The following is a 72089-nucleotide window of genomic DNA, read 5'->3' as shown; positions in this document are numbered from 1 at the left end:
GTTGTAATTTTTGGTCAGCGTGTGAAAATTTCAGTGTGTAATGTTCATGTCAAGAACGGTAAAATGCGACGCTTAAAATTTTGTGTTGAATGTTCGATGAGATATCATTCAAAGCGTGGATTTTTGGAACGTTATAAGTGTAAATTTGTCGTGGCGAATATCTCAATCTCAGATGTCAGTTGAATTCAGAAACGTTGGTCGATAATAATAATAATAATATTAATAATATTAATAATAATAATAATAATAATAATAATAATAATAATAATAATAATAATGTCTACCACGGGATAAGGAAATTTTCCTATGTTAAAGTGCATTTAACCAGTATATTTTTACAAGGATCGCAGGCATATTTAGATGATTTCGGTGAAATTTGTTAGTCACAGTAAGTAATGGGGAGGAAATTTTGGGACATCGTGTATATCAATGATACGGAAAGTCGCTGGGTGCTCTTGGACTCTCGAGGTTCGAAAGTCGTAATAATAGTAAAGTAAGAGATGTGTTTAATAATGGTTGTCGTTTCCACCAGGGCATCGAAGTATGAAAAAGGGTCTTGAAGGAAAAGGAAGTTGAGAGCGACGAATTTATATGTACGTGGAGATGAGAGAGAAGTGATACCGCTGGAATAAAGCGAGGAGAAGGAGTTTGAGACAAGCTATATTTTTAAAGAGGAAGTATTTAGGAAACAGGCTGTGTTGAGGCAGGCTGTACTGTTTTCCGCAATCAATCCGAATTTGAGACGACTATGGTGTGAAGCATCGAAAATTTATAGAAAGATTCCAAGTGAAAACGACTGTAGTAAAATGTTAAAGTCTGGGTAGTACACATCCAGTGATTTTTGGTTACGGAAAGCCCGTATGGATAATAAGATAATGAGCGACCTCAAGGATCAAAGAGCACTTTGGACCCATGGTTGGGTTGTATTGAATTTGCTCACTGGAGAGGTCATTGATAATATGGTTGGAATTGATGATAGACGATTTGAGAATTTCGAATGCGGTAGTGATGATTATTATTTTGAAGGCATCCACTAAATGGTAAACGTGTGTTGGGAATTTTCATTTGCTTCCCTAACACTTCAGTGCACAGGCGGAGAGTGTGTTCGAGGTGGAGGATCGTTCGTCACGTATATTTATTTTTGAGTTAATGTATTGTAATGGTAGAGACTTACTGTGTTTTTCGACTTGCATTCATTTGATAGTAAGAGACGTGGTTCCGTCGTGCGTATTTTGTCTGACCAGATTTAGTGTTAAAAGTCAGAGTTGTTTGAAAATTGCTGTTCGCCTGATATGTTAAGGGAGGCGTAGTACGACCCACTTTGACGCCCGACGATAGATTTAGGACGTCACATGTTATTCTTGGAGTTACTGATGATGAGACGTCCTAGGCCACGCCCGACGATAGAATTTGGAAGGCATCATGTACATAATGATTAGTGTTAGGGTGTACAGATTTCAAGTGAGCCCGACGATAGGTCTGGGATGGTAGCTGTACACACTCAAGTCTCAGTTTAGATGTTTCTTTTGTTTTTTTTTGTTGAAGTGGCCTGGAGGAAGGTAGCAGTTACAGTACGATATGATTTTATGAAGAGGGTCAATGCGTAGCTCTCCATTGAGATAACGGGACAGCTGTTGACGCGTGAGGGGTGTCCAAGTGTTGGATATCGGCTCGATATAGATTTATATTTTTACTTGATTCTTCGTGCGTGTTAAGCGTTAATGACTTCGAGATGTTAATTTATTTTTTTCGGACTTTATTGTTTTCTCGTTTTGACGTCCGTTCTCGTTTGATAGTGTGCATATTGACACAGTGTATTAGTGTGAGACCTGAGTTGCGAACGCGGTTTCGATTCGTTAGCCAGTAACATGTTTATTTTCAATCTTGTCGTACTTTCATTTTTATTCATAGTTAAAGTAAGTAAGTAATCACTTTACAAGTAGTGTGTTGGGAAAGACAGTAAATAGAGAGATCTGTACTGGTAGCATTGTTTTTCAAGGGAAAGAATTCCTTAAAGTTGTAGTAAATTTTAGCGTGGACTGGTAATTTTATTAAGCATAACAAACCCATTTCTAACCTGAAAATCGGTTCGATAATAATACTTTTCAAGTGACTTTCCACTTTTTAATTAACTTCAGTGTTTGGCATTTCTTCTAAATGCATAATTAGTAATTGTTTCCTGCATTTCGCAGTTTTGTTCCTTTAGAACGACATAACGTAAGATCCTCACGGATCATGTTGTTGTTGGTTCCTTCCGAACAGCTGTTTGGGGTGATGCACATTTAGCATCGGGATTACCTTATCACTTAAGGGTGTCATGAATGACAAATACATGGTGGGATTTTATTTCAATTGTGAATGATGCTGTTAACTTGTAGTGAACACCATGCTTTCCCATAATATTTCGCAACCTATCCAAAGCAACTGATAGTCAGTTTGGTTCGATTAAGGGTCCATTCGGCGGGTGTTCCGTATCCGTGAAGGGTATTCGACTGGTGGATAACCTTAATTGAGAGAAAATCCGGCGTTCTACTTGTTGAAAGTCAGATTTTCCACGGATCGTGTGGATTAACTCTCAGTTCTTGTTTGGAATAATAGGTGCCCGGTTTTCAGGTCTTCCCTTTTTCAGTTTTTCAGTTTCGCTGTCCACTAACATATTAGCTTCTCCGAAGCAACTCTTCGACATTGTAAGAAACAAAGTGACGGTATGTAATGTGACTGTGTTTGGAACATTCAAAAATCAATAATTCATAATTTTTTTGTTTTGCAAGAATGCATATTAAATTAATGATGTTATCGTGCTCTTTCAATTTAATAAAAGTTTGTAAGCACATTTTTGCTCCTCATTTCAAGTAGTTAGGCTCTCTTCTGAACCCCATCGTTTGGTTAAGATCGTGACCGAATTTATTCCCGCAACGACCCAGGATTTAAGAGTTCCAAATTGTTCTACTGTAGCAGCCGTGGCCGACCAACGATGGAATGGTAAGTTCAAGGGTTCAACGTGTATAGCTAAGAATGCCAGGCCGCCGTCAACGGAGGCATTTCCAGCAGACAGACGACTTTACGAGGGGTATGGTGATCGGGCTGAGAAGGGCAGGTTGGTCGCTTCGTCAAATCGCAGCCGATACCCATAGGGATGTGTCCACGGTGCAGCGCCTGTGGCGAAGATGGTTGGCGCAGGGACATGTGGCACGTGCGAGGGGTCCAGGCGCAGCCCGAGTGACGTCAGCACGCGAGGATCGGCTCATCCGCCGCCAAGCGGTGGCAGCCCCGCACGCCACGTCAACCGCCATTCTTCAGCATGTGCAAGACACCCTGTCTGTTCCAATATCGACCAGAACAATTTCCCGTCGATTGGTTGAAGGAGGCCTGCACTCCCGGCGTTCGCTCAGAAGACTACCATTGACTCCACAGCATAGACGTGCACGCCTGGCATGGTGCCGGGCTAGAGCGACTTGGATGAGGGAATGGCGGAACGTCGTGTTCTCCGATGAGTCACGCTTCTGTTCTGTCAGTGATAGTCACCGCAGACGAGTGTGGCGTCGGCGTGGAGAAAGGTCAAATCCGGCAGTAACTGTAGAGCGCCCTACCGCTAGACAACGCGGCATCATGGTTTGGGGCGCTATTGCGTATGATTCCACGTCACCTCTAGTGCGTATTCAAGGCACGTTAAATGCCCACCGCTACGTGCAGCATGTGCTGCGGCCGGTGGCACTCCCGTACCTTCAGGGGCTGCCCAATGCTCTGTTTCAGCAGGATAATGCCCGCCCACACACTGCTCGCATCTCCCAACAGGCTCCACGAGGTGTACAGATGCTTCCGTGGCCAGCGTACTCTCCGGATCTCTCACCAATCGAACACGTGTGGGATCTCATTGGACGCCGTTTGCAAACTCTGCCCCAGCCTCGTACGGACGACCAACTGTGGCAAATGGTTGACAGAGAATGGAGAACCATCCCTCAGGACACCATCCGCACTCTTATTGACTCTGTACCTCGACGTGTTTCTGCGTGCATCGCCACTCGCGGTGGTCCTACATCCTACTGAGTCGATGCCGTGCGCATTGTGTAACCTGCATATCGGTTTGAAATAAACATCAATTATTCGTCCGTGCCGTCTCTGTTTTTTCCCCAACTTTCATCCCTTTCGAACCACTCCTTCTTGGTGTTGCATTTGCTCTGTCAGTCAGTGTAATTACAATATTATTATTATTACTATTATTCTGTAATCATATGTAAGAGTCGCGATAAGACCTTGGAGTCAAAGCGACTATAAACAACCCTAATTAAAAAAACATTCCATACTACTGCCATTCCAATTACACGCAAGTTCATACAATATGGTGCCAGTAGGGGCAAAAGATCCACATGGGTCGACGACCCGAACAAATAGAATTCTTAAAACAAAAACAAGCTAAGTGTTACATATATAACACCCATATCTGTCATGTGACAACTTTAACGTCTATATGTACTGTAAAACGGTCATTATAGAACAATAACCAGCAAAATCCGAAAGTGTAGCCAACAGTTTAATATTGTAAATATGAAGGTGATATGTTATAATGCAATGTAGAACTATAACCATCAAAGCCAATATTGCAGCCAGGTAATGTAAATGTAAAATATTACCATGTAACATATTACTATGTAACCGCAGCAAAATCCTCAATTGTACAATTATTGTAAAATCTTCGAATGAAAAATAAAGCATTTAGCCAAGAGGTCAAGAACCCCCGCCCTCCTTCTCCTTCGCCGTTTCACACTATACTCCTCTTCGCCTTGCACCTACACATCACCCCAAAAAGCTGAATCTCTGGCCAGAGGGAAGGCATTACCTTCTAGGAGGCCCATCCCTACCCCTCAGGGAGGGGAATGAAAACTTTAGCTCAACTCAGTATTTTGGTGCCACGATATTCCGACCGAGCTCTACTTTTTCAACTACATATCAGTACTCCTGCCATTCTTAAATTTCTGGCAGTCCTTGAAATTGAACCCGGCCTCCGATGACGACAGTTAAACCGTTACGCTACGAAGGCGTATGTTCAGACATTACTAAAACGATAATGAAAGTATTTTGATGCAGTTTCCAGTGTACATCGGTACTACAAATGGTCACAGGAGTAATTTTCACCCCTGTGAAGCCGCGAACAAAGCTAGTAGTAAGTATAACACTCGGTGTGCGAACCGCTAATTTCTTTTCAAATAATTCAAGTCCATAATTTATTTACACGGATCAATTTTCCTGGAAGGTAGTAGGGTAATATACTAAGCAGTTTGGGCTCTGCTGACGACTTGGTCTTAATGGTACGGTCGGATGTGGAGAAAGCTTGCAATCTAATATCTTGAAACTTGAAAATAGGTGTAGTGAGTAAATGAAAATTAGCATTTCCAAGACTCACGTAATATATATTTTTTTTTAATTTCATGTGGCTATTCCTAGCCTGGTGCAGCCCTTTTTGGCAGACCCTCCAACGAAGGTGGACAGCATCTGCCATGTATGGGAACTGCGCGATTTTGCAGTGGACGATAGGTTGTGTGTGGTGTGTGAGTAGCAGGATTGTTGGGGATAGTACAAACACCTAGCCCCCGAGCCAGGGGACATCCGACCGAGGTCTACTTTTTCAACTACATACCAGCATTTATGCCATTGTTATATTTCTGGCAGTGTATGGAACTGAACCTCTGACCCGACTGGGAATCGAACCCGGGACCCTCTGAGCCGAAGGCGATACACTCACCATTCAGCCATGGATTTGGATGTCTAAAGTGAAGTTAGTAAAGAGGAAACCTAAGACAGGAACAGGCAGAACATTCCAAGTACCGGTATTTAGGATGTGTATTACCCAGGATGATAGTATGTTGTTTTGTTGTTGTTGTTTGAGTCATCAGTCCATAGACTGGTTTGATGCAGCCCTCAATGCCACCCTATCCTGTGCTAACCTTTTCCATTTCTACGTAATTACTGCATCCTACATCTGCTCTAATCTGCTTGTCATATCCATACCTTGGCCTACCCCTACCGTTCTTACGGCCTACACTTACACGTCCCTCAATAACATACTCAACAAGTCCTGGATGCCTTAAGATGTGTCCTATCATTCAATCTCTTCTCGTTAAATTTAGCCAACTCGTTCTCCTCTCACCAATTAAAATCAGTACCTCTCCATACGTGATTCAATCTGTCCATCTCACCTTCAGCATTCTTCGGTAACACCACATTTCAAAAGCTTCTATTCTCTTTCTTTCTGAGCTAGTTATCGTCCATGATTCATTTCCATACAAGGCCACGCACGCTCCAAACGAAAGTCTTCAAAAACATCTTTCTAATTCCTATTTCAATGTTTGAAGTGAGCAAATTTCGTTTCTTAAGAAAGCTCTTCCTTGCTTGTGCTAGTCTGCATTTTATGTCTCCCTTACTTCTGCCATCATTAGTTATTTTACAACCCAAGTAACAATATTCATCTACTTCCTTTAAGACTTCATCTCCTAATCTAATATTTCCTGCATCAACTGCCTTCGTTCGACTTCACTCCATTAGTTATGTTTTGGACTTATTTATTTTCATCTTGTACTCCTTACCCAAGACTTCGTCCGTACCATTCAGCAGCTTCTCGAGATCTTCTGCAGTCTCAGATAAAATAACAATATCATCGGCAAATCTCAAGGTTTTGATTTCCTTTCCTTGGATTGTGATTCCCTTTCCAACTTCCTCTTTGATTTCCTTTACCGCCTGTCCTATGTACACATTGAAAAGGAGGGGGACAAACTGCAGCCTTGCCTCACTCCTTTCTGGATGGTTGCTTCTTTTTCAAAGCCCTCGATTCTTATCACTGCAGACTGATCTTTATACAGATTGTAGACAATTCTTCGTTCTCGGTATCTGATCCCAAACACCTTCAGAATATTAAATAGCTTGGTCCAATCAACATTATCGAATGCCTTTTCTAGATCTACGAATGCCATGTATGTGGACTTAACAGATACCCATCCGATATGGTAGCACCAGCGGCTCGGGTATCTGCTTCATTGGGACACGCAAGCCTCTCCACCGGGGCAAGGTCACGTGGCTCACCGGGGAGGAAAAATAACAATATAATCGGCAAATCTCAGAGGTTATATTTCCTCTCATTGGATTGTGATTCTTTTTCCAAATTCCTCCTTGATTTCCTTTACCGCGTATTCTGTATAAACAGTAAAAAAAGGGATAAGCTGCAACCTTTCCACACTTCTGTCTGGATTGCTGCTTCTTTTTCCAAGCCCTCGATTCGTTTCACCGCAGACTGATTTTTATACAGATTGCAGATAACACTTCGTTGTCAGAATCCGATCCCGATCACTAACAGAATCTCAAATAGCTTGGTCAAATCAGCGTTATCGATTGCCTTTTCTAGATATGAGTGCCTTATACGTGGGCTTGTCCTTCTTAATTCGGTCCTCAAAGATCAGACGTAACGTCAGGATTGCTTCACGTGCTCCTCCTACATTCCTCTTGAAGCCAAACTGATCTTCTCCTAGCTCAGTTTCAACGTGTTTCTCCATTCTTCTGTAAATAAAACGTGTTTCAATTTTGCAGGCGTGAGATACTTAATGGTGCGGTAGTTTCCGCACTTTTCAGAACTGGCTTTCTTAGCAATAGGTATAACGATATTCAGCCGAAAATCGGATGGCACTTCCGCTGTATCATACATCTTACACACTAAATGGAATAACCTCGCCATGCTGGTTTCTCCTAAGGCAGTCAGTAATTCTGAGGGTATGTCATCAGTTCCAGGTGTCTTGCTCCTATTTAAGTCTCTCAAATATCTGTCGAAGTTCTTCTTCTTCTACCGCTTTTCCCACATCTGTGGGGCCGCGGGTGCGAGCTGTCACGCACATGTGGAATTGGCTCTATTTTACGGCCGGATGCCCTTCCTGACGTCAACTCTATATGGAGGGGTGTATTTACTATTGCGTGTTTCTGTGGTGGTTGGTAGTGTAGTGTGTTGTCTGAATATGAAGAGAAAAGTGTTGGAACAAACACAAACACCCAGTCCCCGCGACAGAAGAATTAATCAGACCCGATTAAAATCCCCGACCCGGCCGGGAATCGAACCCGGGACCCTCTGGACCAAAGGCCAGCACGCTAACCATTTAGCCATGGAGCCGGACAAAACTCTGTCGAAGTCTGACCTTAAAATTGAGACTCCCATTTCATCAGCACTAACAGTCCCTTCTTATTCCAGAAGCCTAGTCATAATGAAGTCTATTTGATCAATCAATCAATCAATCAATCAATCAATCAATCAATCAATCAATCAATCAATCAATCAATCAATCAATCAATCACTACTGATCTGCATTTAGGGCAGTCGCCCAGGTGGCAGATTCCCTATCTGTTGTTTTCCCAGCCTTTTCTTAAATAATTGCAAAGAAATTGGAAATTTATTGAACATCTCCCTTGGTAAAGTTATTCCAATCCCTAACTCCCGTTCCTATAAACGAATATTTGCCCCAATTTGTCCTCTTGAATTCCAACTTCATCTTCATGTTGTGATCTTTCCTACTTTTAAAGACACCACTCAAACTTATTCGTCTACTAATGTCATTCCACGCCATGTCTCCACTGACAGCTCGGAACATACCACTTAATCGAGCAGCTCGTCTCCTTTCTCCCAAGTCTTCCTAGCCCAAACTTTGCAACATTTTTGTAACGCTACTCTTTTGTCGGAAATCACCCAGAACAAATCGAGCTGCTTTTCTTTTGTTCTTCCAGTTCTTGAATTAACTAATCCTGGTGAGGGTCCCATACACTGGAACCATACTCTAGTTGGGGTCTTACCAGAGACTTATATGCCCTCTCCTTTACATCCTTACAACAACCCCTAAATACCCTCATAACCATGTGCAGATATCTGTACCCTTTATTTACAATTTTTCCTTATATTAAGACCTAGGTACTTACAATGATCCCCAAAGGGAACTTTCACCCCATCAACGCAGTAATTAAAACCGAGAGGACTTTTCCTATGTGTGAAACTCACAACCTGACTTTTAACCCCGTTTATCGTCATACCAGTACCTCCAGGTCTCGTCCACGTAAACACCCGTCGTTTGTAGTGTTTGAACGAAGTATTAGCAAGGACTAAATTATGTTCGATTATGACAATTAGATTCTCGTCACCTTTTGCATATTGCATTAAATCCTCTATCTCTTGATATTATATTCTTTCAACTTCTTCATCGCCCACAGAACTATTAGGCATATAGAACTGTACTATTGTGGTGGGCATTGTTTTGGTGTCTATCTTGAAGACAATAATTATTTCACTGTGCTGGTCGTAGTAGCTTACCCGCTGCCCTATTTTCTTATTCATTATTAAACCAACTCCTGCATTTCCCTTGTTTGATTTTGTGTTGATAATTCTGTAGACGCCTGACCAAAAATCCTGCTCTTCCTGCCAACGTACTTCACTCACACCAACAACATCTAACTTTAGTCTATCCATCTCCCTTTTCCGATTCTCTGACCTACTACAACGATTCAAACTTTTAACATTCAACCCTCCGACACGCAGAATGTCAGTATCCATCTTCCTGATGATCGCCCCCTCTCCGAATGGGGGACTATTTTACCTCTTGAACATTTTACCCCGGAGGAAGCCATCATCAGTGCATCATTCATGCAGAGAGAGCTGGCTGCATGTCCTTGGGAGTTAGTAACGGCTGATATCTCGAATCCCTTACATGAAGCGACAACTTTTTCAATGTTCTAATATTGTATCTGATGTCTGCAGTGACTGCTCGAATCGCAGTAGAATTATGGGAAATAAGTAGATTGAAGATTCTGAGAAATTTGCCTTTTGCAAAATTATGGTAAATCGAGCGAGTTGGCTACGCGATACCGGTCGGGTAGATGTGAACTTGCATTCAGGAGATGGTAGCTTCTCATTCCATCGTCAGTAGACCTGAAGGTAGCCTTCCATGGTTTCGTACTTAATCAAAACCTGGTGAATGTCACCGAGCGAGTTGTCTGTGTGGTTTGAATCATGTGGCTGTTAGCTTGGGTTCGGGAGATATTGGTCTCGAAGCAATTTGTAGAAATTAAGAAAGTTAATTGTCCCAAAAAGTGAATCTTGAAATTATCAGATGGAATTGAAAGAAAGCTTGATACAGTACTATGCATTAGTGGTGATGTACAGTAGTGCAATGAGAAGCCGAACCTGTCATTTTCTTTCGGGTTTCTGTCGACTATATGTACGTCTTCTCCCTTGATAGCCGTAATTTTTGGTCAGTGATTCATCAACACACATTGTTCCCATTTCCTTTCTTTTTACATTTTTTTTAGTGTCTTCTCAGATTTCATTGTTGAAACAAGTCCTACGATGGACACATTCATGTTTCAATTGTTAACTATTTTCAAAAATAACTGTTAGAATTATCTAGTATTCTTCTTTCAGCGCTTTGATCACAGTCCTGTCCGAATCATTTGGTGAAATGGTCAGCGTACTAGCCTTCGGTTCAGAGGGTCCCGGGTTCGATTACCGGCCGGGTCAGGGATTTTAACCTTCGTTGGTTAGTTCCAATGGCCTGGGAGCTGGGTGTTTGTGCTGTCCCCAACATCCCTGCGACTCACACACCACACATAACACTATCCTCCAACACAATAACACGCAGTTACCGACACATGGCAGATGCCGCCCACCCTCATCGGAGGGTCTGCCTTACAAGGGCTGCACTCGGCTAGAAATAGCCACACGAAATTTAAATCACAGCCCTGGTGCGGTCACGTGTGCGAACTGTGTTGTACATGTGGACATGGCCCTATTTTATGGCTAAATGTCCTTCTTGATTATCTGAAAAGATACACAGTGCGAGTCCCGCAATGGTTGCCGTCCTTTCTGCCTAACACCATACGGTTAAGAGTTAAGAAAACTCCGTGTTTGCTATCAGAACGTTAGATTTTCACTCCTGAGCACGTCATTGATACTTGAAGTAATTACAGCCAGCGAAGAGGAATGTCATTTCGATTTCTTTATGGTCCCTTCGAATATTTTATCTTCTCCATCGCCTTCTTAATTACTATAAATATAGTGTACTTTGTACCATCAATCATTACATTGCTTATTGAAAACAAGGACGTATTTACGACGTATGTCTTCTTTATTCATGCAGCCAGCGTCAAAAGTGTTATACTTACAGTAGTTATGAGGACGGTGAATGTAGTAAGGATTTATCGGATGTATGTATGTTGGGTATTCAGCCCGAAGGCTGGTTTGATCCTCTGCAGCTCCGCCAACAGCTGTCATAAATAGGCGTCACTGAAGAGGCGTACTAGGGAAATGAGGAGTGCGGATGAGCTTGCGCAAATTTTAGAATAAAATTAACGATTTTACATACCCTGAGCAATATATTCCAACTAATACATTTTCAGAAAAATGTGAAAGTTAACGTGAAAAGATTGTGCTGTGCAGGCTAAAAAAAAAAGGTTTGGAAGTTTAATTTTTAAGTGATGTCATCGTGACAGTCCGGGACAGTGCTTTTCTAGGGGTCTACTTCATTTATTCCAGGTAAATGTCAGGATGTGTAAAATCAACTATCATCTTATCCATTCCCTAGACCGACAAGTTGGCAAAACCGTCTCTTGTTCCCTAATATAGATGATACCTCACAAGAGTGAAATGTTCTTGAGGACTACCGTTGACATTAGGCCATATGCGAACTTGGGCGTCTATGAGGTTCATACCTACATAGTTCTACTTGCATACGTAGAAACTGCGATTGTATTACTTCTGTCGTCGTTTGACTCCAGTGATGGGTTAGGTGCCCTGGGGCATGTAAAACGCAATTACCCCATCATTTACTGCAATTTGTGTGAAAATATTCGGGGAAGACAGAGCTGTAACTTGAAGTTCGATCTCCGAATTATGTTGCTTCCGTATACTATTGGACAGAGTAAGATGACGTGATCGGCTCTGTAGGTGCGTTTCTGCTTTAGGATCTGCAACTGGCTGTCAAACATGCCCTAGGAAACTCTCTACGTGGTAGCTTTAGGATAAAATTATTAAAGAGGGACCATTACACACCACCAACGCGTTACTTTTCAACGGGCTCAAGTAGTTCAGAGAATAACATGGGCAAAGAAAGCAAAGGAATATGGTACTAAAAAACCGAAACAGGTGTGGATTTACGCCAAGGAAAATCAGATGTACGGTACGTGAAGAAATATTATTTTCTTCCCTGTATCCACTTTTCTGAAAATTAGAGACAAGAAGAAGTGATTGTATTCATGATATTTCCGAGCCAACGCGTGAATCTTTTATCAGCAAGGTTCAGAAAGACTATGTTAGCTCTCCAGGGGCCTGGTGGCTGGTGGGGGAAGCAGCGTATCTCTTTTGTTTTTGTAGCCGTCATGCTCGCGCTGTGGCCGCACGCCTGGCTACCACACTGTATATAAACAGCGTACCACATGGCCCTGCGCCATCAGTTGAAGTTAAATACTGTGAGGTGCACAAAGCTATGCGTAAAGTTTTTAACGCTTTTCTTCAAGCTGTTCATCTCTTCCCTTCTTCTGACTCGCATCCTTGGACTAATTATTGTTTGATGACGCTGAATCTCAGCTATTACTACACGAGATATACGGTCAACTAGCGGATGGATTCCACTAGTGTCACTTCAATTACAAACCAAATAGTCATTTCTTCGTAGTTCCTCTTACGCTTACAAAAATGACATCATTCATCATGAAAAGGTATTTATCAACTCATTTTGTGTGTTTGTTTAGATGAAGTGTATGTTCAGAGCTGTGTCTTATTGTATGTTGGTCAACAATAGGCTAATTGTTTCGCAGAGATGGTAGTAAATTAAGTATTCTTGGCGCAATGAGGATAGTGTCATGAATTTTTAAGTAGCTTTCCTTCGTCGATCGTACCCTGCGTACCCTCCGTCATTAGTTGCTGATGGTGTATCTATCTCATATCCAGAATTTACTAGGAAACGCAGTTCTTTGAGGGCATGATCGTTATATATAATTCTTATTGAACGTATATTATTTTTTTACTGGTGATATGAAAGACTTGGTAATAATCGCCGAAGAAAAATCGTAGTCTCTTTGAGCACAATAATTTTAAATACTAAAAGAGCTATGCATATTGACAGGGAGTTGACAGTACTCATCTCTGAGGACACGTGATTTGGTCACCATCTTAATAAGTCGGTAATTTTGTGTTAAGAATTCGTCTTATTAACTGTTTTTACGATGTCTGCAGTGATGTACACACTGTAATTGTGACTAAAAAATACGTTGCAATGTTAGTTTGCTGTTGCGAGGAAATTGAATTATAAAGTGTATTACATTACTAACAATAAATTATTATTATTATTATTATTATTATTATTATTATTATTATTATTATTATTATTATTATTATTATTTAAAAAGCATTAAGTTATTAAATTAAAATTTATGAAATTATAGATCAAATTTATCAAGAGAAATGTTCGATAAATTTCCAAATTCTTTGAAAACATTTAAGGAAAGTCTATGTAAACAATTGATAGGGAATCTGCCACCTGGGCGACAGCCCTAAATGTAGATGGTTGATTGATTGATTGATTGATTGATTGATTGATTGATTGATTGATTGATTGATTGATTGATTGATTGATTGATTGATTGATTGAAAATGTAGGCAAAGATCGCATTCACTAAAACTTAATCATGCACCAAGATCGAGTCAATTGGAATGACTTGTATCTTGCGAACTCATGTAGCCTGCAGTATGTTTATTAGGAGACATTTACGTAGGTACCGGTAGTATCTTGAACCGCTTACCCCAGATTCGAACTGGCGGCATTCTGTTAGTATATTTTCTTATGATCCTAAGGTAAGATATAGTGTTATTTGAAGACTGATTTGAAAATAAACATTGCCCGAATTCCTGCATTGAAGTCGCCCACCAGAACACAGTGACAGCTGTTCGTTCCTCATGATACTTAGTGTTGACTATGCCACCATACGTTGAATCAGAAAGTAATGTTATAATTAATCTTAGAGTGACGATGCTGTTAGCGAGAGGTGAGGTTATGACTCACTCACCATTTATGATGCCAGTAGGTTTGAGAGTTTTAACATCTACTAGGTCTTCGGTCCCGCTCACGATATATTTAAGCTGTGTATTGCAAGTATTTCTGATCCCAACTAGATGAAATGAACGTCTTCTCCAAAATGAAAATTTCCATATTAGAACTTATTATTGTTAGAGGCAGGGTCATGAGGCAGTGGGCATTCCTAGCGAAGGGAAACTACAATACATGAAACCCTGTTCTTTGTAGTCCACTGTTTGTATTGTTTCGCCCGAGCAGGTGCTGGGCTTGAAGAAGCCCGTCTGCGGGGAGCACACCTATAGATGACGTCATATACTGTCCACGTGCTCCTCGAGTGGGTCTCTCACCAGCAGTCGTGACTTGTGTAAGAACCAGTCAGGAAACACACCCTCACATCTTTTTTTAAATGTCTCCCAGTCTTCACCTTAGAAGAAGAAGAATAAGCAAAGTGTTGCGAAATCCAATGCATTCCAGCATCTCGAATTTCGAACCAACGTTCGAATCTCAGCTTATACAACAGGCACGTAAAACAACAACCTAGCCAGCCTGCTTGTTTTCCTTTTGATGGTAAAGAAACCATAGATTAATATTTAGAAGAATACCATAGAAGATAGCCTATTAATCGTGACGCCGGCCGTGAAGGCCTAAGCTGTAAAAAAAAAAAAAAAAAAACGTAGGTACGGTAGCATATTTGAGATACGATACAGTGCAGCCGAGTTTGTGCCTACTAACGAAAGTAGTAACAATACGAGAATGCTCAAACAAAACAACGGGCCTTACTATGGTGAGTTCCTTTCCTTCATTATTTCATACAAACTAAGATCGTGAGGCTGATGACTAAGATGAACCAAAATGAAGCAGCAACGAATTTCTTTCTTTATAACGGAGTTGCTCCATTTCCAATTAGAGCCTACATGATGAAGCTCCACGTTTTAATGTTAAATCCGAACCAATCAGCGGGTAGGATGTTTTGTCGTTATTGTAAAAAAATGAATACACGTACTAGAGCTCGAATTGCAACCACTATAATATTAATCATAACCAAATAACTACTGTTTTACGTTTTGTCTGCAATTTCTATAAAGAAAGCATTATAAGAAGGCTCCCCGTTAACAAATTTTCCTGTTAACTAGATGGCTCGTAGCTGGACCCTGATTAGGCCTACTATTATGAATATGAGCTGCTTGTGGTCATAAACGCCCGCTTGTGAAAGTCTATTCGAGAACAAGTTTAAAGAAAACGTATACCATATTTTATCTTGATGGTGAACTGCTGGGAACGTAAGCAACAACAGAGACAGTTCAATGCTACCATATATTGTGTAGGAAGAATTTTATTACGGTATCTTGCGCGCTGCCGATTACAGTACAGGAGTTAAAATCTGACATCCGTTTAGCTTTCACGTCTTGGAATACTATCATTGGCATTGAAGGTTTTTGTCAGAAAGTCTGCCAACATTCTCTTGCAAAACTGGGTCCTCTAGAGGTCCTTTGGTCGATAACACGTTTCAACATTATTGAGCCCCAAGGGAAAAGTAATTACGTAATAAAAATACTATCTCTTTTAAACAAATTCAGAGACACATAAAATACCTTGAACACACAGAGTTATGTAAACTGAAACTTCTTTATAAGGGTGTCGTGGCATTCTTACTTTACACGCGTCTAAACTCAGGAATGCAAATTTGTAATAACATGGATAATCGCTTTTCACCATCAGCGGATTTTGGGTGGCGGCAAGTGCTCCCTTAATATAATGGCATATTTAATTATGATCAACAGCGGATTTTAAGAGGCAGCAAGCACTCGCTCAAAACCGTAAAGACATATTTTTAAATCAGCGGTGCAGTTTTAGAGGAGACAAGCTCTATCACCAAACATAAACTGTTTTATTCATGTACCACACCTGCAGTCGGATCCGGCCGTGACATAGGACATAGGTAGAAGTAATTCGCCTCTGTTATAATAGAGGTCTAAAGTAAATGTTCGTAGTCGCTTAGTAGCAGGTAGTACCGCCTTGTCTGTGAGGGATGGTGGGGAGTAGTAAGAGAGACTGGTTGTCATGGCAACTCCCTAGTTAGCAGAGCCATGTCTATGAGGGGTGGTGAGGAGTAAGAGCGACTGGCAGCTATTGCAACTCCTAGTTAGCACAGCCACGTCTATGAAGGGTGGTGAGGAGCAAGAGAGACTGGTTGCCGTAGCATCTCCTAGTTAGCACAGCCATGTCTATGAAGGGTGGTGAGGAGCAAGAGAGACTGGTTGCCGTAGCATCTCCTAGTTAGCACAGCCATGTCTATGAAGGGTGGTGAGCAGCAAGAGAGACTGCTTGTCATGCCAACTCCTAGTTAGCACTGCCATGTCTATAAAGGGTGGTGAGCAGCAAGAGAGACTGGTTGTCATGACAACTCCTAGTTAGCACTGCCATATCTATGAAGGGTGGTGAGGAGCAAGAGAGACTGGTTATCATGGCAACTCCTAGTTAGCACTGTCATGTCTATAGCAGCTAAGCAACTACTTTCTTCTTCTCTCTTTACCTTTTGTCTGCTATTTCTATAAACAAAGCATTATAAGAAAGCCCTGGTGAGGAGCAAGAAAGATTTGTTCCGTAAACTCGTCCCCTGTTGCTATAGCAACTGATGTTCACTGAGTGAAACACATGAGTGTGTCGAGTGTATAGAAGCGATGGGAGGAGGCCAGTTTGGGAGACTGCTTATAGAAAGGTATATTTTTTTATTGGACGCCAGCATCATCGTTGTATTTTATCCCACTCATATTTTTGTTACCATGAGCATGTGTAGTGGTACTTTATTAGTTTTATTTAATTTGAGAACTCGAACTTAAAGCCCAAGTGTTGTGCTTTTCAGTCGGTCGGATAAATTAAAATCCGTCATCATGCGCAACGTTCTGCCCCAGAAATCTATTGAAGGACATCCATTTAGTGACCATCAGATCTTACAGCGCATCACATCCAATTCCGGGATTGTGCTCGCTGTGTCGTCGTAAGCTCCTAACGAGTGATATGCCTTTATGCACTGGGTACAATAATTTCACGTAATGTTGTAACAGGCTTAAGCCGTGTGTTCTAAGTACCATATAAGTCTTTTAGTGGTCTTCTTCGAACAACAGTCCACTGGATATTCTGAGTTCTTCTTTCAACACATCATCTGAACACAGATATGTCGGGCAGGATGTTTCCTTCGTATTATCATCTCGCACGCACTGGTGTATTTATATATTCTTAAACCTGAAGGACAAGCGCTAGCTGTGACTCAAGTATTCAACCGAGCTGTACATTTCCATGAAATTGCTGTGGCTTTACTTGGGAGGCAAGGAGCTTAATTCTAATATAAATGACAAAGGTTCACAATCCCATTAAGTGCTAATATAGTACTTTCAGAGCTGCCTGATTATAAACGAATTTTCCTGAAAGAGTTCTCTGAGACGGTAAATTTACCAGCACAAGGCTGTCTTATTTAATCACGAATGAGGATGGAACCCCAGATCATTACAGTTCAAGAAAGGCTGCCCTTTTACGTTCTGCTCAAATCTGACCGTGGAAAATTGTAATCATCAGCCCGGTGTGGTTAATGTGTGTGTTTGTAATAGATAGATAGATTATTTATTTTTTATTTATTTATTTATTTATTTATTTATTTATTTATTAAGTCTCGTTTGTCGTATACAGTCTACTTTATCGTAGAACATTAAATTATAATTAATTAAACTAACGACATACTACTATAGTAGGATGAAAGGCAATTCTAAATATATTTCGTGATGTGATGGCAATGATCTCTTTTAATACACTGATGAGGATCCTTCCGATTTAGAACTGATGAGGAGACTGTTAAATTTTTTCAATTATTTTTTAAGGTCGCACCGACAGAGATAGGTATTATGGCGACGAAAGGACTGGAAAAGGCTAGGATTGGGAAGGAAACGTCCGTGGCCTTAATTAATGTACAGCTCCAGTGTTTGCCTGGTGTGGAAAGGGTAAACCACGGAAAACCATTTTCAGGGCTGCCGACAGTGGGATTCGAATGCTCATAATATTATAGATTATACAAATATATATTCAAGGCTTGCCTGCTGCCATTTCTTGATGGATACAGTACTTTTGTATCCATCTCTTGGCACAGGCCAGAGTAAAGTGTAGCTTCCACCGAAGTCCCAGTCTCATCCATAGCTGTGACAATATGGAAGCTGCTGGGGTATGGGTGGTGCTGAGTAATGACATTCAGAGCACAACTAGTGCATCTGAGTGTTATGAAAGGTGTTGCTCATAGGGTCAGTCGTGCTGCAATAGCACTTTCTGACCCAGTGAGGAAAGCAATGACAAACTACCTCACTCCTCGTCTTGCCTAGTACGCCTCATTTTGGTGCTGCCATTGGTTTTTGTGGTTTCCTTATAACCGCATAACCTTTGGTGGTGCTATTTGAGGAACCAACCAGCCTCTGGGCTGATGACCTAACAGACAGACATATTCAAGACATCATATTTGACTGTCCGATGATGAGGTACAGTGTTTGCTTTGTGAACACTATGAACCGATTACATCGTCCGGCTCCATGGCTAAATGGTTGGCGTGCTGGCCTTTGGGCACAGGGGTCCCAGTTTCGATCCCCGGCAGGGTCGGGAATTTTAACCATAATTGGTTAATTTTGCTGGCACGGGGGCTGGGTTTGTGTGTCGTCTTCATCATTATTTCATCCTCATCAGGACGCGCAGGTCGCGTACGGGTATCAAATCAAAGGACCTGCACCTGGCGAGCCGAACTTGTTCTCGAACACTCTCGGCACTAAAAGCCATCCGCCATTTCATTTCCTATTTTTCTGTTTTTTTTTTTTTACCGATTACATCGGGCATGTACACTATCCATTCATATGAAATAATCATACAGGTAACTTATAGTAGTGACGTTAGTTTTAGAACACTTACAGTTCTGCTGCAAGCGTTCGTCAGTGCTTTAATTTTAAGCCAGTACCTGAATAAAGAAAGGTGTAATGTGCCTATCTGTACGGTGATCAAGGGAAACGCTGATACACGCATTTTGCATGCAAATAATTTGTGTATGAAGCGTGCCTGATACACTGTTACATCTGAACAGTACTCAAAAGTACCTATCAAAGAATATAGGCCTACAAATATATTCTTAGTAATAATCAAAATATCACGTCGGATTTGGTGAGTAATCGTGATAGCTTTGTTAACTGCTCGATTTGATTGTTCTGTCCACTGTATTGTAATAATAATAATAATAATAATAATAATAATAATAATAATAATAATAATAATAATAATAATAATAATAATAATAATAATGTTTCTATGTCCCACTAACTATTAGTACGACGGTCTTCGGAGACGCCGAAGTGCCGGAATTTTGTCCCGCAATAGCTCTTTGATGTGCCGGTAAATCTGCCGACACGAGGTAGATTGAACCGGGATGGGACTTCGCAGCCAACAGCCCTGTGTACTTACTACGTATGCGAGATATACCTTATTATATGGGTCTGTTCTAGTACGTTGCATTCATCGTTGATTTTATTAAAATTAGTTAATTACTAGAAAGCAGGATCCTCAGCCATCTGGGTAGAAAGCCACTGTGCTAACCAAACCCCCACCCCTGTGACCTCCAACGGTGCACGGGCCGTAAGATTTTAACTTTTCTTCCTAATGTTATACATTTCCATCTGGCTTCTAAGCGCTCACCATGTGCCATTGATTATTATACTTCACTGTTGAAATAGATCATACTAAGCACTCAGCTGACGAGACTCGAGGAGCAGTTCAACAATCAATTCTCACGATCTTCTTCTACTTCTTGTTTCTTCTAAGAACTTAGGGCATCCTCGCGATATACTTGGCGTGTGGATAAAATTTCTGTGTTGAACTATTATTTTATTGTCTGTGCTGTTTATAATTAGGAAGGAAGTTGTCATGGACTTCGAGAAATACCCTATTCTTGCGTACTCCTCGAGTTAAAAAGGGGAAAGGACTAACGGTAGTTTCGTTGGTTGGGTTCGAACTCATCTGTCCACTGAGTCTATGGATTGAGGCTACCGTAACCAGTGTGACATGTTCTTGTCGGTCATCCATAGGGAGTATAAAATAGTCATATTCTTTTGAACGAAGAAAGTTGTGCGTGCTCTCTTGGTTGCCATTTGGGTTACAAGGTCATTCTAACACGTAAACATACTTGAGTGAAGAAAAGACTGTTGTTTTAATGAGGTTAAGTCAGCTGTTCTTCCCTAATCAGCGCCATAAATAAACATTTCGAAGGTCCCCGTCAACAAACGAGGCCTTAAAGAAAAAGCTAAGATATACAATCAGTGTTAAGTGTGAAAAGAAGAAATACTCTTTAGAAAAGCTGTTCTTGGACATTTCTTTCATATAGACGACCATATTCAGGTAAAAAGCAGCGCCAATTTAATGATGCGACTGTCATTCGGGGGCCATGTGGCCCCTTTGCGATTCCAGTATATTTTGAAGGGCTTATTGGTGAAAATTACCGAAGAGAAGGGCCACGGCACGAAAGTAGGAGGTACAGAAAGATGTAATGAATTAATTAATTGATGTTATAGGCTTTACGTCCCACTAACTACTTTACTGTTTTGGGAGACGCCGAGGTGACGGTTCCTCAGCCGTCTGAGCCACTAGCACACCGTACTACACATACATTTGTAGAATTAAATGTATGCGTATTCCATTTTTAGACAGAGGTAAAGAAATCCCATTCTTGTTTAGGTTTTTCTCCCTAGAGCAAAGTGTCAGAGGTTACAGATACATTTTCTTCATTCTCTTGGAATGAGAGGGAATGTCCCCTTAATTCTGTGTATTGGAGAAAATGTCAACGGCTCATTCCACACTTTTGATGCTGCACTTTGTCTCCAGCATATCTTCCGTGGAAGTGGAAATGGATAAGAGACGGTGGATTTCTTGTTTGGTACAAGAGTTCTTTTAAATATCAGAGGTTACACTATTTATTTATGATATTGCGTCAGTTTCCTGTATTCGTCCTGTACGAAGAGATTGGCTTGTTCTTATCAGCCATCCCCAATTTTTACTCTTTAGAATTGTTTTCCTTGATTTTTTAAATTACCGGTATGTATATTTCATTCTAATTTGTGTTGCATTATAAAATACTTGGAGTTATCAGGCTTAGTTGCAACGTATGTAGTAACATAATCACGAAACTGCTCGAGAAACCAAGAGCACTAACATGCTATCAATAGGGTTGGGAAACAAAGCCAACTACACTGAGCGTGACGTCTTTCCAGTATTCACTCCGTGAATATGTCGAAATACTGTAGTAGCGTATTTCATGTCTCCTACCCTAGGTCCATCTAATATCCATTCGCTATCACAGAAAGTCCGAAGATGTCAACGTATGAACAGTAGGCTAATGATCGACCAGCAGCTCTGCAATAGAACCAGTTTCCAGAGACTTGGTGGCGGTTCTTCTTCCCAATAGATCTTACATTGCAGCAGCCCTGCAATAGGGCTTCTTTTATTTCTTGCCGGGTTGAGTGGCTCAAGTGGTTGAGGCGCTCGCCTTCTGACCCCACCGTGGCAGGTTCGATCCTGGCTCAGTCCGGTGCTATTTGAAGGTGCTCAAATAAGTCAGCCTCGTGACACGTTAAAGAACTCATTCGGGACTAAATTCGGGCACCTCGGCGTCACCGAAAACCGTAAAAGTAGTTAGTGGGACGTAAAGCCAAAAACTTTATTATTATCATTATCTTGCTACTGATTTAACGTCGTACTAACACGTCGAAGGTTGTTGGCAACGGAAGAGCTAAGAAAGGGCCAGGATTGGGAAGGTAGTGACTGTGGTCTTAAGCAAGGTAGCCTACAGCATTTGCCTGGTGTGGAAATGGGAAACCACGGAAAACCATCTTCAGGGCTGCCGACGGTGGGATTCGAACTCATCATCTCCTGAATGCAACCTCACAGCTGCGCGACTCTAACCATACGGCCAACTCGCTCGGTGCAATAAGTCTAGCCTACTTCGCACGCTTGGTGGCAGTTTTGTTTAGCAAACCGTTCCTTGCAGCAGCCGTGCAGTGGAACTTCTTCCAAGGCTTGCCGCAGTTTTGTTCAATAAACCGTACCTTGCAGCAGCACTTTTATATTTATATTACACTCTTCTCGGTCTTCTGCATTAAATATCATATGCATATATTGAGAAAACAAAACCTTCAAAATATTTTAAATGAATCATAAGCGTGCTCTAAATTTTCCATTCCTGAAACTGATCTTGCCATCATGCTTGACTATAATGGATGTTCACGCGGACTACGTGCTAGAAAATTTCTATCATCTCTCATACCACCCATGCCTATTCTAAGAATTGAGTGTTCACAGCTGACAGTTGTGTGTACCTTATGGAGGTCGGCCAGAGTTAGATCTTGCATTGGCAATTGGCTGGTCACCAACCTCTGCCAAAATATAAATGAACATTAGCAGGGACAGACTTCTCCTCGCTCCTCATCTAGAAAAAAACTTTTAATGCCGCCCATCAGCAAATTTCGTGATTGTTTAAAATTGAACTTGCGAGTTTTACGTTTTCACGCAACATTATCGACGCCGGGCTGTAGACGGATAGTGTGTGATTGTTGAGGCAAGGGATGAAACATGCACCCATAACCCAAAAATTGAAGCCCCGCACTCTCATTCTAGAATATAACACTCCAGTAAACAGCTTGAGATTTCGTCTTTTGAAGAAGAAGAAGAAGAAGAAGAAGAGAGAGAGAGAGAGAGAGAGACACACACACACACACACACACATCTATATATACAGTCTAATAAGTAATACTTGATAAGTAAAATGTCGTTGCTCCTCGAAATACCGGTACCAGTAATGTGACAATGTTGAGGGGAGAAATACTGACCCGGAGCACATGTAGGCCTATCACTTAGAACGAAAAATCGTTGATATACTGTAGTTCATGCAATACTGAACCATAGATGACAGAACCTTTCTGGTTAGTGTTCTAACCTGAAATATCATCACATAGTGGTTTTTTAGGCGCAACGACGATATTCCCTTTAAATCATGTTGTAATCATGATCAGTGCGCAAAGTGAATGTGATTAAGTGAAGCAAGCAGAAATGCCACCAGTTTAGATTGATAAGACTATGAAAATGAACATTAGCATGGAGAAACTTCTCCTCGCTGCTCATGTGGAAAAAAAAAAAAAAAAAAAAAATCGTACATCGGAAAATTTCGTGACTTTTTAAATTGAACTTGCGAGATTTACGTAGCCTTCGACAACTTCATATGTGGTACTGATATTGTCTATTTTAGAAGATAACTCTGCATATGTTGCTATTCTACTTTCCATGGTGAAGTAACGGTTTGATTGACGATAATTGGTTATAATGCACAGTGACGTAGTGCCTTCCTCTTCTCATTTAACAACTTTCCTTAGCGGAAAAGCACGCAGGCTCAATTTCAGATTTTGACAAGCTTGTAATTTTACATGGTTGTTGATTTCGTGATCTTAGCCATGGGACTTCCATTTTTATGTAGAATACGAACCGCAGGGATGTGACGTTTCATTTCAAAAATCCCACTTGCACTGGCCGGGATTCGAACCATGGTCGCCTTAGTGAGAAGCCAGCAACGATCTCGCTAGCAGCTGGCTTCTAACCAGAGTGACCGTGGCTCGAATCCCAGCCGATGTAAGTGGGATTTTTGTAATTAAACGTCGCGTCCCTGTGGTTCGGAGTCGATGATCACAAAATCAACAATAACGTACAGCTACAAACCTATTTTTATTTTGTCCCATTATTCGGGACAGCAATTGCGAGATTGGCTATATTTTCTACTGCGAGTTGCTGCATGTTGTAATTGTCACTGCCTCCAGAAGTATATTCGAGTTCTGTAATAACTCTCATCCAAAACATACGTGATTTTACAGGTGGGTGCCTAGAGAAAAAGAAAGAAAGAAAGAAAGAAAGAAAGATACTGTTATCTTCTCCCTGCCTCGTCCTTTCGTATTCTTGCTGCTGTGCAGTGAACCCGCTCTGCAGAACATCACTCGGATCAGAAACTCCTGCATGGAAGAATTCGTAGATTCTGGAATTCTGTTAGTGCCTCGGAAGTTATTGATTGGACAGCTTACACATACTCAGTATTGACGTACATGAATTCGGCACTTCTTATGAAAACATATAACCCAGATGTCTTTGTTTCCGAATGTTCTAACTTCCTTTAGCCTGATGGTATATATGGTTGTCAGCATTTGATCTTTGTCTTGATCCAGACATCTGTGAATAATATCACACGATCACATGCTCTGTTTTTCTTTCACTCTTCAGTTCTTCTCTCACGCTCAGTAGATATTTCGGTTCACTTTATCGTTTTATCCTCTGTATATGAATGCAATGGTTATCAACAACAAGGAGCAGAGATACATTGGACAGCTAGTTAGGCACATGTTTTCCATAAGCAGGGTTTAGGGGCAAATCTCAGCCAAGTTAATTGCTACTTAGAAGTCCTTAAATACAGTACAACGGGCCGGTTTGAGTAAATTTACAGGGCAATATTCTGGCAACCCAGCATCCCATGAATTCTATAGCAGTTAACTATCATTTTTGGAGCGTATATTATGAGGTAAGGTCACAAAGACTGCCAATGGATTTTTCTCTCTGTCAGCCACACAGAACAAACCATGATATAATTAGGAATATGTGCACTGCTAGTTCAAGTTATTTGCTATGCGATGTATACAAATTTATTCTCACAGCCAGTGTGAATTAGTCTACAAACAATGAGGTTCAGTCTGAGATACCAACAGAAAATTTTGCTTCATAGTTACATTTTCCAATGGGTAAAGCAGAAGTAATCTATGAAGACATGCAATATGTGTGTCTTGTAGTTGAAAGTTAAATACATACTTCATTTTTAATATTCTTATTATTGTAATATGGTTGTTGTCTTTTATTTTGAAAGACATAAAACATGTTGAAACACTTGGTTCTAAATCTTATCATACTTTTTGGTGTAGTTATGCATGGTAGATATCTATCTTGGTGTGCAAGTTACAGAAATTGAAAACTTGTCTCATAATCTCTTTTCTTTTTTATTTCAACAGTAATGTTGCTCTGGATGTGGAGAGTAAGGCTCTGGTGGAGCCTTCAGCTAACAAGAAAACTACCATCGTTGACATTGAGAGTAGCAAAGCTGAATCAAAGCGGAATCGGGGGAGTTCCCTTAAACAGGCAAGTACTCTCTATGTTTATTTCAGGCTGTAAATTGCATGGCATATCTAAGAGGATCTACAATAATAGAACTTGAACCTCAAGAAGGTTTGTGTGAAAATTGAGAGCTGGGGCACACAGTACCCACCTATGTAGCAATTACTATTTTTAGCTGCTACCTGGTGGACCTTGTACAAGAATATGTTACACATATTTTTACTTTTAACTTGATTCATTTAAAGATTGCAATTAGAGGTGTTTTAACAAATATATATCCAAAGAGAAATAGTTCCAGAAAACTCTTCTTGAAGCTACAGTACGGCATACGCTTGCCAGCAGAGTGGCTATTTACAATGATGATCTAGAACTCATAGATTTCAGCAGTTAAGGTACATTGGATGTAACTGAAATATGAATAATATTATAGCTTGAAATTGACTGAATGAGAGAACGGTCAAAATTGACCATGTTTCTCAAGGTAAATTAGAACTTCGGGTGACTTGTAAGCAACATAAAAACTCACCTGGAAATCTGACAAAAAATAATTTAGAAAGCAAAAGTAAGCCTGTTTGTATGTATGATATACCAGTATGCATGTTAATGTTGAGCAAAGGTGAGCTGACTGAAGTTCCTTCCTGGAAATCACCAGGAATTGAATGTGAAGCTAATGGTAATAATAATGAATAACAGGGCTTTTTTTTTTCTGGAAAAAGAGGTGCCAGAACTCACAGAAGGGAAATTAAGGAAGAAGTCATTGGATTTACCAAACATTTAAGAAAGCATGTCATTTTCATCGAAACCTACTTACACTGAATTCAAAACAATTTCTAAATTTTTGACATGTCATCATCCTCCTCAGTTCGTTTTCTGGTCTTGCTTTTTTGCTTTTTGTATCCATGGCTGAATGACAACCTTGTAACAACCAAGTTTTGACATACTTTGATGGATCAAATACCGTCAAAGGAGGTCCAACAATTCTTGTAAATAGTAATGAGGTAATGGTTTTCACTGACAAAGATGATCTATCTGGAGTCACAATCCAGTTCATCTGAGAAAATCCCCTTTCAAACTCACTTGAAGATATAGCTATTGTGTTGAGAGTCCTCCGAACCCAAGAAAGTTCCCTGGGCATTTCTTCTGTGAATTTCAGATGATCTCTGAAGGCTCGAATAGCTTCTCTTTCATTCAGTTGGAATCTTCTTGCCAATGTGCCTATTTCCGCTTCTCCATACAGAATATTTTCTTTTCAGTTTGCTGGCCAGTTCTTAGAATCCAGAACTCTTGCACATCTTGACAGTTCAGTGTCTTCTTTGGAAAGTAACCTTTTCTGTAGAGAAGTTTTAAGTTGTTCATAGAAAGCATTCAAGGAGATTGGTGGATCATAAATTCTGTTTTTCTTATGCAATGGAACACCCTTAAACTGTAGATTTGCAGCTGCCTCAAGAGCTTTCTGATAGTAAGGCCCTGGGACAGACCTCCTCTTCTCACAAATATCAACAAGAATCTTGCTGTGGGCTTTGCAAAAAATCAGCATTTCTCTCCTGCAGATCTAAGCTTAGTTCAGACATTTCTTGCAAAGCATCGCAAATTAATCCCAGATCCAAAATTAATTCCACAGATGTTATTTACCTGTGAAGACCTTCATAAGTGCATTTTTCCTTTTTGTCACAACCATCTTCTGATTTACCTCTTTCAAAATGAAGTACCAGTGCTTCAAAATCCTGCCAAACAGCCAAAAGTTCTATAGCTGGATGCTTGTGGACAGAATTCTTCCAATTTTTAAAATATGCATCTCCAGTGTAGCTGCACATGACTGGAGCTGCCTTTGGAGAGGCATGATACATAACAAATAATTTGTCCATAAAATTCTTAAATCTATTGATGCCAGAAACCTCTTTCACAACATCATGTACTGATAATTCCAGTCTATGGCTAGCACAATGCCACAAAACAATGGCAGGAAATCTGTCTTTGAAAAGTTTTGAAACTCCTCTACATACTCCGAACATTACTCTGGCACCATCACATGTCAGTGAAACTAAATTTTCCTTTAGAAAATCTTCTGTGAACCCTAGTGGTCCTATAGAAGACATCAAGCTTTTGTAAATTCCATTTGCTGTTACGTCATGTAACTCAATTAAATCAATGAAAAGGTTGACCGGTTCTGCAATTTTTATTTCTTCAATGTAGGTGTGAACATATACTATCAGAACAAACTTTTGACTTAGAGTAGTTGATTCATCAATAATAAGAGAGAACTTCCTCTTTGAATCAAGTACATTTTTAATCAATCTTGTTCTCATTTCACTGCCTTTGTGGTTTACTATATTTATAGAGGCATTACTTGAATGCAAAATTATTTCCATATCAATCCCATTCAATTCTTGTAAATCAATTTCAGTTTCAAAATTGTAGAAAGACTGGTTCTTTTTTTCCACCTTATAAGCAGTACGAAATACTTTACAAGTAATTTCCTTTTCTCTCTCTAATGACTTTAGACATACTGTCTCAAGTTTTTCTTTTTTCCCTTCTTCAGTTATTTTATTAGCACTTTTATGTCCAGCACTTTCTTTGTGGTCTAAAATCTTTTTCCTGAGAGATGTTAGCTTCTGTTTACGATTTTCTCCATAAGACATAATTTCACAGTTTATCCACTCTTTTAATAGTCGCATACCCACATTCTTCTGTACACCTAAACTTCCAACATTTTTGCGCACTGAGCAACCTAACTTTCTGTCATGAAAATACAACCAATCGTTTTTCTTTACAAAATCGTTCTTTTGTTCTACAGTCCAACAACTAGGCCACAGACTTTGAAATTCACTTTGAACTTTACAGACCGTTATGGACCTCATCGACACATCTGTTGCTTCAAGTTCCACACTTTAGTTTGATGATACTCCAGCTTGATGGACTGACGAACTGCTTGGGCAATTTTTGCGTTTGGTGGTAGGCACACAAAAATATTCTGAAATTCTTGGAGTCAAACCAATGAACAGTCATCGTGTGTTGTATAGCCAGGGGCACAGTGTTCAAATCCAGCTGTCTACGCACAGTGGCTGTAGGAGGTGACTGGAATTGGGGGAAAGTGCAAATAAGGCTTAGTGTCCCAGGTAAAGGAACGGACTGGACCCTTACTGCGCCATAAGGTAGAGAGATTTGTAAATGGACTGGTAATTAGTAAGTGTGGCCATTAATAATTGGTTAGAATTGTTTGTGTTTGAATATGTGTGTGTGCATTTATTAGGTCTTCCTGAAATAAATTAGAGTAATGAAACAGAGATATTACTCCATTATATCGTTATGTAATTGTCTGCAATTTTAAATGTTACATCTCTTGGCTTAGTTAAAGATGGAATTTGTATAAAACTCTTCAATACAGCAAAATAGTCTTATGTAATGTAGAGGCTTGTAATCCTTAAGACAAGAGTCACCATCACCATTATTGATATGTAATATGATTTTCATGCCATCACCTATTACATTTGTTACATACCAAAGGATATATTTAACTGCATTTACTTTTTAAAAGGCATCAGTTTTTCTTCAGGTAAATTACTTTTGATCATTCTTATTAAAATCACTTAATACAATTTATTTCTTTGTTCCTTTTATTTTTTGTTATTCCATGAATAGTCATTTCATAAAAAAAAAAAGTAATTTTATTAAAAATACTGAGCAGAAAGCAGAAATTGTATTCATGTGCTAAATTTTCCCTGCAATTATGATAAATGATTATTTTTCCAGGTGATGACCTCCCTTATTGCTAACTTGGGTACAATCAATACTGGACTAGTCTTCGGATTTTCTGCAGTCGCTCTCCCACAGTTGAAGAACCCTGACAGTAGTTCATTGGTCCTTGGTTTATCCGAAGCATCATGGTTTGGTAAGCATTCAAAATATTCCCTCTTATTTTCCAAAATTAAGTGTATGTAAGAATGCAGGCTTTGTGTGCTGCCGCATTTCTTCTTGGTTAATAATGGGCAAATGAGGGTGGTTTGAAAGTTCATTGGATTAGTACTGTGAGTTGATAACAGGTATGACTGTAAGTACTGCACTTTTATGCATGGGTAGAGTCTATAATAAATAATAGCATGTATGGCATGAGAGGGCAGTATTTGTATGTTAGCCATCCAGGAAGACAAGTTGTTAGTCTACTGATTATGATTTTAGTATGTTGCTATTCAGTATTTATGTGATGAAGGTGCCCAGTATTACTATCTTCTTCCTCTCTGCTACACTGTGGAAAAGTGACTCCATTTTCAGAGTAGGAAAGTTGGTGTCAATGTCTGTATTTTATCATTTGAGCCCAGGTAGGTTAGAATCCCAAATTATTTAGGGATTAGCCCAGACAGTGGTTATGTCTGGAGAGTTGCATGAATAATAAGGATTCTAATGGGCTGTGCCCCTAATGCTTATACAATTATCATTACAGAACGAGCCTGCTTCTCCCTTATAAGTTTTTATTTGAAGTACAGTCGAACTTGTTTAATTCCAACAATTTTAATTTGAAATTGTGAATAATTCAAACTTTACATGTGGCCCCTTAGTATACCTATATGATATAATGTTAAAAAACATTTATGTAATTTGATTAGTTTTTGTGTAATTCAGAGTACCTAATACTCAACAAGATTGAGTGGTGCTATGACAAAATTCAGCCTGCAATACTGGCATTTTGTTAGAAAGAGTGTTGGAATTAGAAATGTTTTGAAAGAAATATGGTTATTCAAGCTTGTTTGTTAAATTCCAGGAAATAGTCCCACCTCTCCCTTCCCACCCCAGGCACATGATTTCTTTCTGTACTGCTCTTCAGTTCTTTCAGTCCATGTGTGGTCACATATGAAGTTACTGTAGCAGTTTTTCTGGTAAAAGTGTGTATTTTTACACAGTGCTGTAAGAAATTACAGGGTGTACAATGCATTGTGGAAATCAATGTTTGTTTATTACTAAAGTTGACATAGATTTCAATTCCCATCAGGAACTTGAAATATTAAAGTGTGTCGACAATGCGTGTGACGAAACTGACTCGAGTGCATTACAAAACATTAACTTTTGCTGAGAAACCAGCAGCCGACTGCGAGGTGGAAAGAGGCTTTAGAAAAGGTATGAAACAGCCCAAAATACCCCAGAATACGTTGTCTACTTCACTGAAAAAATAAGAATAAAATCTTGAATTTAAAATAATTTAAACTTTTGTAATTTGGCATCTTAAGTACCAGTAATTTGATTTTGTTTGTCAGTCCCTTCAACATTGAATTAAGCAAGTTCAACTGTATTAACTGCATAGAAGTCCTAGCTCTGGTGTCAGATTATACCCTATAGAAACCCCTAAGCATTCAAAATCTCAGGACCCTCCTCACAATTTATCTCATAGTTTGTTTTTAATCTTACCAATCAGGAATTTAAATAAACAAATATTCTATATAGACGGCAGCTTCATGGTAAAAATGAAAAGGGAGCAACTGTCACAGCCTGCCCTACAGCCAGCCTCAGCATTTCTATTGTACAATTATTGATCATCTGGTAAGATTGTTGGATGCTAGTGTTAACTCCTGTGGTGTCTGTGTGATTGAGAATGCCTGAAAGGAAAGTTATAGCACATTTTCTCTGAAGAGCTTTTCGACTGGATTCGTCATAATATTCTCTATTCATAAAGTTGTTGTACTCATATTTCAATGTTGAATATCTTCCTTGACTTAAACAGCAGTCAGTAGTTAGAAAGAACTAGTTGCAGCAACTTCATTCTTTCAAGTGAGTGACAGTCAGTCAAGTTGGTTGCAATATCCTGAGTGCATTTAAGAAACTTGTACCTGGCTTTGTTTAAGATTTGTTGCTCGCATTAATCATAAGTATTAAGCGGTCTCTTTTAGGAAATTACTTTTAGTTTTGAAAATAAACCTAAGGATATTAACCAGTTTTTATTTCCCTATTTATTTTCAGCAAGTATGTCTTCTATATCAACACCAATAGGATGTCTTTTGAGCGGATGGCTAATGGACAGGATAGGCAGGAAGAAAACATTAATTGTTACTGAACTGCCTCTGATCATTGGTTGGCTTCTCATCTGTTCAGCAGTGAACATTGAAATGCTTTATATCGGCCGATTATTTGTGGGTTTTGGCTCAGGCATGGTTGGTGCCCCTGCAAGAGTTTACACTAGTGAAGGTAAGATTATTTTATACTATAAGAAACACATTAAGACATTTGTTCAAATGCAGAAATAGATATTATATTGGTATTAAAATAATAAGGGAGCCTTCATGGCTCAGACGGCAGCGCGTCGGCCTCTCACCACTGGATACCGTGGTTCAAATCCTGGTCACTCCATGTGAGATTTGTGCTGGACAAAGCAGAGGCAGGACAGGTTTTTCTCCGGGTACTCCGGTTTTCCCTCTCATCTTTCATTCCAGCAACACTCTCCATTCTCATTTCATAGCATCTATCAGTCATTAATAAATCACTTTGGGAGTGGCGACCCCATTGTACTAATAGCCTATATCTGCTTTATTCATTACATCCCTGACCCGGTCAATGATTGGATAACAGGTTGTAGGTTTTCATTTTCATTAAAATAATACTGCAGTCACAAAACTTTCAAGGTTGACAAGCATACCAACCAAGTAACAGGTGTGAAGTGCAGCATACTGCATTCACCAGTAACCTGTAGAACATGTCTTATAGAGTTGGGCATACACCTGCAGTACCTGTTGTCATGAATTGTGAGATGTAATGCTGTTATGTGGTATGCCTGACAGAAGCCTTTTGGCAGTGACTGTTAAGCACTGGCCTCTTCATACACGAATAGATATTGCTTATGGTTTAATGAATGTATTGTAAGTTTAGCCAAGTGGCTTGTAATCTTCAAGCTATGGTGACTGAGGTGACACACAAAGTACAAAGTGGAAAACACAACTCCAGCACACATCTAAAATTTCACAGGACAGAGGAACCTGCTGATAAAGACACTGTTATGCTGGGAAAAGTGATATTGAAAGAACATTAGGTTTGCCAGGTACTCCAGTGCACTAGTGTTGGCTACTGAGTGCATGATTCGAAGCAGTGTATTGATTCAATCAAGTGTCTGAGTGAATCGATTCACAGGAACAGCGAGCTCACGGCACACGATTCAGCTGACTCATGGCAGAAAGTGCTGAGTGGCGCACTCACGGCTCACTAGCGGGACACTGGATGTTGGTGGGGAGCAAAGCTTCCGTTGCAGCGAGACGGTGAATCATGGCACACTGAAAGAATCGTGCGCAATCACAGCTCAGTGAGACACAAGACACACACGGCTCCTTATCGGTGCACCGGTTACTGGTAGGGAGCCTAGCTTCCACTGCAGCGGGACATACAGTGAGCCATGGCACACCGAAAGAATCATACGCAGTCATGGATCAGTGAGACAACACACACGGTTCGTTATTGGTACACTGGACATTGGCGGGGAGCCGAACTTCCTCTGAAACAATACATACAGAGCCATGGTACACTGAAAGAATGATACACTATAATGGACACTCAAGCTCAGCTCATTTGAAAAAATACCCACTTGCATTCACTCTCCTCTTCTTACAGGGAGTTTTAAGTAATACATGGATATATTTGCAGTGTTAAAAAGGTAGTCAAAACATAATTCCGAAGTACCTAGCTTGTAAGCAGGTAGGCTATTAGGTTATTCTATTTACAGTATTAGTTTAATCAATCTGTATTTTTATAACTAGTTGACGTTCGACAATTAATTAAACTCAGCTCTCTAGCCTCCACGCCTGGGTGAGTGGCTCAGATGAATGAGGAGCTGGCCTTCTGAACTCAACTTGGCAGGTTCGATCCTGGCTCAGTGCGATGGTATTTGAAGGTGCTCGGCCTCGTGTCGGTAAATTTACTGGCACGTAAAGGAGCTCCTGTGGGACTAAATTCCAGCACCTCAGCACCTCCAAAAACCATAAACATCGTTAGTAGGACGTAAAGCCAATAACATTATCATCTAGCCTACCCTACGACTATGAGTTATGCTCATGACCACTCAAAATTGACTGTTTCATATTCGGAAGAACCGCTCGGCATTCTCTCAGTTCGTAAGTCGCATCATTGCACAATACTTCAATAATCAAATCACGAGATCACCGGTGTACGTGGACAGTAAGTGAGCAGACTGATGCAATAGCTTAAATAAAAAGATGTTTAATCAGAAAACCAGTGGGCTACTGTACATCTTGTGTAGCCTATACAAAATATGACAATTAAAAAAAATCCTCTGCTGATAGAAAAATACATTTTCAAAGATGACCGAACTAGTTGGCTGTGCGTTTAGGGTTGGGTAGTTATGAGCTTGCATTCGGGGGATGGCAGGTTTGAATCCTACCTTCGGCAGCCGTTAAGATGGTTTTCCATAGTTTCCCATTTTCACACCAGGCACATGCTTGTGCTGTACCTTAATTAAGGCCACAGCCGCTTCCTTCCCATTTCTAGCCCTTTCCTATCTCTTCGTCGCCATAAGACTTATCTGTGTCAGTGCAACGTAAAGCAACTTATTTGATTTATGTTTAATATATGGGCTACTTATTGTGGACACAGGTATTTTTACATCTAATTCTATATATTTATGTAAGAGTTGTGACTTTCAGAGAACTGTGGAAAACCATTAGGTAGTGTATAAAATTTGAGTTATGTCAGTTGAATTATTATTATTATTATTATTATTATTATTATTATTATTATTATTATTATTATTATTATTATTATTATTATTATTATTATTATTATTATTATTAACTACCTAAGTTCTGTGGTGTAATATAATAAGCAAGTATAATACTGAATGATAGTTAGATGATGCATAGGAAAGCAGTTCATAGAATGAAGACCAGATGGCAGCAGCAAGCATTGAATGTTGTTCCTGCTGTCTTATCAGTACACACTACACAGATACAATAGGATCGATGACTCTAATGAGCCATGAATCGGCTAACTGTATCGATTCAGTAACGTGAATGGAATCAAATGAATCGAATATCCCATCACTACAGGGTACTACCAGTTAGTTTCAATTCATGTGACCAAACAGAAAAAAAAAAATCATCAGCAATTTTCTGTTGAAATTATGTAGTGTGTCTGAGACAGTGTAAAGATTGTGAGAAGAAAACCATTGCAGGAACTTCCCAATTTGCAAGATAATGTCAAAATTACGAACACGAACACTTGAGAGAAATTGTATGTTTCAATACAAAACTGCACAAATTCCAGCATATGTGCATCAAATTTCACCATATGTACATCAAATTTCAGGATTCACATTGCATGCCTAACAGCACTCATAGAAGTTAGAAAAGCTTCTAATGTGATGGTCATGCCTAATGTTTTAAAGCCACCGAATGAGTTGATCATACATTTCAGGTCATATAGCTGAACTCTTGCATTTGGGAGATGGTAGGTTCGAATCCCACCATCGGCAGCTGGTTTTCCATGGTTTCTCTATTTATCAGACCAGGCAAATTCTACGGGTGTACCTTAATTGCTAGTGGCATTACGTCGCACCGACACAGGTAGGCCTTATGGTGACGATGGGATAGGAAAGGCCTAGGAGTTGGGAGGAAGCGGCCGTGGCCTTAATTAAGGTACAGCCCCAGCATTTGCCTGGTGTGAAAATGGAAAACTATGGAAAACCATCTTCAGGGCTGCTGACAGTGGGATTCAAACCCACTATCTCCCGGATGCAAGCTCACAGCCGTGTCCCCCTAACTGCACGGCCAACTTGCCCAGTGTACCTTAATTAAGGCAATGGCTGCTACCTACCGTCTCCCATCTTTTTGTTACCGAACACCTTTCGATGGATTACTGTAATGTTAAACTAGTGTTAAGAAAATAATTCAAGCCAGCACACATTGTGTTATCAGTTTAAATGCTTCTGTAAAGTAACAACACCTAAGATCACAGGAAATTAATTTGTTCTTCTACTTTTAGGAAGAAATGAAAAATTAAATCCTACAACCTGTTTTCCAGTCAGTGACTGGGTCAAGGATGGAATGAATGAAGCCCCCATCTTGCGGTGATGATAGGAATTGTGCCGGCTGCCGACAGTCGCACTCCTAAGGGACAATGATTAATGACTGACAGATGAAATGAAATGAAATGGAGAGTGTTGCTGGAATGAAAGATGACGGGGAAAAGTGGAGTACCCGGAGAAAAACCTGTCCTGCCTCCGCTTTGTCCAGCACAAATCTCACATGGAGTGACCGGGATTTGAACCACAGAACCCAGCGGTGAGAGGCCGAAGCACTGCCACCTGAACCACGGTCGCTGCACTTTCAGGAAGAAAGTTTGGGAAATGTATTTCTAAAACACTACCACATAATCAACAGTCAAATACACAATTTGACAGTAACACCAATGATTAAAAAGTTCACAACTCTTAAAAAGGCTGCAAATATTATAAGCAAGTGCCCAAATTTATAAGATATGTTCTAGAGGCTGTGAGTAACTTTAAAGTGTTGCACTTCACATCTATTGCTTGTCCACCACTGAAAGTTCTATGATGCCTTCTGTACTGTATGTATATGTGCACATGCAAGCTTTTCCTTTTTTTGAAATCAATGGCCTATACATTGGGTACTGTTCCAGCATTCACCTGGAGATGGAGTGGAAATCTACTCAACACAACTTCTAGGGTGATTGAGAGTAGAATTCTAACCCACTTCTTATTTCAGTCATATTATCTGATAGAGTACCTTTGCAAATTACAGTGTGGAAATTTTTATACTATGTTTAAAGATAGGGATACATTTCACTAAGTACTTTGTTCTTTGAGATTACTTAATGATAAAATTGTAACTTCATTATTCTTGTCTAATCTCTTATCCCTCCTTTTGAATTTTTCAGTTACTCAACCACATTTGAGAGGAATGCTGTCAGCTCTGGCTTCGGTTGGAGTATCCTTGGGTGTATTAATTGAATACACCTTTGGATCATTTCTTTCTTGGTCATTATTAGCTGGAATTAATACTATTATTCCAATCCTTTCCTGTGTGCTTATATCACTTATGCCAGAAACACCAAACTGGCTGCTGTCCAAAGGAAGAACTGAAGATGCACGAATTGCTCTTAATCGCTGCAGGTAAGTTTAAAACAGTAAGAAGTTTATAGTTATGGCACTTTTGTTTATCAAATTCAGATGAAAGAAAATTTACCTGCAACTGCTCAAAATTTGACAACATTGAATTTCTGATACAGTTTGTAAGTTAGCTCTTTTCCTTTTCTTTCTTTAGTGAAGCATATGTCAAGCACACAATACCAGTGAAGAGTTCATGATGATGATGATGATGGTAATAGTGTAGAAAGCGTTGTAGTTTCAGGTACATTTCCGGACACAAAAACTGAGCTGACTCTGTACTGCAGAGTCAGTGTTACACTGTCTGGCTCCATGGCTAAATGGTTAGAGTGCTGACCTTTGGTCACAGGGGTCCCAGGTTCGATTCCCGTCAGGGTTGGAGATTTTACCATCATTCGTTAATTTCCCTGGCACGGGGGCTGGGTGTATGTGTTATCTTCATCATCATTTCATCCTCATCACGATGTGCAGGTCACTTACGGGCTTCAGATAAAAAGACCTACACCTGGCGAGCCAAACCCATCCTGGGATCTCCCGGCACTAAAAGCCATACGGCATTTATTTAGTGTCATACTCTATATACCTCATCTCATGCCATGATCTTTTGTAATTGTACTGCATGATAGCATTATACACAATTAGAAAACAATACAGTAATAAAAGTGCAAAGGAAATATGGACAAAATACAAAAAATCAAGGACGGCTAAAGCTAATACGAACAGATGGTGAACAGGATGTGAAAGGTGCTGGTTGACCGTGCCAGGATGGTAATTTAGTAGTACTTGAAATCTCAAATAAGACTATCAGGTTCCTTAAAACACTGTTTTCAAAAATTGATATTAGAACACACACAGCTTAACTATATTAACAGACATTGTGCGGTGCTCATCAACACTCATAAAATTATTTGAAGATGTAATTTATATTATTCATCTGAAATCATCACCTTGCTCACAATTATGCTGACCTTTGAAGTCTAGGATAATAAAAATCACTAAATATTACATTAAGATACTACCCTAAAAAAACAATTGAAGGCGACCAAATTGACAGCCGTGCTCACAGGCACGGGTGGGTTGGTAGTCCTGCCCTCGGAATCCAAGTTATGTTTTGTGGACCAAATAAACGCCATCAGGTTTAAAGGTGATATCAAAGGAATTTAAAATTTTAGAAACGAAAGTTAAAGAGTAGCAGCTTTAAGTTAACAGACACCAAGCGGATTCTGAAGACATGACCATGTGACCTCCATACAATGAGGTGGCAGCATATCCAATTAAGAAACCTATTTTGGAATTGAAGATTCCCTTATTGCAGTGGGCTAGTCCCATTCAGACAGGCAAACAAAGAAAATTAAAATGACACAAGTTATTTTACAAGTAATATTGTAAAGTTGCCTGCCTATAAAATAAAAGTGTGATAATGCTGAAAAACGCTTTCTCGATTTAATTGATTCATCGAAGATGCAAGACTGCCCTGTAGAATTCCTGAAAGTGAAAAGTTTAAGTTAAACATGTTTGAGAAAATAAAACATACATTGTCCCATTACCCCTAGGCCGGAACCCCCCCTTCAGACAGAGAGCTCAGAACAAACACGGCCACCCTGACAGAGGACCAAGATGAGAATCACAGACATTAACTTGGCTCATGTCCCCTTCCAGAACAAGGGAAGCAAACAACCAATCCCTGGCAGAATTCAACCGGAGGAGACTACGCATATTCTTAATATGAGGTTGGAATCTTCTCGCACCCTCTGACATTCACCAGGATGCCCTGACATTTGCTAGAACAGCAGGAACAAGGTTTCATTCTGGCATCATTCCCATGCTCTTTGTCATAAACCAGAACAGAGTAAAGAAGGATTCTTTCTGGCACCAGCAAGATGTGCTCTAGTGTGTTCAAACAGTCAATAATATTTTATGGTGTAGAAGCAGGATTCCATTTTATTTGTGATGATAATAATAATAATAATAATAATAATAATAATAATAATAATAATAATAATAATAATAATAATAATAATAATAATAATAATAATAATAATAATAATAATAATCCCTCCTTTACACACACATCCACAAAGATAATTTTATATGCATATTAATAACTGGTCCAGTAATAAAATATGCCTAGTCTTACTCTGTAGTATACAGTTATCAAGTACACACTTTGCCAGTAAATTTCCGGACATTAGTTCCATTACAGCAGGGAGGTTACAAGAAGTAATTAGCGCAATTTATTATCATCAAACCCATTCTGGAAGCAAAGAAATGCAACATTTTGTTGACAACTGTAGATATGACTCCACATTTTATGTAACAAGGAAATCTCTATGATAACATGATCCTTCGTTTTGGTTATGTTTGTACTTGGAGACTAAGCAATTTTTAACCAATCACTTTTTGAGTCAGGAAGTGTACATTCTGTACAAGTTGGTGAGATATTGAGTATATTGCAGTATTCATTATCAAGGCAATTTTAATACCCTTAACCGAGTGAGTGGTTGCGTCCTTAATTAAGCACATGGTAGCTCCCTTCCCACCCCTAGCCTTTTCCTATCCCAAAGCAAATCATAAAATAAAATAAAAAGTAAAAGAAATACCCTTTATCTGAAGTAATCAGAGGAGTATGGGGACTTTAGTAACTTGATAACGAATACTAGGATGTATTTGAAACATCAGAAACCTGCATATAATGTACATGAACAACACAAACCAAAACACAGTCCAATATGGTTGAAAGTTTTTAATCTTCACAGAATGAAAGCGATTCACGACACAATGAGAATTCTAGTCACTCAGACTCTAGTTTTTAGTTATTCTAAATTAAAACTGAACACTGTCGAACTTAAGAACTCCTTCTTCCCATAAAACATATAGTTTAAATTCCAGGCTGTATGTCTGCTAAAATGTTAATTAAATCATTGTTGGAATGTCATCGGACCTAAATTTCTGGCTTTGTCTCTTTTCTAGGGGTGGGGCATGCAATGTGGACAAGGAGCTTAATAAATTGGTGGGTTTTGTCACTGACAACAACATTGTACAACTCTCTGGCTGGAAGGACACATGGAAAGCTCTCGTGAAGCCTTCTTCTCTGAAACCGTTTGGAATTCTGTTTACATATTTCCTGATATATCAGTTTTCTGGTGTAAATTCCATCACATTTTATGCAGTTGACGTTTTTGAGGTAAGTACCACTTATTTAAGTGACTCTTCTTTAAAAATAAGGTCTTCAGTTTTAAATGGCTGAATATTTTAAGTTTGTAATGTTAGCCTGGCAGGTATCAAGGGAAACTTGTACAGTATAATATCAGTAGTAGCTAGTGACTTAATATTGCATTAATTCTTATAGATTTTCAGCTATGATGGAATAGCAAAAGATTAGGACTGGAAAGGAAAGCAGGTGTGGCCTTGGATGGTAAACAGGATGAAAAGTTTAAGTTTTGCCAAGAGGAAAAGTCCTCTCAGTTTTAATTACTGTGTTGATGGGGTGATAGTTCCTCATGGGAATCACTGTCAGTACCTAGGTGTTAATATAAGAAATGATCTTCGTTGGGGTAGTCACATTAACAAGGTTGTAAAGAAAGGATGCATATCTCTTCACATGGTTAAGAGGGTATTTAAGGGTTGTTTAAAAGGATGTGAAGGAGCAGGCATATAAGTCTCTGGAAAAACTTCAGTTAGAGTCAGTGGCGGCTCGTGATGATAGAAATGGGTGGGGCACATTCAACATATTAGGAACACTAGGAATCAATTAAATCAAATAAATTAATCTTAAATTAATCCGCCATTGAATATATTATTCATTGTACAATTCCTCTATATGAGCCTTTGGAATTTATTATTGAAATAAATATTTCTCTATCATCTACCTTTTTATTTCTTGTATATGAAACTGCGATTGTAGGTTCTATTTTTATCTTTGAACGATTTATGCTAAGCTCTGGTCTTGGTCGGCCCATTTCTTTAGCTAATAATCTGTTTTCGTAATTAAGAGATTTTGTTTGTAAGTAGCTCACTTGATTAATTTTAAAAACACTTATGCTCGCACAGGAATACACTCAGATACATCACACTAATCTTCACACACTTTTCAGACTTACAATGAACATCGACACCGATGGACACGATTAATCTAACAGACGTACAAGGTAAGCACAGGTTTGCTACAAACACTACCCTTGCGCGCGTTAATAATACATATGCCGACAAGAAAGTGTAGCTGGGTGCTATCTAGTAGGCTGTAGGAGAAGTAAGTTCAAAATACGAACTAGCGTTGAAGTGTCACGTCGTAGAAATACTGTGACCGGGTCAATGGAATTTGCCATAACCCCCTTCACCCCTCACAGCTCGCAGAATGAGGGGATGATGTTCAGGTATAAGAACGAGTCAGTCCCATCCAGGATTAGACCTTTACTATGTTGCCTAGTTTAGTCCAGCGCTGCTAGAACATGAACAACCATGGTGAATCATAGCCTCTTGAACTTACTGAATTGGTCGTGACAGTAATCGTGCATAATGTTGTTCTGATTTTTATAATAGTTTTAATCGGTGGAGGGGCACGTGACCATGTGACCTAAAGGCAGAACCGCGCCTGGTTAGAGTATGGTTTCAGTGTATGGGATCCATACCAAATTTAATAGATACGAGAACTGGAAAGGATCCAAAGGAAAGCAGCACATTTTTTTTTTTGATTCCGACAAAAGAGTAGTGTTACAAAAATGTTACAAACTTTGGTTGGGAAGACTTAGGAATAAGAAGACGAACTGCTCGACCAAGTGGTATGTTCTGAGCTGTCATTGGAGAGGTAGTGTGGAATGACATTAGTAGACGAATAAGCTTATGTGGAGCTTTTAAAAACAGGAAAGATGACAATATGAAGATCAAGTTGTAATTCAAGAAGAAAAATTGGGGCAAGTATTCATTTATAGGACAAGGAATAAGGGATTGGAATAATTTATCAAGGGAAATGTTTGATAAATTTCCAAATTCTTTGAAAACGTTTAAGAAAAAGCTACATAAACAATCAACAGGGAGTCTGCCCTAAATGCAGATCGTTGATTGTTGATTGAAGGTAAAACACCAGCACATGCCTGATGTGGAAATGGGCAACTACAGAACACCATCTTCAGGTCTGCCGATAGTGAGGTTCAAACCCACAGTCTCCCAAATTTAAGCTTACAGCCATGCGACTCATACTGTTCAGCCAGTTTACTTGATCATTTAATTTCATATGCCACTGAAGTCGTCATTGATGTTGTAGCTCACTCAACTGGACAGAAAGGCTTGCTATATGATACAGTTCAAAAAGTGAATTGGTAATGACCAATGAATAGGGACAAATTTTAAGTTTTTTTAAGCAATAAATCCAGAAATAAGAGCTGCAGTATACTTTCTGCTCTTTGAAGTGAAATAATATGTCCCATGCTATAATCTGAACCAAGTATCATCCACATAGTATTTCAAAATTTTGAGTACCGGGGTAATTTGCCATTAAAATGTGTTCCTATTCACCCCATGGGTTAGGGACAGTCATGTTAAAAGTACAAAATCCTATTCTAAAAGCCATTGGGGTCATTAGGGACACAGACAAATGTAAGAAAATACAAAACCCATTAATTTATACAATACAGTACACAATCATTACCTAAAACTATGTCTGCCTCGCCTAACAGTTGGTTCCTTCATTATTTGAACCACTTGCTCTTGATCAAATTCACATAAATCTTCTACATTTGGATAAACATACTGTAAATGTTTTCATGCTTTGAGGTGTATCTCAAGATGTTGACTCGTCTCTCCTTCTTGTACACCAAAATTAATCTTCCCAATGAAACATTTCATATCTTCCTTAACACTGTCAAATTTCACTTTCATCCACTGACCAACACGTAATGCCTGGACTCCAGTTTCTTCAGTTTCTTCAGACTATTGATCAGGGTTTGTTGTTATGATAGCTTCTGTCTGTCCAGTGTTGTGATTACGATCGCTATCACCATTATCGTCGATGTGTTCTTCTGCTTCTTCCATTGGCTGTGAGTCATGTGCACGGACACTTCTGCCAGGCGTTACATTCAGTTTCTTTTTTCTGCCGGGTTCATGTAGGCTGTCATTATCACTCCAACTTTGTTTCTTTAGGGACTCTGTTAGGCTCTCATTGACAGAGCTGTCTTCCCCATTATGTTCATCTGGCAACATTTCAAGCACACTGTTCATGTTGAAAGGAGAGATTCCTGTTTTTTTCTAAACAGGAGCAAATGTTTGTTTTTATGGTTGGAGATAACATGTCAAGAGCTTCCTTCAGCAGATGAGGAATAGACTTTTTATCAATTCCTGAACATTTATTGTTAGTTCTATTTTTCCAATTTTCCAAGACTTTTTGCCATTTGCCTTTAAGGGATCTAATGTATGGAAAATCCAAAGGCTGTGTAATGTCTGTGAAATTAGGTGGTAGAAAGACAAACTCAATGCCATTTCTTTCACACAAACCTATGACAACTGGAGAAAGGAACAATGTCCTGTAGGGTCACTTTTATTGTTCCGTTGTCTCTTTTTACCCCTTAGAGTAAAAGAAAACAACATCATAAGATAGAATGTTCGATCACTTGTATTAACATCACAATTTTGCTATGGATATATGCCCAAATATCTTAGAAATAGTAACAGTAATTACCTGCCAACTTTTAACATCTTGTAAACAGCTGATAAATATCACAGGTGTCCCAGATTGTGAACAAATTCCAAAGAGTATGTATATTAATCAAGTAAGTTGTGAAAAGCAACTCACCAGGATTTTAAAACAGCAGATATCAGTACTATAACTCAATTACTTTCATGTTAGTATCAAATAAATACTTTTTTTAAGCATTCAGTGTGTTGGATCAGTTGGTATGGACTCCGTAACTTGATATTTTGTATTGGACCTGAAGTCATCTAATGTCCTGTCATGTGAATTTCTTCCTCTCAGATTGGATCAGAGATTCCATGTATTTACTCCGATTCCATACAGCTTTAGAGGAACTGAGACATTGTATTTTTACTGACCAATTCATCTCACTTCATATCTGTACTCACAGAGAAATGGAACAAGGGTTGAGCACACACAGTGAATCTGACAACTAATATGATGGGCTGTGAATGACAGGGGCTTGATTTTTATCTCAATCTTCTTGATATTAGTGATGAAGGTCATAAATTTTATGAGCTTCCCCTACTGTTCATGCATCACCTACCACTGCATCATTACAGACTTGTCTGACTCGTTGGCTTAATGGTCAGCGTACTGGCCTTTGGTTCAGAGGGCCCCGGGTTTGATTCCCGACCGGGTTGTGGATTTTAACCTTCATTGGTTAATTCCAATGGCTTGGGGGCTGAGTGTTTGTGCTGTCCCCAACATCCCTGCAACTCACACACCACGCATAACACTATCCTCCACCACAATAACTCGCAGTTATCTTTATATGGCAGGTGCCGCCCACCCTCAGCGGAGGGTCTGCAAGGGCTGCACCCAGCTAGAAACAGCCACACAAAATTATTATTACAGACTTGGAATATATGACCATTAAATGAATTACATTGAAAGACCATGAGTATGGTCGCCCAGAACCAGTAGCAGAATAAAATTTATTAAGTGTTATTACTGGAAGGTACTGCATGCTTGTGTTTAACAAGTATTGTTTAAATGAATCTTATATTTACAAGAAAACAGTTACTATTGTATTTGTAGCTGCTGTGTACACTGTTTGTACTTGGAAAACAATTTTTTTTATGGTTACATTTATTAATTTGTATCAGTCTTTTACTATTGATTGCTGACTTCCTTGCAGGAATCTGGAACCGCTCTTGATAAGAACTTTGCTACGATACTCCTTGGGATCATTCGCTTGGTGTCCACCATTATCGCTTGTGTATTGTTACGTCGATGCGGCAGGAGGCCGCTGACCATGATATCGGGTATGTTTGTGGAGTACTCTTATATACAGTAAAACTTGCTCAAAGTGGAGCATCTATAAAGCGGAAACTTGTCCAGTGTGTACGAAAGTTATGGTCCCGGCACACTGGATATGGCTTTGCATGTTATTTATGTTGTACAAAGCAGAATCTGTTCAACATGGAAATGGAAAGAAGTTATGAAAATAATTACTGTATAATGCGGAAATTATGCTTTAGCTGTGAAATTTATTTAGGCATACCCGGTACTGCAGGTACATAAATATTTTGCCATGGGAAGAGTCAGGTGTTTACAGACCATATCTCACTGCTCTAATGAGGTCCGGGTTTCCCAAATTCCTGGTAGAATGGGATTTAAATCTCCACTAATTGCCTGACTCTTGCCATGGTTCTTAGAGATCTTTATCTTGATGTACAACTTGAGTCCAATTCTAAGGTAACAGTTCCCTTACTTTGTGTCCCGTCAGTAAATTAGTGTAAGTTTTGAAGACAGCACGACGGCTAAGAAACATATGTCACTGACACTGAACGAGAAAGTGAAAGTTATTGAAGCGAGTGAAAAGGAAAAGTCGTCTGTGCATGAAATTATGTCGCGTTTATGAGACTTTAAAATATAATGACGACATTACTAAGCAGTGGATGGAGGGGAATAGACAAATGAAGAGGAAATCTAAGTTAACAGGCAATGAAGAAATAAAAAATTTAATGTGTGAATGGTTCGTCAATGCCTCTTCGAGAAACCTTCCGCTTAGTGGACCAATGCTACAGAATGAGGCTCTTGCGGTTGCTAAATCACTTGGCAACACCACCTTTAAAGCATCAACTGGGTGTCTGGAGAGTTTCGTAACAAGACACAAGATTGTATGGAATGAACTCTGTGATGAGTCCACAGACGTGAATGGAAATGTAGTAGCCGAGTGGAAATCAAACCTGGAAAATTTAATTTCTGGCTATGAACCTGAAGACATTTTCAATGCCGACGAAACAGGATTGTTTTTTTCGAGCCTTGCCTTCAAAGTCACTTGCACTTTGTGGGGAAAAGTGTGGTGGGGGTAAAATGTCGAAAGAAAGACTTACAGCACTGTTGTGCAGTAACATGAAGGGGGAAATGGAAAAGTCCCTGGTAATCGGGAAATTAGCAAAACCAAGGTGTTTTAAAAACTTGGACTTGCGCAAGCTTCCGGTAACCTGGAAGAGCAATGGGAAAGCCTGGATGACCAGTGCTCTAATGGAAGAATGGCTGAACAAATTTAACTGTAGGATGAAGGAGGGAAATTGCAAAGTTATTATTTTTCTCGACAATGCCACTTGTACCCACATGTGTTGCTTTCCAATGTCAAGCGAGTCTGGTTTCCACCTAACACAACCAGTGTTGTTCAACCTATGGACCAAGGAGTGATTTACACATTTAAATCTCACTACAGGTGTTTATTAATGCAGTCACTGATCAAGAATGTTGATAGAGCTGACAACGCCTACTCCCTTGCACGCTCAGTTTCCATACTCGATGCTGTCAACTGGATCAGTTTGGCTATGAAGCAGATCAAACCTCAAACAGTCGTAAAGTGTTTTGCAAAAGCAGGATTTGCAGAAAATTATGACGTCGGCACACCTGACGAAGTGACTGAAAATGCTGCACTGATATCTACGCTGAGCCAACAACAGAATTTTGCATGTAATGTAGACAAATACATTCGCAATGACTACCAGCTTGCTACTCACTACAGTTTCCAATCTGCTGTACAGCTTCTGAAGATCCGCCGTACAGAGAATGAAGAAGATGATAATCCATGGGACGAAGATCAGGAAGAGGAGGAGAAGGAGAAGGAGGAGGAGGAAAGAGAAAGTCAGGAAAAAATACGCACTCATGGACAAGTTATTGAGTGTGTCAGGGACATTATGAAATTTGTTGTCAAGTCGAATTCACCGCGACTTCTTGTGCTACTGTACAGTGCTAAAGACTGCATTGAGAAAGACATGACATCAAGGAAGGTGATACAGGTTTCTTTGTCAGACATGTGGAAGAAGGAATCAAACCAAACCCCAAACCCCATGGCACTATAGCCCTTGAAGGGCCTTGGCCTACCAAGCGACCGCTGCTCAGCCCGAAGGCCTGCAGATTACGAGGTGTCGTGTGGTCAGCACGACGAATCCTCTCGGCCGTTATTCTTGGCTTTCTAGACCGGGGCCGCTATCTCACCGTCAGATAGCTCCTCAATTCTAATCACGTAGGCTGAGTGGACCTCGAACCAGCCCTCAGGTCCAGGTAAAAATCCCTGACCTGGCCGGGATTCGAACCCGGGGCCTCCGGGTAAGAGGCAGGCACGCTACCCCTACACCACGGGGCCGGCGGAAGAAGGAATAATTGGATAAAAACAGTATTGTGTGTAATGTGTCATATGTATACTGTAGTTTGTTTATTAAACATGTGGAATAAGGCAGAAATTGTCCAGTTTTCATTGAGTACGGTACATTCAGTACATAATATGTTAAGTGTGTTATAGTGCAGGCCTATGCAAGAGTAATAAAAACCTACTGTACATCAAGATATTGTGTTACTGAGATTTGCGTCACCAAAACTAGACTAATGGATATGGGGTAAGTCATTTGTGAATCTTTTTGTATAATTTTGTTCAATCTAGAAACTTGTCTAACTCGGAAAAGAAACTCAGACCCTTGCAGCTGCGCTTTGAGCAAGTTTTACTGTATTTTCATATAATTATATACCAAAAAAAGCTTTTATAGACATTTCAAAGTAACCAAATGCAGTATAATATGAACTGAAAGAGAGGAGAGATTCTATATTGGCATTTACAACTTACTGAACCTGAAGCTATATTATACAGTGATGAGTAATCTCAACATAGAATTAAGTCAAATATAGAATGGTAGAAAGATGAATAAGAACACATAATAGGATGAACACAGTGGCAGGTCAGCATCAGAAAAAGAGACAAGGACAAACATGAAAACACAACAGGACAAGAGCAGTCTCTATATCTTCATACATTGCTGTCTTCAAATAGATAGGCCTTTTCCTGATCAAACCCAGTTCTTCTACATCTATTTCTTGTCAGTCCCCAACAAGCTCATTTCACTTCCCAGCCTCTTCAGGAGTAGTGATGGGACATTCGATTCATTTTACTGAATCGATTCATTTGATTCCGTTCACGTTACTGAATCGATACAGTGATCCGATCCACGGCACATTAGTCACCGTTTCTACTGCATCTGTGTAGTATGTACTGGTAAGACGGCAGTAACAGCATTCAGTGCTCGCTGCTGCCATCTGGTCTTCATACTATGAACTCCTTTCTTAGAAAAAAATGCTAGTCACTCTAATACATCGAAGGTTTCCGGCGACGCAGGATGGGAAAGGTCTAGGGTTAGGAAGGTAGCAGCCATGGCCTTAATTAAGGTACAGTCCCAGCATTTCCTGGTGTAAAAATTGGGAAACTATGGAAAACCATCTTAACGGCTGCTGACGGGATTCGAACTCACCATCCCCTGAATGCAAGCGCATAGCTACGTGATACTAACCGCACGTCCAACTCGCTCAGTCATTTTTGAAAATATGTATTTATCTATCAGCAGAAGATTTTTTTAAATCGTCATATTTTGTATAGGCTACCCGAGATGTACAGTAGCCCGCTGGTTTTCTGATTCAACATACTGTTGGTTAAGTTATTGCATCAGTCGGCTCACTTACTGTCCACATATGATTGAAGTCTTGTGCAATGATGTGACATACGAACTGAGAGAATACTGAGCAGTTCTTCCCAATGTACAACAGGTACTTTAGAGTGGTCATGAGCATGACTCATAGTCATAGGGCAGGTTAGATTCAAGTTTAATTGTCAAATGTCAACTAAGTTATAATACTAAGATTCATTAAACTAATAAATAGTATAACCTAAAAGCCTACCTACTTACTAGCTACTTTAGAATTATGTTTTGACTACCGTACCTTTTTAACACTGCAAATAAATCCATCTATTATTTAAACCTCCCTGTAAGAAAAGGACAGTGAATGCAAGTAGGTATTATTTTCAAATGAGCTGAGCTCGAGAGTCCATTGTAGCATACGATTCTTTCAGTGTACCATGGCTCTATATGTATTGCTTCAGAGGAAGTTCGGCTCCCTGCCAATGTCCAGTGTACCGATACTGAACCGACATTAAAAATTTGCACAAATTGTTTTTTAATAATAATAATAATAATAATAATAATAATAATAATAATAATAATAATAATAATAATAATCGTATAATTCCTAGTTTCAGCTGGCTAAAATGGAATTAAAATGTAATGTTTTCTCTACAAAGTGGGGTAGCAACTGCCCCCCCTCGCCCCACTTTGTCGCCGCTACTGATGCTAAACCACACATGAAGTGCAAATCGCCCAGATGTTGGACTTTCCTGTTACAACTTTAAAGATAATTGTCAGCGACGTGTACAGTTTGCGTTTCTAAGAATGTTTTTCCTTGAAGTTTTACTATGTTGGTTTTCTTAAAAAGTATTATTTCATTAATTATAATTGTAAGCACTTGTTTCTTTGTTTTCATCATAATTATTTTTATGTCAAACCTAACCTTAAATTTAACAGTGAAATTGTTTTTAATTTTTTAGCACATTCCCTCTTTATGACTTTTTTTTTGGTCCGCACAAAAACGTCCTAACCAGTCTTGACTATATTATATGATTTACATAAACATTTTTTCTATTAAACACACAGCTCATCCTTAATAAATTTATCTTATTTACAAAATTCTTCTCATAATATCTTCTATACTTACACACATAATCATCTCATATAGAGTATGGGGAATCACTTCAAAATATACTATACAACTGCTATAAAATTTAAATTTACATTACTTTTTTAACCCATTTTGGTAGCTAACATGTATCAATTAGAAAGTAGCAGATTATTTTTAACACATTGCGGACCCGTCCCGAGAAAACTCGTGCATGCCTGGCCGAACGTTGCGGACCGGTCCCGAGTTATCTCGTGTTAGCAGCAGACTGAAGTTTAGTGCTATCTTTTGATATATACCGGAACTATTTGGAAGTCAAGGGTGCTAGAACTCTTATGCATGGTTCTACACAATCGATAGTCGCATTTCTTTTCGATTATTCTTCATATCATAGCTTTTCTTTGCATTTCCTGACAACATGCTTACAAAGTTTGAAGAGCCATGCAAGATGGCAGCGCACACGGATCGCACGTGTTTAGACAGGGATGAAATGATTCGCATATTATGTGCTGATACAGGCTCAGAATGTCGAAGTGATGCTGAATATTTAGAGTTTGATGATGAAATGCATTCTAACGGAAATGTTTCAAGTGATGACGAGTAGATATCCTTATCTTCAAGGTGTGGAACTCATGTGGCGCAGGACGAGTCTCATAATTGTGTTACGGGTATAAATATTCTAAATATTGTAAATAATATAGTGTTTTCTGACAACTAGGTTATGGACAACAGTAAACCTAGACTAGAGGATGTTGAACGTGCTCCTGATATAAAGGTATGGCCTAATGAACCTGAAAACGTAGGACAAGTATCAGTACTTATGTTTGTGAGGACTTTTTCATTATGTACCGGTAGCTGAGCAGACAAACTTATACTATGAGCAGAATTCACATTCTCATAACATATCCCGTAAAACCTAAAGTGGACTAATGTCCCTAGGAGGGAAATTAAAAAATTGTTTTGTGTATATTGATAGGGCAGGTTAAGAAACCGTATCTGAAAGATTACTGGCCAACCAATCCCCTAATAGAAAACCATATATTTTGGAAAACTATGAGCCGAAATAGATTTCAGCAAATACTTACCTAACTGCATTTCAACTACTAATCAGGAATGCCTCCAGAATAAAACACAGTAGTTCTTCAAAGGCTAGTGAAGTTCTGGCAGTTTATTTGAATGCATGCACTCCAGTTTGGAGGTAGTTAGAAAGTGGCCGGGAACAGGGCTGTGCATGGGGTGAAGGGCACCCGGTCCGCAATGTGTTAATGATATGAAAATGAAAACCTACAACCTGTTTTCCAGTCATTGACCGGGTCAGGGATGGAATGAATGAACCAGATATAGGCTATTAGTACGATGGGATCGCCTCTCCCAAAGTGATTTGTTAATGACTGATAGGTGCTATGAAATGAGAATGGAGAGTGTTGCTGGAATGAAAGATGACAGGGAAAACCGGAGTACCCAGAGAAAAACCTGTCCCGCCTCCGCTTTGTCCAGCACAAATCTCACATGGAGTGACCGGGATTTGAACCACAGTATCCAGCAGTGAGAGGCCGACGCGCTGCCGTCTGAGCCACGGAGGCTCTTCTTAATGATATACAAAATTAAATATTTCGGAGTGTGAACTGAGATGTAGTTGTTAAAACATAAGTTAGTAAATTAAAGACAATATATCATCGTACTCTAATCATTGAGGTAAAGATTAAAGAGTTAACATGTCTGTACTTATAAATAGAAGTGTCATCATATTTCCTTGTGTCTCATCCTGAATGTTATTTCCTTGAGTTTTGATGAGTCATTAATCATCTTTTGTGGAAGAATGGCTTTGATGATAATCAACCCATAATTTGGAGGAAAAGATATGCAAAGTTTTCTGATTGTTCTGATTCTCATACGTGACACATGCCTTTCGATTAAATTAGGAATCTTATAACAAATATGCCGGGCTATGTATGACAGGAGCTTAACTTTTATCTCAAGGTTTTTGATATTAATGAAGAAGGTCAGAAATTTTATGAGCCTCCGCTAATGTTTATGCTTCACCTAAGACTAAGCATGTTTGTTTGAATTTTGTTATAGGTATTGGATGTGGAATAACTATGCTTGGATTGGGAAGCTATATGTATGCTGCAGAAAACTGGAAAGCTACTGGGCAGGAAGTAATTCTCACATGGATACCTCTGGCCTTGATATTTCTCTTCATCATTGCTTCTACCCTTGGTTACCTTGTAGTTCCTTGGGTGATGATTGGAGAAGTCTACCCAACTCAGGTAAGTCTTTTATAAAGTTTTAAGTCAGCTACTTAATACAGCAACAGCATTTATAGAAGCATTTTCGTAAGTCACATTTCATTGACCAATCATCAGGAAGATTTGTCCCCTTTCTTTTATAATCCACAACCACCAAATTATTCTTAGTATTATGTTTATGAAAAATTCCTCAGGAAGAGAAAATATCTGAGCACAGAATGATAAAAATTGAATTTCATTAACACTTTCTTGTCATCTGTCATCTTTCTCATTATGAAAAAGTGATGCAAATGAGTTGAGGGTTAAAGAGGTTCTTAAGAACTAGTATGACACAACAGAGACAGTAGAAGTCCGCTATAGCGAGAATTCATAACAGCGAAAACTTTACTCGCTATAGCGGATTGTCATTATATCAGATTTTTTGTAATAGTCGGAAAAAACCCCATACACATTCAAATCGCTATGAAGCGGCAATCAGTTTGTTCAAAACTTGAGTTTTTGCGAATGGATCCACACTACAGCTTACTTGTTTGTTATTTTCCGAAATCCGATACTACGTGAAAGTGTATGTTTAATTTCATCCAAGACGACCCTGAATGCAATACAACCCCCCACTTTTCCCTTCAAAAAACTTTAATCAGGCTTGAAAATTACTTCATAAAGTCATACGAATGCCTTTCTTGTGCAGTACGCATTTTTAGACTATCTTTGTCTTCACGCCAACGCCGAACACTGGCTTCAGTGATGCCGTATTTTTTGTGGCTGCATAATTATTCTTTATTTCCGCGGATTTAATAACCATTAACTTAAAATTGGCATCATATTATCGAAGAGAACCCGTTGAAAATTCGCCGGCAATATCTATTCCACACGTCTCTACAATACGATGATCCATCAAGAAAATATTCTTGCTGTCTACAAAACTGTTACTTTTACTCAACGCCAGCTACAACCGGCCGCTACGCGCACGACTCGCTTGCTGGGTTCGGCCAACATCAGCGGCTAGCGATGTATAAGGCTAATTGCGGGCGTTGAAGGTCAACGAACAAGTTTACTGCGCCGTGGTATGGCCCTTGCGTTTTTCGAGCACATACCCCACAATTTCATTTTTGACTTCTTTAAAGCGTCCTTGCTGCGGGCCACTGAATGCATCAGTACGCATGTTTTAGCTATCTTTGTCTTAACGCTAATGCCGAATATTGGCTCTCGTTAGGCCTATGCCGTACCTATTTCTCGCGGCTGCACAATTATTCCACATTTCCGAGTGTTTAATAGGCTAAACATTACCTGAAACTTGGCATCATAATATCGACGAGAACCCGTTGAAAATTTGCCGGCAATAGGCTACCTATTCCACGTATATTTACAATATGATGGTCCATCACGAAAATATCCTTGTTGTCTATAAAACTTAATTTTACTAAGCGTCAGGTAGACCTACAGTAGACGCATTATAACTCTGCCACTGGGCCGTGGCCTTTCTAAGAATTCGAAGGCTCGCGTGTTTTGATGCCATTATGCAGATTTGAGAAATGTTTTCGTAGAGGCTGATAGAACGTAATTCTCTCTTCACTATTTCCCGAGATCCAGTGACGTTACACAGAGGCACTGCTGTAGAATCAGTTGCCATGGCTATTAAAGGTAGTTGTTTATCAGCGAGTCTTGTGTGCGCGCGCGCGGGGGGGTGAAAAGAACTAGCGTGGTTATCGCGGTAGTTGCCAGTGGTGTTCATTACTGTTAGGCCGCGAATGCAAGACGGCCCTTGATTTTCACGAGATTCTGAGAAAAAGACGTCATCTTGGATTTGGAAAAATACAGTAGAGTATCACTCCAGAGGCTTCTCTGGCAAACATTTAAGTTTTCTTCTTCAAATGGCGTTGGCTAACCTAACCGTATATGTATCATGTAAATATTTCAAACGGATGTAGAGAAATGATAACCTCCTTGCTAAAAATTTACATGGGAATAAATAGCCTTTCTGAAATTTAACTAGAAGTGAGACAATATAAACTATCCTCTGAAATCAGTGATTTACTCTGCAGTATCTTGAGGTGTATCACATTCTTACTTAATTTCAGTATATAACAATAAAATTAAGAGATCGTTTATTCAGCCTTTATTTTAAATGAGTTAACAACTGCTATCAGCCATGTTATTTACGCATTCGTTACGAAAACGTGTTATTCTCTTTCATTTTGAATTTTCTGTAGAGAACAAGAGTCGACGGGTATTACTAATCGACTCCATCATAGCCTTCGAATGTTAACGAGAGCACTTGCAAATGCACATTGTGAGAAAACTATGCCGTACCGAAGATGATCGATCGCATTTTGTGGCAAACGTTTCAGTTTTCTTATTCAAACAGCGTCACCTATCCTAACTTAACTGTACTATACGTATGATGAAAACATACTTCCAGCACTAGTATAGAAATGATAATTCTCACTATAAATTTACATGATAATAGCCTTTCCGTAATTTAACCAGACGTGAGAAAACATAAACTAACCTCTGAAATCAATGATGCACTCTGCCATACCTTGAAGTGCATTCCATTCTTACTTAATTGCAGTATTTAGCATTAAAATTAAGAGATTGTTTATTTTGCTTTTAATTTAACAAGTTAACAACTGTTATCGGACATGTTATTTACGCACTTATTAAGAGAACGTGATCTCTTTCATTTCGAATTTTTTTTACGGAACAGTCGACGGTACTGCTAATCAACTCCGACATCGCCTTCGAATGTCGACGAGAGAGCTCGCTAGTGGACATAGTGAGGAAATGATACCGTAAGGTGATCGACCGTATGCAACATAATCGCTCGGGTGCATAAATATCGGTAACGGAAAAAAATCGAGCGAGCTCAATCACTCGTAATAACGGATGCGTCAGTGTATAATATAGGACTTTCGAAGAGACAGACAAAACATGTCGTTATAACGAGATTCTCGTTATATGCCGTACTTGCTATAGCGGACTTCTACTGTATATAGAAATGTAAGAACATGAATAGGAACAAATAATAGGATAAACATCATGACAAGTCAGCATCAAAAGTGGGAGCAATGGAATAAGAGACTACAATCTCCACATCATCAGACAGAAAGGCCCTCTCATCATCACACCCACATGCTTGTTCCTTTCTGTTACTTGCATCTGTTATTTAGGAACAATGTCTTTATTATGTGATGCCAATAACTGGGATTTACAATTGTGTAGTGACTCAGAAAAAAGCAATAAGTGCATGGTATTGTATGTTCCTCACATTCAGTATTTTGTCAGGCTTAATTTAAATTATTATTGTGAATACCCACAACAAACATTATGTCTGCTTTTATTATTTCCACACACAATTCATCCAATCCCACTGCTTTTCTCACTTTCATTCATTTGACAGCAGTTTACACCTCTTGCATTATGATTTCACTCTCGGATTCTGTCTCCTCACACCCCACCTCTATTATCTCATCTACAACCCTTCTCACAGTCAGCAGTTCATCAGAGTAATCCTTCTGTCTTTCCCTTATCTTCTCTGGTTGTGTTATTAAAATAGAATACTCTAACCCCCTAGTTCTGGATCACCTGAAACAGGGGAGAGAGCATCCATTTATTGCAGTTCCTTAAATTTGATACATGCATTACGTTCTCTCTTAAAATTATTTGACTATTACTACACTAAATATAATTTATTTTGTCCTAGACATTAACATCATTATATAGTCTAGGATGGTTGTGTTTTTATCTCTCCTTCTTTCCTTTCACCTGCTTTGTGTAGACTCTTTCATCTTAGAAGTCCATATAGCAGCCTTTTTCCACTATACACATCCTCTTCCAACTGTCATGTGTGAAGGTAATCCCAAAAATAAGGTCTCCTATTTTTTTATAAATACATAGACCTGTTTATTTCTACAATGGTTTACATCACTTTACAGCTTGAACATTTAGCTATTTTTCTACATAATCACCATTTCTGTCGTTGCATTATTGTAGACGCTGTGACAGTTTTTGTATGCCCATGTCATACCAGCTTGCCGCCATGCTGTTCAGGAAGTTGTGAACCTCATCTTTGACCTGGTCATCGGTGCTGGCACCCATTTTGTGCATACCTTCCGGTATTTCAACTTTTCCGTTAAAATTCTGTGAGTGGCACTTCGGGAAACGTCAGGAACCAAAGTGCAAAGATCATCCAGGGTGATCCGCCAACCTTCACGCATGATTTGCTCAACCTTCTGACTGTCTCGACGGAAATTAACGGTCTCCTGCTTCTTTGTTCGTCGTGAATTTCAGTCCGACCGGCTGCAAACTCTCTACACCACTTACGAACATCTTTGACATCCATGCACTTAGCGGTAACATCCAACGGGAGCTCCATTCTCAACGGCTGCCAAGCCAAGGCTGAGTGCCTCAGTGCAGCGTGCGCATGTTTATATGCGAGTGAGGGAAACACTCTTCACAATATTGTGACCAACAGCCACATGAACAGGGTTCTGTACTGTAGTTATAAAATAATAGGGGACCTTATTTTTGGGATTATCCTCGTAACTCCTTCCCACCTTAAGGTGTTAGGGTATTATTCCAACCAAAATCATGTTTAAATGAGTTTTTATACTGTCGACTTGTTCATTCATGCTGCCTCAGTCACTGTGACACGTAATTTATAAAGTCAGAGAGGATGTAGGAGAAGAACAGTATTTATTTATCTTAGGTCTACCCCAGAAAAATGAAACTATGGTACAGTACTATTTGGATATTCAGTTGTGAAAAAGTTAAACTTTATTTTATGTGTCTCTCTCAGGGATGAAAATTGTATTTGGAGCAATTATAACCAGCCATTTAATTTAGGTTGATTTGTGAAATGTTTCTGGCCACTGACCGTGGTTTGAGTTGGCCACTTAAAGGAGTGGACATTGACACAGGCTTTATGGTAAAATCAATCAGTTGCTGATAAAGATGGCTGTTTACTGAGGTGACCACCAAGTGAAGGTGGTTGTTTAAACAGCTTTCACTGTATTATCAATCAGAATTATGCCATACAAATAGAATGTTAAGAGTAGTCTGAATGGCCTTTTATGCCTTAAGCCAACAGTCGGCTTTGGTCTTCCTGTGAAATTTCTTTGCTCTTCTCTTTATCATATTTCACTTGCCAACATTTATTATTATCAGGTATGTTTCCACTTCTTCTTACTGCATTTTACTTAGCTTTCCACATTTTCTGTTTCCTTCCTTCCCTGTAACAATTTATTTTGCATTCTTCTCTCTTCCATTTCACATTTTATATCTTAGCCATTATCTACCTAGATTTTGCAAGTCTTCATGAATATTTAGTAATTTTCTATAAAATCCTCAAGTGCAGGTCTCATTTTCTCATTTGACCATAAATGTTGCTTACAACTTCTCTCCGTAAGGTGTGAATAATACGATTGAACTCAACAGTATGCCGCAATGCACAAGCAATTAAGTGTCAACTATTTAACACTCACTTTTGATGAAGCCACTGTAGCCAAAACTGTTTCACTTTTATTTCTCACATTTTAAAGAATGTATGGTTTATGTTCCGGTCTAGAAAGCCAAGAATAACGGCCGAGAGGATTTGTCGTGCTGACCACATGATACCTCGTAATCTGCAGGCCTTCGGGCTGAGCAGCGGTCGCTTGGTAGGCTTAAGGCCCTTCAAGAGCTGTAGTGCCATGGGGTGTGGTTTGGTTTGGTTTTTATGGTTTATGTTATGAATCTTTCCTAAGTCATAATGAAACTAAATACCTCATCTTTCTTTGTCTTTTCAGGTGCGTGGAATTGCTGGAGGCTGTACAACATTTATAGGCCATTTCTTTGTCTTTTTGGTGGTCAAAACATTCCCACTTTTTCAAGAACTTATGAGTAACCATGGAACATTTTGGTTGTATGGGGCCATTTCACTCACTGGATCAATCTTCTTTTACTTATGTTTGCCTGAGACAAAAGGAAGAAGCTTACAAGAGATTGAAGACTACTTTTGTGGAAGAGTCAAAACACTCGGCAAGATTCCCAGTAGTGCAAATATGCCAAGAGTGCTAGATGTGCCCAAAGGACAGGTTTTACCTTAAATTCTGCTTTTGTTACATATTGAAAACTTGTGTTATAATGCTTTTTAAAAAACATGTTCTACTTCTCTGGAAAAGAAAGTAAACTAGAAAAGGAGTCCATTTTGATAGAAGAGTCGTTCACCAGCACATGACGAGAAGGACACTGCAGCTTGGAGTACTTATCCTGTGCTCTTCACCTACATGGTTTATGATGCCATTTTTAACAAACAAAATAAGTTATGTTAAGTTTAGTACAAGTAGACTTGAGAGTGAGTGACTGAATGGAAGCTTGAGGAAGAATGTGAATGATGTTCAGTTGATATTTTTCAATGATTGAAAAGTGTGTCAACAGATTGTATGAATGAAATGTGGTAGTTCATAGGTTATTTTCTATTTATTTGTTAGATCTGTGAAATATAAACTTTATTTTTCCATTACATATATTCAAACTCATATTTGACCATTAGTTTGTTCTAAGGAGTTGTTGATGAGAAGGAAACATACAGTGGATGGCAACCTCTAGTAATTTTCCTCAGGAAATGTTTACTGAAAGTTGTTTTATTATTTCTTTACAAACTTTATAATCTTCAATAATTGAAAATTTTGTTCCATCTCAGTCCCTAGATTCCTTTCTCTGCATGTTTGCATGATTCCAAAATATTTGGTTAGGTAAAGACATTTGGTTCACAATCAAAAGAACCAGACTGTCATGATATTTTATAACTCATAAGATAGTTTTTAAATCTTATTTTTTAATGAACTGTGGAATTTACTGAGTGTCCTCCATTGTATTTGGGTGACTGGATGTGTATGCATGGCATTGATTTTTAAGAATATCTTAAATATTGTATTGTGTGAATGAAAAGATTTTACAAATCAGATTTCCTTCTTAACAGCAAACAAGGGGACTTGTCCATGTATTCCTGTAGTTTAGGTTTGAAATGCCTACTACACACAATGGAGACTGTTGGAGGCAAACTACTTATTGTGATATTTAAAACGTGACTGATGAAGGCAACAAGTGTTTGGTTGTATCTCTTTTATTTCCATTTCACTCGTAGGACTCTTTTCATTCTAATTACATTCACCTGAAACGAATGGAGAAAACTTGGCAGAGTGAAACCAGAAGGGAAGACAAAATTGTGTTTCGTCTGCCTTGTACGACATTTAGAATACATGATTACAATTCAATTTTAAAAGGTGGAAATATTTACTCATTAGATTGTGACAGTGGCAGCTCACGAGGTATGAATTGAGGGGTTCACAGACAAGAGCAGAAATAAATAAATAAATAAATAAATAAATGAATGAATAAATAAATATATAAATTAATTAGTACCTCACAAGGCGCCACTGAACATTTATGGTTTTCGGAGACACCAAAGTGCCAAAATGTTGTCCTGCAGGAGTTCTTTTATGCGCCAGTAAATTACAGACACAAGGTTGATAAGTTTGAGCACCTTCAAATATTACCAGACTGAACCGGGTTTGGACCTGCCAACTTGTACTCAGAAGGCCAGCGCTCTACCGTCTGAAGTACTCAGTCTGTTGTTGTTGTTGTTATTATTATTATTATTATTATTATTATTATTATTATTATTATTATTATTATTATTATTATTATTATTATTATTATTGTCATAATAATAATAATAATAATCATCATCATCATCATCATCATCATCTGGATCATTTAACTTTACAACAGTGTTATGAATACACAGAAAAGTGAATTACAATGCCCAGAATAGGGTATGTTGTATAGCAAATAGTGAACAAATATATTTATAGTAAACAATGAATCCTGAATTAAAGAGAGCAATGTCATTCAGACTGTTTTCATCCTTACAAAGAAACTGCTAAACATAAGGATTAAAGTGTTGGATTTTTTAAGTATTACACACTGCACTCGCAGATGCTTTTGCAATTACTAACACACTGACTACAACAGCAAGTTTGCAGCCTTCGAACTGCATTCCAGGTTGAAAAGTTAGTACCGTTAGAAACCCTAAATCCACCATTCCTCACAGTGCCAGCAGTGAGCTCCAGAATCATCGAGCTTGTGACCGAGGCTCCTGTAATATTTACAATGCTCTCCCTCGTCCACATGCCCAGTGGCAAAGTAGCGGAAAGGTTTCCTTATACATTTCTCCTTCAGTCACAGAGGGAGTATGCCTGGCTGCTGCATTAAGCACTGAGACTAACAGAATAGAATCATATGATACATGTAATTGGCTTTATTTATGCCATAATGACATAAATAACTTATTGCAATTAGAATAAGATAATTAGAGTACCTTACTTATCTTCTCAATACAACAAATAACTTTACCTATCTCTACACAGTTTTCCCAAATACTTGATGTCTTCAGCTTGTAAAATTTGGTGCTTTCTTACGGAGCCTCCTTTATATTTTATCTTGTGTATTGCTGCCATTGCTCCTTTGAGCTATTTCAAAAGGCTCTTGGAATTCTGCAAACCATCATCAAGCTAATGTATACTTATTAGATTCCACTTTTCTGTGCATTTATAATTTTCAAATTCATGGTCACTTATCTGTATTGTCTTCCTTGTTACTCAGTTTCTTTACATAGATATCTCCTGTGGTGTGTTTGGTTGCTCAATCTCTGATCTAGAGGACTATTGACTTGCTTTCAGAGTTACTATTGCTTAAGTACAAAGTCTTAATTTTCATTCCCTTCTCCAAGAAGGGATAGTATTGTTTATTAATGAAATAATTTTTCAAGTTTCAATTAATCATAACTTCCTGACTTCAGTGTACTCTCCTCTTATCCATTTATGTGACCAGTCTAGTGAGTATTCTGTAACCTCTATGAAATAACTTAAGATCACTAGTTATAATTTCATATTCCTTTTTTTCTAAACAAAAGTGAAAACCACTGAGTTTCAGGTGCACCTTAAATAGTCAAGTTTTTTCAAAATGAGATTACCATTAAACATGGAAATGGAAACAAATGAATAATACAACCTCACAACCTTCTTGTGTACATATACAATGGTCTACTCTTAAACAGAACATTCTAAATTTTCTCATTATGTCAATTTAGAACCATTGTAGGTGTATATTTTAACAATATCTCATAATCTTAGTTATGTAAGAATTGAATATACCGGTAGTTTTATACTGTGAAATTAAATATTTATTGTCTGTGTTGCGTCATAAATACTTCTGCTGTATTAACTTGCAGTATTATACCTGTTTCATAATTTTAGTAACAATGATAATAAATACACTATAAATGAATATCTTTTACTGCTTTCTTACTCTCACTTCCTTTATCATTATGTTCTCCAGAATTGGTAAATGTTCCTCACAGTTATTTTTACCACAAAATTAGCATGTTCAAACTTGATGACGTACCCATGGAAGAAGACTGCCACAAGTAAAAAAAAGTTGATTTTGAGTAATTGCGAACATACAAATTGTTTACATTTATTCTCTGTCCTGAAAAAGTGCCATAAGCCAAATCATACCTTTATCATTACTACGGTCTATGTTTCAGTTTTCTACTCGCAAAAGAGCTGCAACTAAAATACTAGAATTGTCACTTGTCAGTATGGCAGTTTTCTTTTAGGACCATAGAAAGAAAGACTGTTTGAATATGTACAGAGTGAGTATAAGGAAGGACATCTGGCCATAAAACTGAGCCAGATCTATATCAAATGCTGACTAAAATAAATTGGGATATAAGCAAGGAAGAATAATCATTCTGAGTTTTTTAAGGCCTACTATGTCTGTAAGTCATTTCTTTATTTTCAAATAAACTAACTAGAATCAATGTTTTTAAAAGAATATTAGCACTGCAGCTGTGACAAACTTATTTTCAAACATTATTCCCTGTACAAGTGTAGAGCTGTGGAAAAGTTCATTAAAATACAAATGTAATTAAATTATTAATAAGACCGGTCCCATGCTGTAGGGGGAAAAGCATCCGCCTATCACCCAGCGGCCCTGGGTTCGATTCCCGGAGGGGTCAGGGGTTTTTAATTGTAAATGATTAATATCCCTGGCCTGGGGACTGGGTGTTCATGTCGTCCTTAACATTCTTTCCTCACATTCAACACTTTACACTTATGCCATTTACAAAATACACGCAGGTTCCTCACATATGGTGCAAGTAGGGGCAAAAGATCTTTCTAGGTTGATGCCCCGAAAAAATAGCATTAAAAACAATTATTAATAACACCGTGGCCATAAGTGTTTGCATTCCCATAAGTCAAATTTTCCATGTGTGACTTAAAATTAATGAACCTCTTTTATAATAGGTTTATAATCCATTATGCATTGTAATGCCAAATATCAGAGGACAATTGCATACAAGTATCATTATCCTAAAATAGTATTTACTATTTTTCCCTTTGATTCAAACCTATGACAGCTTGTTTTTTACTTTGGTAATCTTCTTCCAGGGGTGTGATATAGTCTGTGTTTCTTCAATGTTTGTTTGAGAATACTGTGGCAGTTTCTGTGATATTATCGTAAGGCCTTTTGAGGAGCAACTGGCAAGAGTGATGTCACCGAGCAGAAGCCAATGCTCACTGCACAGCAAACAAATCTGGGACGAGCAGGGCACGCAATGCGAGCCCCCTCTGCCACCACTCTGTTGTTGCCCTGTTATCTCACTGGAGGCCTCCCGGGAATGTGAGACAGAACAAGAAGGTGAACCCAGTGCTTTTGGATTCGAGAAGACTCCAGGAGCTTCTTCTCTTGCTAAGTATCTGAAAGGTCCTGCCTCCCTATTTAAGGCAGGCTGGATGAGCTTCAGCGTTTCAGTATGTGTCAGTCTCTGTGTGAGTGAGTGCTGCTGTGGAGCACTGGGTCAGTCAATGGATAGTGACAGTTCACTTCTCTTAGTGGTTCAGTGGAGTTCAGTCAGATAATTGAGGTTGTGTGTGAGCACAGGGTGGAGTACTGTGTGTGAGCATTCTCCCATGGAGTACATAGCCAGTCAATCAGCAGTTCAATACAGCCTAGCAGCACAGTGTAATGAGTACATTTCTGTCCAGTCCTGTTCTGTTTTCTCTGTTGTCGAGATGTCATCCTGCATATCTGGCTTCTGTGAGTGAGTGTCATATCTCTGGAGTAGGGTGAGAGAGTTTGATTGTGTATCAGCAAGGGACAGTGAACAAAGTCTGCTGACTCAGACTATAACTGACAGTTGTGGAAGAGTGTGTTGCATGATTGTTTATTTTGTAAGTGATACTGTGAACAATTAGTGTGACTGAGCAGTGAAAGCAGAAAGAGAGCAATCTGTTATAATTGTGTGTACTGTGTAGTGTAAGTTCTGGTCCTGGTATGTCCGTGTAGTGTGTAAACAATTACTGGTAGTAGTAGTGTGTTATTCTATTAGGATAACAAACAGACTTCACTGAATTCCCTTGTTATTTTTGTGAATGGGAGAGTAGAGCTTAGGGACAAACACTGGTCTACACCTTCCTGGCCCAAGGGATAAGTTTTGATACCTGGTGTAAAAAAATGTTAAAATGCTGCCTAGTTGACCCACAACAAAAAATATTTTGCCACCGTTACACATCAAACCGGGAATCATGAAGCAGTTAGTTAAGGCCTTGAACAAAAATAGCCCTGGTTTCAAGTACGGTACATTGCAAGCAATTTTTCACATTTATCTGATGCAAAGATCAAGGAAAGCATTTTTAATGGACCACAAATTAGAATGCTTCTGAAAGACAGATACTTTGAACAGGCAATGAATGTCGTGGAACTTGCTACATGGATTTCAATAAGGGATGTTACGACGAAGTTCTTAGGAAATGTAAAGGATGAACAATATGAAACAGTAGTGAAAACAATGTTGGATCACGTGAAAGAATTAGGTTGTAGAATGCATCTGAAACTGCATTTCCTTCATTCTCACCTCAATCACTTTCTGGAAAATCTTGGGGCTGTTAGTGAAGAGATGGGAGAGAGGTTTCACCAGGACATACAGGATGCAGAAAGAAGATATCAGGGGAGGTGGGATGTACCAATGATGGTCAATTACTGTTGGTGTTTGAAAAGAGAAGACAAACATACTCAGATCTATCTCTTATTTTGATATACCTATTGTGAGAAAATGTGATGTGATACATAGAAACAGACAATGGATTCGTATTCACTGACCCAAAATTAGTTAAGATCACCTATCACACCTCTTGCCGCAAATAACAAAAATTAAAATGCTGGGTTATGTAATCATGTCTAATCTAATTACTGATTCAAGAACTAAGCTCCCATCACAGTATAAATGGATCTCAGCTAATTACTCTATTTTAGAACTGAGCTCCCATTACAGTAATAAGCAGATCTCAGCACTGACTTGATTATGAGCTGCTATCACAGTGATGAACAGATCTCAGCTAATTATTGATTTGAGAACTGAGCTGTCATCACAGTAATAATCAGATCTCATCTAATTACTGATTCAAGAACTGAGCTGCCATCACAGCATTAGCAGATCTCAGCTAACTACTCTATTTTAGAACTGAGCTGCCATCACAATAATAAGCATATCTCACTTGATTACTGATTTCAGAACTGAACTGCCATCACAGTAATAATCAGATCTCATCTATTTACTGATTCAAGAACTGAGCTGCCATTACAGTATAAGAAGATCTCAGCTAATTACCAGTACTGATTCAAGAACCAACCTGCCATTATAGTATAAACACATCTCAGCTAATTACTGATTTGAGAACTGAGCTGCTATCACAATAATAGGCAAATCTCAGCTAATTACTGAATATACTCTACTTCCTTCCTAGTACCGGTATGGTATGTCTTTCGAACAAAAGAACCCTCCTCATAGTCACAAGTCCTCACCACCACCATACACAGACTGACCAGTAGTGGATATGTGGGAGGGGTTAGTTACAACTGCCCCTCTTACCACTCACCCACTAGTCTAGTTTACTCAAAACCCATTTCTTGAGAAGTTTTCATTTTAGCAAGTGCTAGTAAAGGTGTAATGGTACATGTTGCATATAGTTCCAAAATTTTTACTGAATGAAGTATTTCTTCTTCTTCGTGCTGATGGATGGGGGGTTGGGTTTTTTTGGACTATTACCCAGTCACCATATTTAGGGATTATCGTCCCGTTTTTTGTTGGTAAAAACAGATAGTCCACACGTATCACTTATTATAGGATTTTATTCACTCATGTACTTGTAATGTTAATACCGGTACCTCAGTACAAATCATTATCTAGAGGTATGTTCAAAGTCGAGGCACAGTGGTTAGAGGATGGGGGTTCAAAGACTGTAGAAGTGTAAGACCTGTGATAGATACTAAACAAAAGAAAGTCAGTTGTTTTCAACGTTAATTTAGTATGATCAAGAAACTGGTTTAAGAGTGAAATTATATTGGATGATGGTTCATATAATAAACAATGAACACTTGTTGGTAAAGGTATGTTCAATTTTATTAATTGCTTAAATAAAATACGTTGAGAGGATGAATATTGAGGGCATTGAAAGAGCAGGTGATTACTATCGCCGTTTGGATGTCCACAAATACAGTATGGGAGGTTAGAAATGTTAAAGCGGTATTTGTATGCAGGCGTTAATGCGTGGTTAAAACGCAATCTTATAATGTTAATGATGTGTCGTCGGTTATAGGAGCCGTTTAGATACCACGGTTTCGTTGGAATGTAGGGTTGCAACTGATAATAGAATTTCCCTTTGGTAGCCTACTTGCAGTATGTTGCCATAAATTCTGCCAAGATTGCCGAGCATCATGTTTGATAATTGGAAAATAATCTGTAAGAGGTATTTTTATCTGAAGAGGATCAGATAAGGAATTACTCGCTGCTTTCGCGGCTAGATCAGCTTGATCATTTCCTGGGTGTGCTGAATGTCCTTTTATCCATATTAAATTAATGTACACTCCGGAATGTTCGAATTGATATAGTATGTATTTAACCTCATATAAATATCCATTATAGTACTGTGTGGGGGTACTAATAACGTGAAGAACACTTTGGGAATCCGTAAAAATGTTTACCTTGGGAAAAGCATGTTGTTGAACATAGAATAATGCTTGTCTAATTGTAAAGAGTTCAGTCGTAAATATAGTTATATGATTCGGTAAATGATAATGGAAGCTTGTAAGTGTAATGGAATCAAAAAAGGCCGCTCCTACGCCGTGTTGAGACTTCGATCCATCTGTAGGCTATATACGGGGTGTTAGGTGTAGACGTGCAGATATTAAGCTAGTCGGCAAAGAAAAAGACATCTCACAATATATGCTATGTACTTTTTATCTTGTCCTATTAGTTTGCCCATAACTGAGCCAAATATTTCAGGACCTAATGTGTTTTGAACGGCCGTAGCAGGATATGCCGGTTACGTCATTCTGTCCACGCGTAGTGGAAGTACAGTAGCAGAGTCTAGGGCTTGTTGAACCTGTTTCTTACCGCAGGCCAACACATGTTGTTGTGCACTTCCTCTAAAGGCTTGGCAAGAAGGAGAGGATGACTCACGTGCCAGGCCACTTGCTGCACTCGAAAACCGGTCTAGGGTACTCTGTGTGAAATGTACACAGGATCCTTACAGTGACCTCGCAGATACGCACCAGCACATACGTGCGAATAAAGTATTGTGTAGTTGTGTGTGATTTATAAGACGTCAATGGCATTACTCAGTGATCCAAGCTGACAAAATGAAAGAATCAAAAAAAAATTAATCAATCAATACTGATCTGCATTTAGGGCAGTAGCCCAGGTGGCAGATTCCCTATCTGTTTCTTTCCTAGCCTTTTCCGAAATGATTTCAAAGAAATTGGAAATTTATTGAACATCTCCCTTGGTAAGTTATTCCAATCCCTAACTCCCCTTCCTATAAATGAATATTTGCCCCAGTTTGTCCTCTTGAATTCCAACTTTATCTTCATATTGTCATCTTTCCTACTTTTAAAGACACCATTCAAACCTATTCGTCTACTAATGTCATTCCACGCCATCTCTCCGCTGACAGCTCGGAACATACCACTTAGTCGAGCAGCTCTTCTTCTTTCTCTCAATTTTTCCCAACCCAAATATTGCAACATTTTTGTAACGCTACTCTTTTGTCGGAAATCACCCAGAACAAATCGAGCTGCTTTTCTTTGGATTTTTTCCAGTTCTTGAATCAGGTAATCCTGGTGAGGGTCCCATACACTGGAACCATACTCTAGTTGGGGTCTTACCAGAGACTTATATGCACTCTCCTTTACATCCTTACTACAACCCCAAAACACCCTCATAACCATGTGCAGAGATCGGTACCCTTTATTTACAATCCCATTTATGTGATTACCCCAGTGAAGATCTTTCCTTATATTAACACCTAGATACTTACAATGATCCCCAAAAGGAACTTTCACCCCATCAACGCAGTAATTAAAACCGAGAGGACTTTTCCTATTTGTAAAACTAGTTAAACTAGGAATTAGTTAATAAATAAATGAAAAATGAGCGCAACATTTCTGTGCTGTTATTGCGACAGTCTACGAAGAATTTCTGACAATAGACAATGCGAGTTGTCTATGCTTATTCATAAACTTTTCAGGTCAATGAAAGGACGGTGGACACTGAAGGAAAAGGCTGTAAGTATTCAGTCATATTGTTATTAATGAGACAGATTTCAAAAACCGTAGTTGCAACCATGCGTGAACATTGCTCGAAGGAAAAATAGCTACTGTGGATTTCTTTTGCTAGATGCTTTACGTCGCACCGACACAAATAGGTCTCATGGCGACGATGGGACAGGAAAGGGCTAGGGGTGGGAGGGAAGCGGCCGTGGCCTTAATTAAGGTACAGCCCCAGCATTTGCCTGGTGTGAAAATGGGAAACCACGGAAAATCATCTTCAGGGTCGCCGACAGTGGGGTTCGAACCTGCTATCTCCCGAATACTGGATACTAGTCGCAGTTAAGCGACTGCAGCTATCGAGCTCTGTCTACTATGGAATTGCCGCCGGGCATTTCTAATAGAAGGCTTATTCTTCTTTTTCCTCATCTGTTTACCTTCCAGGGTTGGTTTTCCCTCGGACTCAGCGAGGGATCCCACCTCTACCGCCTGAAGGGCAGTGTCCTGGAGCGTGAGACATTGGGTCGGGGGATACAACTGGGGAGAATGACCAGTACCTCGCCCAGGCGGCCTCACCTTCTATGCTGAACAGGGGTCTTGTGTAGGCCTTGCGGGGGAATGGGGAGATTGGAAGGGATAGACAAGGAAGAGGGAAGGAAGCGGCCGTGGCCTTAAGTTAGGTACCATCCCGGCATTTTCCTGGAGAAGTACGAAACTACGGGAAACCACTTTCAGGATGGCTGAGGTGGGAATCGAACCACCTCTACCTATTTGACCTCCCGAGGCTTAGTGTACCCCGTTCCAGCCCTCGTACCACTTTTCAAATTTCGTGGCGGAGCTGGGAATGGAACACGGGCCTCCGGGGGTTGGCAGCTAATCACACTAACCACTATACCACAGAGGTGGACAGAAGGCTAATTACTGGACAGTAAGTGCCGATAGGTAATGTAACGGACCCGTTTAATTAAAACGTCCGTAATAATAATGTTACTACTACTACTACTACTACTACTAATATCTTTACGTTCCACTAACTAATTTTCACGGTTTTCGAAGACGCTGAAGTGCCAGAATTTTGTAAAGCAGTACTATTTTAAATGCAAGTAAATCCACAGACACGAGACTGGCGTATTTCAGCACCTTCAAATACCACCGAACTGAGCCGCCATCGAACCTGCCAAGGTGGGGTCAGAAGACCAGCGCTCTATCGTCCGAGCTACGCAGACCGGCATTGGGGCTTAGAGTAAGTTGATCGTGCGGTTAGGGGCGCGCAGCTGTGAGCTTGTATTCTGGTGATAGTGGGTTCGAACTCCACTGTCGGTAGCCGGGAAGATGGTTTTCCGTAGTTTCCCATTTTCACATCAGGGAAATGCTGGAACTGTACCTTTATTAGACTTCGAACGCTTCCTTCCCACTTGTATCCCTTTTCTCTCCCATTGTCGCCGTAAGACCTATTTGTGTCGGTGCGACGTAAAACAATTTGTAAGTACATGCTTCGGTAATTTCGGAGACATGTCTGCAATTATAATATTAATAATAATTCGGACCTGTTAAAAGTTCAATATTTTCTTTAGTGTTTTCTGACAGATTACGAGCTACGAAGTTTGAGTGGGGCGATTAACTTTTATTTTCATAATAGTCAGTAATAATAGACTAACACAGTTTTTATAATAATATTGTTAGTGGCGTTTCGACGGATGAAAGCTAATCGCACGGCCAACTCGCCCAATAATAATAATAATAATAATAATAATAATAATAATAATAATAATAATAATAATAAATCTTCACGTGCCAATGGAGACGCGCGGTGTCGGAATTTTGCCCACTGGTATTCTTTAACGTGCCCGTAAATCTACCGATCAGAAGCGGTCGTATTTGAGCACCTTCAAATACCAGCGGACTGAGCCAGGATCGAGCCTGCTAAGTTCATGAAACCAGTGCTTGAACCGTCTGAGCCACTCAGCCTGGCAACGTTTATTTTGATACGTTCAATAGGCAGTGCAAAATCAGCAGTAAGCTAGAAGGTTCTAATTTACATTTAAACATGTTCTCTTCGGTTGGAAGCACGAAAGGAAGGTACGTTTAATTAATTTATGTTTATAACATGTCCCTTACTGGTATGAAGTAAAACGTTCGATGTGTTTTGACATTTCAATTCCGATACTACTCACTTTGAAATTCTATCCCATGCATTCTTTCGTTGACGTAATAAACTTTATTTACGTACACGTCAACACGGGTTGTTTCTGCATACGGCGAGTTGGACTCCCAAAAGACCATGATATTGAAATCGCACTGTGGGAGAATATTCCACGTAAGCAGTTCGACAAAAGCACTAGACCTGTCACATGCCGGTTGTCTGCTGTTCTTAGCGACGGGGATGTCGCTGGACGGGTTCCCCACCCCTACATGAAACCGGTCTGTCTGACCTTGACCTGAATAACAGCTGTCAGAGATGCGAATTATCGTCCGTACTAGTACACGAGTTACTTCGTAGTAGTAGCATCAGTAGTAGTATTTGAATAATGCCAGTGTATGAATACCACGAATACCATTATATGCTGCTAGTGTATCGTGTGGCAGAACAGAACACGGGTCGCCCTTCATGAATCTATCGAGAAAGGCTTCCAGCAATTTATATTGTGTTTCTTATTCCCTACGAGTTAAAACAAAGGACACTTTGCGTTTTTAAGGGCCGATGACATTAAGACAGCAATCATCGTCATCATCATCATCATCATCGTCGTCGTCGTCGTCGTCACGTATAAATATTCAATAAAATAATTGTTTTATATTCATCGTTACTGAAATAGGAACTATAAGTTAACATTTAACTTAAGAAGATTGCCTAGAGTGTTTTGTTAATTTACAAAAGAAAGTTTAACATTTCTTTTAATGCAATCTGTATGTTTTTGTTTTCTAAACTGTTGTACTGTAATGTTTAACATAGGTAAATTATGTTGTTCACAGGCGTTTTCGTGTACGTTCGTAAATCCGTACTTTTCTATTCGAGATAGTCTTGTTACCGTCCACCTGGAATTACGGAGCCCGTACTGTATGTTAGTTCATTATTTTTCTACAACAGAGTGTTACGAATGCGACTGTAGTTCCCGCGACCACGCCACTCTTATGTCTGTGTCACTAATGTGCACTTTGTTCAGCTGTGTGCTGCTTGACTATGTGGCTTTCGTTACCTTCTTCTTCCTCTTCTTTTACTGCAGCCTTATGTCTTAACAGGTATACTGTATTCTACCGACATCATCTCAACACGGAGTAGCGTAATCTGCTGCGATTTACCGAGCTCGATAGCTGCAGTCGCTTAAGTCCGGCTCCATGGCTAAATGGTTAGTGTGCTGGCCTTTGGTCACAGGGGTATCGTGTTCGATTCCCGGGAGGGTCGGAAACTTAACCTTAATTGGTTAAATTTGCTGGCACGGGAACTGGGTGTATGTGCCATCTTCATCATAATTTCATCCTCATCACGACGCGCAGGTCGCCTACGGGAGTCAAATCAAAAGACCTGCATCTGGCGAGCCGAACTTATCCTCGGACACTCCCGGCACTAAAAGCCATACGACATTTCATTTCAGTGTGGCCAGTATCCATTATTCGGGAGATAGTGGGTTCGAACCCCACTCTCGGCAGCCCAGAAGATGGTTTTCCGTGGTTTCCCATTCTCAAATCAGGCAAATGCTGGTGCTGTACCTTAATTAAGGCCACGGCCGCTTCCTTCCCTGTCCTAGCCCGTTCCAGTCCCATCGTCGCCATAAGGCCTATCTGTGTAGGTGCGACGTAAAGCCAATAGCTGCTGCGATTTGTTATTAGCACCATCATAGTAAAATGTAATATAGTTGTGGCGGAATCTTCTTAGATATGTTCGACATCTGTGGATTGTGCATAATTTGATAACTCATCTGTACTCATGAAAGCGACCGTTGGCCTGGCGTTCAGGTTAATAGCTACATGTCTCTAACGTGTAACCTTGTTTATGTTTCTTATATTTGTTGATGTGTATGTTTGATGTTTATACACAATACGAGATTACAGCTGACTCATCCCCACGAGCTTGACCTGGTTCTCGTTTTACGCATAGTAATCTGTAGGTAACTACTGCGACCGATGCTAACTCACGTGACATACATTTCATCTTGTTTCCTCTTAAACCACGCATATTTTACTATTTTCTTGCACGCATTTCAGCTTTTAATGACCTAACAATAATAATAATAATAATAATAATAATAATAATAATAATAATAATAATGTTAAGTGCTTTACGTCCCACTAACTACTTCTACGGTTTTCTGAGACGCTGAGGTGCCCGAATTTAGTCCCGCACGAGTTCTTTTATGTACCAGAAAATCTGCCGACACGAGGCTGACCTACAATATTTGAGCACCTTCAAATACCACCGGACTGGGCCAGGTTCAAACCTGTAAAGTTGGAGTCAAAAGGCCTGCACCTCAACCGTCTGAGCAACTCAGCCCGGAAGGAGGCACGAAATGTAGGTACGTTTAATTTATTTAGTTGTATAAAATGTCCAATATTCCTTTGAAACTAAACGTTCGATGTGTTTCGATAATTCAATTCCGATGCTACTCATTTGGGCATCCCATGACTGCTTTCGTTGGCGTAAGGACCTGCCATCTTTCTTCTACCTTTACGCAATGCACAACGGGGATCTACTGTATTTCACGTCCCGGCGCGCCTATCCCAACCAATAATTATATCACACGCTCGTACAGGTCCCGCACCGATTCAGATTTTCAGGTCATTTCCATACTCACTAGACCACGGGGCTGACGACCACACATATCCCAATCCCTTAAAGGACATAACAGCAAATGAACCAGTATTAACGCTGAGAATTCGGTACATCTCCAGGGTCCGAAACCGATGACCAGGGTTGTCTGAAGCCCCTAAGACGGAAACTGAATACTGACAACTACGAAACCAGTCTGGCGAGAATGTAACGTAACAAGGCATACGCTACTGTAGTAGCCACCTTCAGCTGTTATCGTAGCTCAGTTGCTCTTAAACATAGTTTGACAAGTATGTTACGTAACATCTCGTGCATTGCATAG

The 72089-nt window shown here is 39.4% G+C and overlaps 1 protein-coding gene across 1 annotated transcript; it reads left to right on the top strand.

Annotated features, from left to right (window-relative positions):
* The first annotated feature begins 12451 nt into the window (after positions 1 to 12451).
* LOC136864474 (facilitated trehalose transporter Tret1-2 homolog) lies at positions 12452 to 60681 on the top strand. The gene is made up of 9 exons (XM_067141492.2): positions 12452 to 12729; positions 25187 to 25313; positions 29040 to 29178; positions 31236 to 31460; positions 36171 to 36405; positions 39370 to 39583; positions 44223 to 44349; positions 51182 to 51372; positions 57138 to 60681. Exons 1-9 carry the CDS (start codon positions 12707 to 12709, stop codon positions 57435 to 57437), a joined length of 1581 nt encoding a protein of 526 aa, XP_066997593.2. The 5' UTR covers positions 12452 to 12706; the 3' UTR covers positions 57438 to 60681.
* Positions 60682 to 72089: the final 11408 nt, after the last annotated feature.

Source organism: Anabrus simplex, chromosome 2 (assembly GCF_040414725.1).
Source record: "Anabrus simplex isolate iqAnaSimp1 chromosome 2, ASM4041472v1, whole genome shotgun sequence".
NCBI lineage: Eukaryota > Metazoa > Arthropoda > Insecta > Orthoptera > Tettigoniidae > Anabrus > Anabrus simplex.
This window is presented reverse-complemented; position numbering and strand designations above follow the sequence as displayed.

Excerpts from the sequence above, each read along its gene's own strand:
- LOC136864474 (XM_067141492.2), top strand. The coding sequence starts at position 12,707 with ATGACATCATTCATCATGAAAAG. Across the intron at positions 29,179-31,235 it reads ATCCGAAGCATCATGGTTTG|CAAGTATGTCTTCTATATCA; the intron begins GTAAGCATTCAA and ends ATTTATTTTCAG. Across the intron at positions 51,373-57,137 it reads GAGAAGTCTACCCAACTCAG|GTGCGTGGAATTGCTGGAGG; the intron begins GTAAGTCTTTTA and ends TTGTCTTTTCAG.